General features: G+C 39.5%; 5 protein-coding genes and 3 long non-coding RNA genes across 13 annotated transcripts; 2 read left to right on the top strand and 6 right to left on the bottom strand.

Moving 5' to 3' along the window:
* Positions 1-2,399: 2,399 nt before the first annotated feature.
* On the bottom strand, positions 2,400-2,946 carry LOC133727876 (uncharacterized). The gene is made up of 2 exons (XM_062155287.1): positions 2,856-2,946; positions 2,400-2,756 (listed from the first exon to the last, which is right to left on the bottom strand). Exons 1-2 carry the CDS (start codon positions 2,940-2,942, stop codon positions 2,400-2,402), a joined length of 444 nt encoding a protein of 147 aa, XP_062011271.1. The 5' UTR covers positions 2,943-2,946.
* Positions 2,947-3,277: 331 nt separating this feature from the next.
* LOC133724890 (uncharacterized) lies at positions 3,278-8,535 on the top strand. Of its 3 annotated transcripts, none has more exons than XR_009854092.1 (6): positions 3,278-3,546; positions 3,658-4,527; positions 4,855-6,516; positions 7,479-7,831; positions 8,072-8,150; positions 8,235-8,535. It is a non-coding gene; the product is annotated as an uncharacterized LOC133724890 (long non-coding RNA). The 3 variants fall into 3 exon arrangements; XR_009854091.1 differs by having other exon boundaries at positions 3,287-4,527; positions 4,855-5,765; positions 6,438-6,516; XR_009854090.1 differs by having other exon boundaries at positions 3,280-4,527.
* Positions 8,536-17,192: 8,657 nt separating this feature from the next.
* On the bottom strand, positions 17,193-17,639 carry LOC133727865 (cold and drought-regulated protein CORA-like). Its single transcript, XM_062155277.1, has one exon. The coding sequence runs from the start codon at positions 17,637-17,639 to the stop codon at positions 17,193-17,195; it is 447 nt and encodes a 148-aa protein (XP_062011261.1).
* A 3,056-nt stretch (positions 17,640-20,695) lies between these two features.
* On the bottom strand, positions 20,696-21,639 carry LOC133737336 (2,3-bisphosphoglycerate-independent phosphoglycerate mutase-like). The gene is made up of 2 exons (XM_062164917.1): positions 21,414-21,639; positions 20,696-21,324 (listed from the first exon to the last, which is right to left on the bottom strand). Exons 1-2 carry the CDS (start codon positions 21,612-21,614, stop codon positions 21,223-21,225), a joined length of 303 nt encoding a protein of 100 aa, XP_062020901.1. The 5' UTR covers positions 21,615-21,639; the 3' UTR covers positions 20,696-21,222.
* Positions 21,640-33,636: 11,997 nt separating this feature from the next.
* On the bottom strand, positions 33,637-33,999 carry LOC133727858 (uncharacterized). The gene has a single exon (XM_062155265.1). It carries the CDS (start codon positions 33,997-33,999, stop codon positions 33,637-33,639), a length of 363 nt encoding a protein of 120 aa, XP_062011249.1.
* Positions 34,000-34,586: 587 nt separating this feature from the next.
* On the bottom strand, positions 34,587-38,947 carry LOC133724889 (uncharacterized). 4 transcript variants are annotated; one of them, XM_062151795.1, is made up of 5 exons: positions 38,672-38,947; positions 36,607-37,468; positions 36,411-36,505; positions 35,078-36,316; positions 34,587-34,926 (listed from the first exon to the last, which is right to left on the bottom strand). In XM_062151795.1, exons 2-5 carry the CDS (start codon positions 37,433-37,435, stop codon positions 34,897-34,899), a joined length of 2,193 nt encoding a protein of 730 aa, XP_062007779.1. In that variant the 5' UTR covers positions 37,436-37,468; positions 38,672-38,947; the 3' UTR covers positions 34,587-34,896. The 4 variants fall into 4 exon arrangements, with proteins under 4 accessions (XP_062007779.1, XP_062007782.1, XP_062007781.1 ...); XM_062151798.1 differs by lacking the exon at positions 38,672-38,947 and adding an exon at positions 38,115-38,139; XM_062151797.1 differs by lacking the exon at positions 38,672-38,947 and adding an exon at positions 37,830-38,052.
* Positions 38,948-48,561: 9,614 nt separating this feature from the next.
* On the bottom strand, positions 48,562-53,214 carry LOC133737325 (uncharacterized). Its single transcript, XR_009859827.1, has 3 exons — positions 52,711-53,214; positions 52,415-52,603; positions 48,562-48,597 (listed from the first exon to the last, which is right to left on the bottom strand). It is a non-coding gene; the product is annotated as an uncharacterized LOC133737325 (long non-coding RNA).
* On the top strand, positions 48,862-50,519 carry LOC133737319 (uncharacterized). The gene is made up of 3 exons (XR_009859826.1): positions 48,862-49,516; positions 49,598-49,887; positions 50,441-50,519. It is a non-coding gene; the product is annotated as an uncharacterized LOC133737319 (long non-coding RNA).
* Positions 53,215-54,596: the final 1,382 nt, after the last annotated feature.

The raw sequence follows: 54,596 nt of genomic DNA, 5'->3' as shown, positions 1-54,596 counted from the left end.
TCAAAAGCTTGCTAATTAAAAGTTGCAAATTTCATTTTGTTTTTAGCTGATCTATACAACGACAATGATAACTACATAGATCGAGAGATGTAACTTTATTAGTAGACATAAATGAGTAATAAACCACAACCATAATTTTCTAACAACCACCACCACCACCACAACCACCACCACCACCACCTCCACAACCACCACCACCGCCACCTCCACAACCGGCTCCTCCACCATGACCCCCACCACGACCGCCATTCTTGCTTGATCCACAAGCAAATATGACCATCGATATGAGTGAGAGAGACATAAGAACCATGCCAACCAAAAGCAGGCTGCCGGAGTTGTCTGCCAAGATATTGAGACCTACTCCCACTCCATGACCACCACCAACAACAACAAAATAATTTCTAGCCATATTTTGGGTCTCGATGCGTTACAATATTAACTACTTGAACAAATGCTGTGTTCAATTACAAGTGAAGAACAGCTATATATAGGACTTTCAAGCATATACATATCACATCATGTTAATATTGAAATTTCATACATGCACCTATGAGCAAATGCGGTGTTGAAGTTTCAAATTTCAAGTTATTTGAATTGATCGAGACTTCCGGCTGTGCAAAACTGACAAAGTCAGATCTTCCCGCAAGTTGCTTGGAAATTTCAATTATTCAGAACTGCGTCTCCGCAGTTGCAGATACATTTTCCCACAGAAAAGTCTATTACGAGGGTCTGATTCAGCGCTATAAGATTCGTATGATTAATGCAAAATGTCAATATCACATATGCTCACATAAAGTCAATATGTCTAACGCCAATAAATTCCATCCAAGCAAAAATTATGGATTTCTTAAGTTTGAACTCCCAAGTATATATATCAATAAAAGAATAAATAAGATCCACATATAAGAAGATATAAGAAAAGAATTCTCTGCTTCATATGCATGACAGATAATCCACATGGCTCACTCACTGTAGCATCAAATCCCTTTTATTAATTTCTCTTTTTATAAACAAAATACAGCTATTGCTTCCCTTTATACAAGAATCCCAGTAGAGTAGCAAACTTTTAAGTTAAAAAAAAAAACAAAAACTATGATGAGATTTACACGAAAATTACAGCATCAGAGATGGGCTTGTCATGTACAGTTTTCTAAGTTCAGAGTATAGTAACCTTTAAATCTTTTAAGACGTGAAAAAGAAAACTTTAGCACCTTTAAGCTCATCAAGAGAGACATTCAACCAAGGCAAATGAATAAGCTGGTAAGCTTCAGATAAGTGTTCCTCAATCTAAGCTGGTATAGGCGTAAGAAGTTCTTGGTAAAAAAAAATAAAAGTAAAAAAAAAAAAAATGAGTATCGTAAACAAAAGCTTGTCACCACATGTAAGAGTAAATAGGACAGCTTTTTTTTTTTTTTTTTTCAGTAATAGGAGAGCTACAGTAAAGAACTACCTCAGAAAACCGCGAACGCCCGTGATGCACATTAGAAGTTTTGACAATTGTCTCCCACTTGGGATCGAGAGAGGATATTTTAGAAACCGGACTGCTGGTATAAATGCGTGAACCAAGAGACGACTGTGAAGATGAATTCCTGGAGGAAATGGTAGGCAAGGTACGTACGCTTTAGCCAAGACTCTGACGGTGATTTTGGTAAAGGAGGTCCAAGAGGTAGTCGTGCATTGTTGCCCTGGGAACTACTTTGATTACCAAGTTTCACAAGACGTTGGCTTTCTAAATCAATCTTCCCCTTCCTGGCCACTTTCGAGCTGATCAAGGTAATATAATTTTTAACTAGGCCATGAGAAATGTCATCAGTACCTGAAGTCTTAGGTTGTTGGGTTTCTAAATCAGTGCTCTCACATCTCAGCAGCCAGCTTCATGAAAGCTGAGCTATTGAACCAGAGACGAAGGAAAAAGAAGATGAGAAAAGGGAGAGAAAGCGTATAAAACTGAACGGGCTACATTGTATACATTCTTGAGTAAGGCCGTGGCAATTTTCTTGATCATCTTAATTCTCCAACTGTTGGCTACTTGGCTTTCTAAATTAAACTCCTCTTGGTTGGGTACTTTTGAGATTGCCAGTTTGTTAGAATCCTTTGGATCCTGTAGAGAACCATTTCTTGTGATTGTTTGCACATCACCGGTTGATTTGCCAGAAGAAGACAGAAAACTGGAGTTAGAAAAGTCCAAACATTTAAACGGAACTACTGCTTCTCATTGACATCCCCCAAGTGTTCAATATCTTGACATGAAGACACAGCCGATGGAGTTTCTTCCATTTCACCACTTCTTTCAGGAATGTCCAAATCATTCCGGTCTGTAATCAATAAGTCCTTTTATCACGCCCTTTATATCTGAGGAAAATGAATTTGAACTTGAAGATTTTACTGTCTGTACAGAATCAACATAACAGTGTCTTCTCAACCACAGGACATCCTAAGCCCGCTTCCCATTCCAGAAAGCTGCGGCCTTTTCTATATTTATCCGAGCTACTAGTCTCCTTGGAACTCTTAGCTTTCTCAGGAATACCAAGAGAACATTTTCCATCATGAAGGATAGACTCAGAACATTCCCTACGGTAGGGTGATATGCCACTACCCTGCAGACGCCTGTTTACTGATGACCCATCTAATGTCAGACCATCACTTCTGTTACTGATCTGGTTGGATTCACGTTTCAAATCAATGTTATCTTCATGCAGCCCAGCTTCTTGATCACCACTAATTAATCTTTGTTTATATACACCACTCCCGGCATGCTAGAGAAATAAACAGGTAATGTTCAAAAAATCTTCTTGACCTTATAATAATAAAAGGAAAACCTTAAGGAAAAAAAAATAGGGAAGCAGGAAGAATACCTTTTCTTTAGATTCAGTGTGAGAACCAGCATAAGAAGAGTTACCGTGCACTCTACGAACAGAAGAAATGGGTACTTGCACCGGCATTCTAATCCCTGGAACAGGATTAAAAAGTGGAATTTTTTAGGCAAAATCCTAGCTAGAGGAATTATAGATCCTAGCCAGAGGAATTTATTTTTCATGGTCCGGCCGTCTCATGCTTTTTCTATGAAAAACATTGCACCTACCTACTTCGAGTGATTGATCATTCTATTCTCATTTGCAATATCTACACTACTAGAAAATCACCCATAGAACACCGATTTTGGCCACTATTTGGAAAGAGTGGGTTTTGAGAATAATTTGTCACCATTAATCGGATCAGTGAGTTGTTATGAGGCTTGGCACCGAATGTGGGTGGCCCAATTCTGAAGTTGTGGGTTTAGTTTCCAATATTTACAATTTTTGCCCCTCTAGGACATCTCTTGTCAGCAATACCATCCCTCTCACATGGCTATAGTAGGTATGGCAGCAAGCTTCCAATATAAGACTGGACCCAGATCAACCTCACTTCATCAAAATATGACTCTTGCAAAGCATCAGATCTGAGAAGAACCTATCTTTGGCGTCTGCCAATCTCCTTCATCCCATGCGAGCTTGTGCGAAAGATTTATCTTACTCTCAACAGCCGTCCTTCTGATCTAATGCTACTGTAAGTTCCTTTTTTCAATTTATTGAACTTAATATATCAATTACTTCTACAATTTTCAAGGAATCGAATTTAATTCATAGTATATACATAAACCCTAAATTTCTCTTCTAGTGGATTGAAGAATCGGTTCCCTTGGCTGCGTTTGAGTGTTCGCAAGCAAGAGTTTTGTTCTTCATTTTTCTGATTTTGTTTATGTTTATTTTTGATTTTGATATAGAACCCAGAAAAGTAGCAGAGAGACTATGTATATAGGCCTATAGCAAGCTTAGGGAACGATTTTAATTACAAAAATTTATATAAAACTTGGAGTTTTACTTGTTGGCGAATCCATAGTTGAATTTTTTTCAGGTGGATATGTCTTTTTTTTTGGCTCAATAATTCAGCAAATTCTTTTTTTTTTTCTTTGCACCTTAGAACGGGAGTTCAATTATATCAAAATACTAGTTTTTTTTTTTTTTTTTGTGTTTTGGGGGTGGGGGGGATGTTGATTATTTAAAACTAAAGATTAACAATTTAGTTCTTTCTTATTTCTTAATGTTTGGAAATTGTAAGTATGAATTCTAAAAATAGCTTATTCGGTTAAGATTCTTGTCTGATTTTAAAATTTCAAGCTGTGATAGAGCAGTTTGGTGGAACTGGTTATGAAAGCTCAGATGTAATGGTGATAGATGAGGTTGAGAGACAGAGACATCAACAGCTAGAGAAACTGTATAGGTCTACTTGTGCAGGAAAGGCATACATGAACTTTGTTTACATTGTAGAATTTTGACTTCAAACTATGGCTGAAAAATTTGTACTACTCAATGTGATGATAGTTAGTGTATTGATCTCACATTTTGGGAAAGAACAAAGTTTGATTTTATAGGTGACATGACAATGAAACCTGCTAGGCATATATAGGTGGCTATTTGTTTTGCTATCTTGGATCACAAGTCTGGGAACATCTTGTCCTGCTAATCTAAAATGTCAGATTTTTTTGAGGTATTATTATTTCTTTTTGGTGCCAAACTTGTTCCATCTGTCAAACTCATTTTTCATAATTCTTATGCTCAGGATTTTCAAAAAGAAATTGTAAATGCAGCTGAAGCATTGACAGCGATAGGATATAAGCATATTGAAGCAGATACAATGGGAAGTGTGTGATATAATGGGAAGTGTGTGAAGTTATGTGATATAAATGGAAGTGTGTGAAGTTAATACTTAGTACTCTATGAAATTGGCTTATCTTACTAAAGTCTGCAAATAGAAAATATGTCAAGCCTTTGCGGTTGCGCTTATTACTATCTGTAATCCTTTCGTGGTAGTCAGGTACCTAGTTGTCTGAGGATTGTAAAAGGTATGGAGCTGAAAATGTCCCTGACAAAATTTTAACTAAAGGTGCGTCTATATATGTAATAACCTCATTTTCCATTACCTTAATTATTGAATTTTCTGGTTTTGGCACTAGAGTAGTGATGATTTCTTTTTTTAAAAAAAAGAAAAGAAATCTGTGAGGCGTGTTGAGCAACAGTGAAGCAGTGCTTCTGCTTTACTTCTTTTGTATATTGAATGAGAATTGGTGGAAGGCGGTAGGCAGCACAGTGCTTCTGCTTTAGTTCTTTTGTAGTATTGTATGCGATTGTTGGAAGGTGGTAAGCAAGCACAGAAGAGAAAAAAAAAAAGAGGAAAAGAAATTCCACTCTCTCCCGTTCTCACGTCCGAAAACAACCCAAAGAACAGAGCAAATTTCTCCAAGATTTTTCTCGCTCCACAGGCCATCGATCGACCCCAGACCACGTCCCACGCCTTCGCCTCCTCCTTTCGCAGTTGCCGGTAACAGCCTTTCGCCGTCTCGTGGGCCGTACACGGCGGTGGAGCACAAGGCCGGTTTACCCCCGTTTTGATTTCAAGCTTGATATCTCAAGCTACCAGTCACCACTCCTCACCAAACTCCATCCACAAGCTCGCCTCAACGTCCTGAAGCTCCCAGAAGTGGCCTTGCACGGCGGCGCTACTCGTGGTGGCGGCTGGAAGCCAGACCCGATCAAATCGAAAACCGAAGCTTCGAGCAATATATCTCGCGCTACAGGACGTTGTTTTGAGTGTTTCTTGAACTGGTGAACTCAGAGTGAGGATCTGAACAACTTTCCAGAAGGTATCGAGGTCTGAAGTTGCAGTTTTTACGTCGAACTAGGAGCTCGCCGGTTTCTGGGTTTTTCCGGCCAACCGACTGGTTTGAGGTAATTTCTATTCCTTCCGGTCATTTTCAGACTTCGTGCTAGTTATGAAAGTTGTCAAGCATGATGAGAGGAAGAAGAGCAGCCCGGCCCCGACACCATTGGTGGTGGTCGGCGGCGGCTCTGCCACTAACTCCGGCGGCCCTTTCCGGCCACCTCCGGGGATCAAAAATATGGTTTCTGTACATTTTCAGATTCTATATTTCAATACGATCATTTTGATATATTATACACAATTTTTGGATATCATATGATTAAGTTATGAATTTTACGATTTCGATCGATTTCGATCGTTCGATTTGTGATATGTGAAGATCGGACCGTCCGATGGACTTGTAGTTTTGATATGTTGATCTTATGACTGTCCCAGTGGCTTTGTGTGGTCATGGGCGAAGATCCGACCGTTGGATCTTCGTATAATTGCTAAACAGTGACTAGGAGGCGATTCGTGAGAATCCGTCCGTTGAATTTTCGTATAAATTAGCGGAGATGTTAGTAAGGACGATTCAGGAAGATCTGACCGTTGGATCTTCGTGATGATTTTTGGAGGATGATCCTAAAGGCGATCTGTGAGGATCCGACCGTTGGATCATCATTTAATTTCGATCCGACCGTTGGATTGTCGTTTGATTATGTTTTTGAGTTATTGGCTAAGTTAAGGTCATGTCTGATTAGGTGATCGACGGTTTGATTTGGCGGACGATTCGTGAAAGTGTATTTTGAGCTGTTAAGAAGACGCAGCGGGAATTTAGAGGTGAGTAAACCTCACGTGGTTCATATTACGAACCGAATAAATTTAATTACCTTATTTTGTCGTAATTGCGTGAAAATATTTATGAAATAAATATTTGTTTTAAAATCATATGGACTTGATCAACTACGGTCCATGGGTAAGTAAAATGATTTTTACTATACAAATGAATTTCTCGGTTTTATTGCATGTGAACTATAGTTGGTATTAGTGATTATCCCTGAGCGGATAATTACGTATATATATATTTACGTGATTATATGTGAATGGTGTGACATTGAAGAGTGTGGAATTGGGATGATTAAATTATTATGAATTGACATGTGACTTACCATATTTATATGTGATGAACATGATTGATGAGTTCTTGTTAATATTCATGATTTACATTGGAGGATGTATAGAGTTAGAGAATGTAGGGTTCTGAGGATGAGGTGTCCGAAGTTCGACGGTTAAGGATAACCGGAGTGTTTGTGTACTGAGGACGGGGATGTCCAAGGTGCGACGGTTTATTATTAACCGAAGTTGTGTGCTGAGGACGGGGATGTCCAAAGCGCGACGGTTTATTATTAACCGAAGTATATGGTGCTGAGGACGGGGATGTCCAAAGCGCGACGGTTATAGTGTTAACCGAAGTATTTTTGCCGTTGCTTGACCCTAGGCCAAGGTGTCAGAGGTAACGAGGCAGTTAGAGCTCTAACGTGTTATGGGATGGGACCAAAGTGGTGATAGTGTTGTGAGATAGGACCAAAAATGGTGATAGTGTTGTGTGATAAGACCAAAGTGGTGATATTGAATGGGTTTGACGTTTGCGTCGTGGATGTTGAGATTGTTGGTTGTATTGTTGAGTTATAAGAATTGTAATTTAAAATCAACAGTTCTTTCTTGTTTACTCATACTGGCTGTAAAAAGCTTACCGGGTTTTGTGTTGTTGCAACTCCCGGTACACTATTCAAATTGTGTAGCGGGAAATCCTACAGGTCAGGAGAACCAGGACGGTGATCGGGCTGCTTAGAGTAGTGTTATGTGAATTACAGCATTATATTGTGAGGTTTGTTATGCTCATTTAGAGCTTTGCAATTTTACTTTGTAAGAGTGAATTGTAATAATTAACTCGAGGGTTTCGAGTTTTTGTGTTGAGTGGCGAGTGGTGTGTTTGTTTGTGAGAAAAAAATTCAGAACGTTATTTGTATTAATTGTTTATTCATGTTTCGGATTTGAATTGGTTATTCAAAATTCGGGGCGTGACAATATACTTTGATGCTCGTAAGCATGTGGAAAGGAACAAGAAGACTTGAATAAGTTGTTATCTTCACAGGTATGTTTTGAGTAGCATAAAGTTTCTACTCTCTCCTGATTTGAAATCTTGACTAGTGAGCAACTGCAAATTATGGTCATTATGTCTTGTCACAAACCTAAAGGCAAGAAATATTTCATTTAAATAAGTCTCTACATTAAATATGTGGTTTCTATGACAATTGAACTGAGTACAGAATATTTTGCTTGAAGAAAATGTTGTGGGAATGCCATAACACGTTTTGTGGTTTGTTCATTTCAGGATTCTATTTTGAAACAGACTTTGAACCGGGAATGGTCATTCACCCAAACAAATGGAATGAACAATCTCACATTAATCGGTAGGAATGAATGTCCATTTTTTTTATAACTTTGGTTGTTGCAAGTTATGATTTTTGTTCATTGATATGTTTTTGAGTATGAAGTTGATGAAGTGGCATGGGACAAACCGAAGCTTAATGACTTTCTGATGAAACTGTGATGTATGAATCAACCTGCTCAAGACCTTGAGACAACAATATCATGCAGTTTTTCCTTATTGAGCTTTACTAGTGAAAGAAACATCGACTTATTGACCATGAATGTATACTTGTGCGCATAGGCTTGTAAGTTGTAATAGGTTTCTTTATTAGGTAGTGCAATAAGCTGTAGTTACATTTGTAACAAACGGTAGATTTTGATTGAATGATGATGTATATCAATAAATTGGTAGACATCATTCATGTATTCAACTATTTACTGTTTTTTGTTTTATTATTAATATTTTTTTTTTAAATATGTGGCATTTGAAGACACCATTCTAATAGTTGTAGTAATTGGTGTATAACTAGAGTTGGCAGCTGATATGACAGCTGACATGACAGCAATGTGTATATGTTGAAAACCTAGGCACCGTTTCAATTTTGGTGCACTATGCTGCAAAGGAAACCCCAGCAATCACCACTGTCATGCATTGGGTGGCTGCATAGTGGCTAATGAAGAGTTTGGTGGCCCTTGTAAACAATGAGCACCTTTATTGGAGGGTGTCCTATAAGCATAATTCTAGTAGTGCTATCTGGAATGTAAAAAGCACTCTGAACTGAATAGGCCAAACAAAAATATCACCATGCAATATCTACCTGCTCAGTTAATACATGTGACTGAAAACAAAAATCGATCCAAGATCGACAAAAGCAATTCGATCCTAAGCCATTTCGTACTCTAACTCATGGTACGTAGAATTTTGCTCTATTTCTTGAATCTAACTATCTAACTAAACTATGGGTGAAATTTTTCTGAATCTCACAAATCACATTATTACAAGCTAGTAATAGATTAGAATTGCCAATTTATAATTATTAGTGACTTGCATTGAGAATGAATACAGTATGTAGCTAATTAACTTTAGGTCATAGGTGAATAACTAATTAACCTATTAGTGCTTTTACCATTGCTTTAATCTATTTCTTAAAGAGTAGGCGATAACATAACCACTTAGGAACGCATTACAAAACAACTAATTAACTCATTTATAGCATAATTGGTTGTTTGGAATGTTATTCCTACACAGCACTTTTGGGATCGTTTGTCATCTCAAAGTTTTCGATCAATATGTTATTAGTTCCAATACTACTATTATCCATTATTCATGGTGCAAATTTTCTTTAAAAAAGAAAAACAAATAACAAAAGATGATATCAGTGGTAGATCTAGGATCTGAAAATGGGGTGGGCTTTATATTTGGGTATCCTATTTTTTTGGGGGAAGCCCAAAAATTTTTTTTAGTACAACTATGCACAAGTGTAGGATTGGAAGAGCGGAACAAGTGTCATTAAAATTGTCATAGCAATCACAAATTCACTGTAAGACCTCGGAAATTTGTTATTAATTCCTAAATATTTCCTGGGATTAATAAAGTGTTCATTTGTACGATTTCGTAGTTCGAGGGTGGAGTGGAATTATTTTCGGACAATAATTATTCGAAGTGCACGTTTTAGGGGGTTCACAAAGTTGACTTTTTATACGTTTAGATTCTGTGAGAACTTCCTTCACGAAAGTCGTAGAGCGCGTCGATACGAGTTCGTGGACATGTGGAACGCGAGAATCGGAGTTCGTATGAGAAAGTTGTGAGCGATTGAAATTTGGGGAAATTTCTATAAATATAAGAAAATTCCGGATTTTTTCATAAATCCCAAAAGTTCCGAAAATCCCATTTTCCTCCCCAAATTCGCTCCGTTCTCTCTCCTCCCTACCCGCGCGACCCGACCCGAACCCGATTCGATCTCTTCCGTCCAACGTCCGCCGACGACGAGACCACTGCAGACGGCTTCGTCTCCTCCTCGTCGTCGTCCCCTTGGTGCTCGATCACGGCAGCAGCCACCGGAACTTGGAGATCGGAGCAGCCACAGACCCTAAAACGGATCCGGCCGAATTTCACCGATTCCGGTATCCCCTTGGCCGATCCATTCCATTTTTGGGATCGTCTCTTCCCCCTGATCATCCTCATACCTACCTTGTAGGACGATTTTGCATGAGGAGTGATTGATCAAGGTTTGAAGCTTTTAACGGTTCTGGTTGGATCTGGGATCTGATCAGACGCACGAGATTGATCCAACTTCCAAGCTTGATCTAGGACGATCTAGACCGAATCTCACTTTGCTCCAGGTATGAAAGTGGCTCATCTCTTCATTTTGATCATGTTTTTAGTTGGTGACTTTGGCATCGGAGGTGGTTGATCCGGCGTTGACCGCCGTGGTTGACCACAATCTGAACCACCGCTTGTGGCGGCGCGTGGTGGCGCGTCAGACCATATTTTTGTGTTCTGTTTTCAGTTTATGCATCTACGCATCGATACGGTCGTTTTGATATATTAAAAGGTTATTTTGGAGAAGGTTGATGCATGCTAGGGTTTCGGTTTTACGCATTATCTTCGGTTTACAATCCGCGAAGATCCGACCGTTGGATCTTCGTATAATTTTGATAGGATGATCCCAAGGGCGATCCGTGAGAATCTGACCGTTGGATCGTTGTTTAAGTGTGTTATGAATCAATTGCTAAGTTAGGATCGTATTTTGATTAGGTAATTGATGGTTTTGGTTGGGCGAACGGTTGTGATTGTGATTTTGGGCTGTATTGAAGACGCAGCAGGATTTGGAGGTGAGTAAATCTCACGGTGTTTCGGTTGATAATTAGTTATGTTTTATTTTAGTAGATTTAATTGTTAGCATGAGAAATCGTATCTATCAAATGAAATTATTTGTTTTAAAATATATGAACTTGATCGACAACGGTTCATGGGTAAGTTAAAACAATGTTTTGATATAAAATGATTTTCGAGAGGAATAATTTATAAAACTATAGTTGGTATTAGTGGTCATTCCTGCGTAAATGACTACGTATATATATATTTACGTGGTATATATATGTTGGATGGTGTGACATTGGTGAAGTTGTGTTTGAGAGTGTGATTAAATATATATTGTAGTACCAAAGTGGTGACCAAAGTGGCGATAATTGATGTGTTGATTGTTATGAAGAGGATAGGAATTAATGTTGAGTGATTGAGGTTTGAGATTGTTGATGGGTGATCATCTACTTTAGTCAAAGTCGATGGGTGAACATCGACTATCGACTTTAGTTTGGTGTTGATGGGTGATCATCGACTCTAGTGTGAGTTGTTGACCTGTGTGGTGTTCTGTGTGATGACCTGTGTGGTGGTTGGCGTTATTAATGGATGTTTTTAGTAAATGTGTCTATTTATTTCTATTATTGTATTGTTTGTTTTCTTTGTAATCTCCTGAACTAAATTCTATGCAGGGATTACCGTTCTGAATTGATTGTTTTAATGTAATTCCCTGAACTAAATTCTATGCAGGGATTACTATGAATTCTTTTATTTGTTTTAACGTAATCTCCTGAACTAAGTTATATGCAGGGATTACTATTTTCTGAATTAATTGGTTTTATCGTAATCTCCTGAACTAAACTATATGCAGGGATTACTATGATTTTGAAATGTGTGTTTTTAGTGATCTCCTGAACTAAGTTTCTATGCAGGGATTACTGATTTTACTTAATTCAATTATAAGTGCAGTTGTGGTTGAGATTTGTAGTGAGTTGTGAAATGAGTCGTGATGTCATCGTTTTGAGAAATGTTTTATGTTGAGGGGAAGTGAGTGGGATTTTCGTAGATTTGTCGTTGAGATGGAAAATGATTTGAAACGTCACTAGGGTGACAACTACTTTTGTTGAGACAAATGAATGTTGATTTTGTAGTTCGTTGTGTTTTTAAATGTTTAAAACATAATTGAGTTTAATTGTTTAGTTGAAGTATTGTGAAATTGGATGCATGAGTCGAGAGTCAGTGCATGTTGATTTTGATATGAGTTAACTTACGTGAGCATGATATGATATGTTATGAACTTGATGTTTGGTTGCGTTTTGTGGAATTAAATATTATTGCTGTAATTATCTCACGAGCTGAGAAATTATAAGCATGAGTGACGTGAGTCACTTTATTTGAGTTTACTCATACGGGCTGAAAAGCTTACCGGGTTTGTTGTTTACATTCCCGGTGCACTATTCTATGGTGTAGGGGTTATTGTGCAGGTTAAAATATCGGGTGATCGTTATCGAAGCTGAGATGGACTTTCCGTCACGTGGGTGTAGAAGGGCGCTTATACTTGTAGTCTTCCGCTGTGTAGTGAGTTGGTGAGAGTCGTTACACGTTGAATTGATATTCAGTTTAATTTGTAAACTATTGTAATGTAATATGTGACTCTAAAGAACGAGTCGGTATTGACATTGTGAGTTTAGTTTGTTTGTTGCTTAGTTTAAATGAAAAATTTTCTATGTGTGTTTTCTTGTGTTTGTTCTCGCGTTTCGGATTTGAATTCCTTTATTCAAAATTCGGGGCGTGACATTCACAACCACCACCAACTAGTGTAGCAAGTGTTGTATTCTTTGTTGAGTCGCTGTTGTAGCTTCCGGTCTAAGTCTGCGTCACCATCAAGCTTCTGCAAAGAAATGGTTCTGCACAGATTCGAAGAGCAAGAAAATACAAGTAATTTGAGTGAAAATTCACAAAAAAGTTTTAATCTTTCAGCATATTCTCAAATACCTAAACATTGTTTTCAAAAGTTAAATGAACTACAGTTGAATTCTAAACCAGGGAGAAAAATCGGAAATTCCTCTGTAGGAAACTCTCTATCATAGTGAAAGGACAGTAATCAAGAGTCATATGCTCTTTGTCGGTCTCTATCTGTCCCTATGTATGCAAAGCAAAGAGTGCAACTGAAGCTTTTCTTTTTCTCTCAACAACCAATGAAATCAACTTAATCAAGCATTCAAGCTTCCAAAGACCAAATAAAGGTCAGACGCCTCATTCAAATTAACCCTATTGAATTCGAAATCAAATTAGCCATATTGAATTCGAAATCAATCCTTAACCCTAAAATTTGCCCCAAATTGAATTTATTGAATCGAACAATAATTGAAATACATACTTACAATTTCATGAGTTTAAGTGTTCACTAATTGTATTTGAGTCTGGAATTGAGGCCTTTTTGGAAGAAGAAGACGAAGACTGAGAGTTTGAGATGGACGAACTCAGAGAATGGGAGAGCCAGAGACTTAGATACTTCAGTCTCTAAAAGTTCGGGTGGGCTTGAGGAAGCCAACATTCACTTACACACACAAAAAAAGAAGCATATATGTAGATTTTTTTTTTTTTTTTTTTGCCCAAATCTCATACACTTGGATCCGCCCCTGAATGCATGACCTTATAATCTTAGATTTCTGCGAAAGTCGATCTACACCTCCCAAACCATGCCTACCAACAATTGGTGCCATATATATAATTAAGAAGCTAGCGAACTACGACAGTACGTAAAGTTTCAAACAAGTGCATGATCGAAGAAAGGCACCTTGTGGCTCATATTTACATGTATCAAACCCCAACAATTAATGACATGGTAGATCAATCGAGAAAACTCTTGTATCTAACCATATATGCACAGCTGGTTTTAAGCTAATAAAACTACCACGGCGCCAGTAAAAGCGCCGCCACGATCCTTGTCTGAATTACGATGATCACCAGATCCACCAGAAGCAAATATTATTAATGGACTGGTATTTACATAAAAATTCTGGCTGTGGAAATTGGCATGGACGCTTCTTAGAAATTTTTACTCATGTAAAATTGAATTTTAGTAATTGACATGCATGTCGCAATTTGTTTTCTTGTTTTTCTGTTATTTTCCCTGGGCTTGATGACTTATGCAAAATACCTTACCTAAGCTTGGAAAAGTCCTCTTAACTAATGAAGTACGTACTATAAGTCTATAACCTAATATCGTGTACATACATGATTCAACTAATGTGATGCAATCAATGCAGTTGACATACTTAAGTTGGTCCAGTTATTTGCCATAGTTTAACTTGAATCATATAGCTTTTAACTTGTGAAGCTGTCTTTTATCAACTTTTATAAGTAGTAGTTTAATGGTATATCTATTGAAATAAACTGTTTTATTAAATTTTACCAAATACTTTTGCTATTTAACTTAAAATTAAATAGCTTTTTACAAGATATAAGATAAGTCATGCTTACAGAGCAAATTTGCTAATGTTCTGTACTTGGAAATATTACTGTATCTTTCGATTCGGTTAAAGATTTTTTGCATGAGTTCCAAAACGGATTTCCATTTTGTGTCATATCAGTGGCGTAACTGTGTAGTAGACTGTATGGGCTATCGCCCAACCCAAATTTGGGCCAAAAAACCCTTAAGTATAGATATATCTTACAACTAAGCCCAAGTAGCCAGCAAAAAAGAAAATAAAAAATGCCCTCATCTGAAACCATAGAGTCTCATACTCTCATCTGAAATTTCCTCAAGGCATGAACCATAACTATGAAAGTAATGATACCTGATCCTCACCTAGTTTTCAACTGAATATGAGTATCAGATCCTGACTCCAACTGATGTAGAACGGTTGGCGAGAGGAATCGAAGAACAGTTAGATCGCGCAAAAGGAGGAAAACCAAAACCCAAGTTACTATTGCAACTTTCGCATTTGGTGTCCGATTAGAGGGTGCCATAGCTTTCCGGAAAGGGAATCGCGCCAGGAACAAAACCCGTCGCTATACCATGACGTGTGGGCTTTCGGGGTCGTTTAGGGCCTCAAAACTGCAATTTACTGTTTTTCAAAATTTTCGGTTTCCTAGTTTGTTTTGGGTTATGTTTTATTTTTACTCGTGGGCTTTAGGGTTTCATTGTTAGTCGCCCTAGGGTTTCTTTTCTCATATATAAGCAGCCTTAAGCGGTTGCAGAACCTATCTTTTCATCTTTTATCAATCAAATAGAGAATTTTCTCTTTTATCTCTGGTGGACTCTAGAACTCTTTGTTTAGATTTATTGCTTGTAAACCTAGGTTACTGTTCCGACTGCGTCACCAACTCTCCAATTCTCCAAGTCGTAGTGCACGGATAAACTCTTCGAACAGGTACTTTGAATTTCTTCTTGAAATTGATGGGTTTTGCGTGAAATTGACTGTGGGTTTTCGATTAAACAGCCTTAAATCTTACTCTTCAGGACAGCGGAAGCCGGAACTCCGCAAGACGAGCGGTCTGTATCGGTCTTTGTTTGAAATTGACTGAGTTTTCTTCGTCTGTATCGGTGTATGGTGTATCGGTCTTTGTTTGCTTGTTGCTTCATTGCTTGTATTGCTCGTCTATATCGGTGTTGATATTGGTCTTTGTTTGAGAGTTAGGCTAGTGCAGCGCTACTCTTTATATGAAAGACAAATTAAGTTTGAAAGAGCGTGATCTGTGTAATTACCATGTAATTGATAATCATCTGAGGATGAGCTTTGACTTATTGACTAGGTAGCAGTCAAAGACGTTGTGCTTGGTTAGTTGGATTAAATTCAGTTTACCCCCCTGAGGTTTGGGGGTAATTTCATGTTAGTCCCTGTCCTCTCAATTTAATCAGTTTACCCCTCGAGCTTTTCAATTTTCCTCAACTGTGTCCATTCCGTCCAATTTGGACGTTAAGTCTGAAAAAAAAAAGCCACTTTAAGGGCTAAAATTGTCATTTCAAGGAAAAAAACACCATGACAAAAAAAAATTCTTCTTTTTTTTATTTCTCTCTCATTGAAGAAGAAGAAGAAGAAGATTTTTTTTTTTAAATTGTCATTTCAAGGAAAAAAGACACCATGACAAAAAAAAATTCTTCTTTTTTTTTTTTTTTAATTCTCTCTCATTGAAGATTTTTTTTTTTGTCATGGTTTTTTTATTTCTCTCTCGTTGAAGAAGAAGAATTTTTTTAAAAAAAATTGTCATTTCAAGGAAAAAAGACACCATGACAAAGAAAAAATTCTTCTTTTTTTTTTTTTTTAATTCTCTCTCATTGAAGAAGAAGAAGAAGAGAATTAAAAAAAAAATTCTTCTTCTTCAATGAGAGAGAATTTAAAAAAAAAAAAACATGACAAAAAAAAAAGAAGAAGAATTTTTTTTTTGTCATGGTGTTTTTTTTCCTTGAAATGACAATTAAAAAAAAAATTCTTCTTCTTCTTCTTCAATGAGAGAGGATTAAAAAAAAAAAGAATTTTTTTTTATCATGGTTTTTTTTTTGTCATGGTGTTTTTTTTCCTTGAAATGACAATTTTAGCCCTTAAAGTGGGTTTTTTTGTCAAACTTAACGTCCAAATTGGACGGAATAGACACGGTTGAGGAAAATTGAAAAGCTCGAGGGGTAAACTGATTAAATTGAGAGGACATGGACTAACATGAAATTACCCCCAAACCTCAGGGGGGTAAACTGAATTTAATCCTAAGTTTTAATATCAAATTGGATAACTATTAATTCCTTATTTTTGGCTATAATCTGGTGACAAGTTTGCAAAAAAAATTTGTACTTAAAATTAGTCCACCCTATTTTCATATCCTGGATCCGCCACTGTGTCATATGCATTTAGATTGTCATATTTATTTCTAGGGAAAACGACTGTGTATTGATGAATTAATTATAGGAACTTGTTACTAACATAGCACATGCATTTCCCACCATAATAATGACCACCACCTCTTTTGTTCTTGCTAGACGAATCACAAGCAAATAACATTTGAATTGGCACGACTGAGACGGATATTAGGATCACCGTGCGGATAAAGAGAACACACACACTTGCAATACATTTGGAAGGATTGTAACACAATTCAAACTGAGCAGTAGTAATTAAGTATGCATTAACAACTAAGATGACAAGGTCAACTATCAAAAAAAATAAAAATGATGTCCACCACCGAAATGATATCAGCCACTGTGTCCACCACCGCCATGATGTCTACCACCGATGTGATGTGCACTACCTACATCGTGATCATATATGGTGATATCCACCGCTTACATGTGGTGATGTCCACCGCCCCCGTGATGTCCACCGCCTACATGATGATGTACACCGCCCCCGTGATGTCCACCGCCTACATGGTGATGTCCGCCGCCGCCATGATGTGCGCCGACATGGTGATGCCCGCCGCCGCCATGATGTGCACCACCTACATCATGTCCACCACCTATGTGATGGTCGCCGCCTCCATCTTGACCATCTCCACAGCCACCATCCCCACCGTCACCATCTGGACCATCCCCGCCGCCTCCATCTGCTTCATGTCTTTTCTTGTTGCGAGATGAAGTACCATAAGCAAATATTGCAAATGGTATGACCGAGAGGGTTATCAGAATCATCATACAGAAGAAGAACAAACCTCCAGAGTGCAGGCCCTCCGAGTATTCTTGCACTATACCCTCTGCATGTCCACCACCAAAAATAACATACTTTCTGGACATTATTGCTTCTTCTTCTTCTTCTTCTTCTTCTTCTTCAAGGTATGGGTTACAGATTTAGTAGCTACAGGATAACATCCGAACATATACATAAACTGGGTTCGGGATCAGCTTCAAATTTATGGTTGACTGTGTCTTAGCTATGCACGCAAGACTGATACTTCCTAGAAATTGCTCTTGAGTATATGCGCTTACACAGATGAACTGAATGCCCTTAGCATCATATTTTAAGCAAAAGATGAGGAAGGTGCATTAGCTATCAACATAATTTCACTTCCTTCATTCACCTCTTCCATAGCTTTGGCAAAAGCCTCTTCATTCTCACCCACAGCCTTAGACCATGTTGCATGCTCGTTGGTATCCACCAGAACCAACGCTTAAGCTTCTCCCTCCTAGTCGCCTTGGGAAACCTTGTCTTGCAAGGTTTAGGACCCTTTGTATTGTATTTGTTTTTGCTACCTTTTGGGCGTCCTCTCTTTTTTGTTGTTGAGATGTAGATCACACCATTTTCATTAGGCAGATCAAAACCATCATCCATATCCAGAGGCTTGTCTACCTGCATAGTTTCCACCCTAGCCTTTTTTCCGGCCTAAAATAGCTCAGAGGGTAGAGTGTAACATACTCCCAGAATGCTTGGGCTCTCCATGCACTGAACCCCTGTTCTAGATCCCTCAACCGTATGTTCCCAACTGGGAATAGCCTATAAACCAGATAGCGAGAATCTAACCATCTTAACAAGAGAAGTAAGAGCAGGAGAAGCTTCAGGAGCCTTACCAGGAGGCATACCAGTCTTCAGGGTATGAACCAGATTGGCCTTGATATCATAAGAGCAGTCAGGTTCAGTCTGGATCGAAGGCGTACCACGCTACTGCAATTGCTTCGCCTGCTTGTGCACCACAGGCACCAGTGCGCCCTTGCCTTTGTTACCATTCAGTTCCAAATTAGCAGCCACTCCTTGTCCCTTTCCCATATGCTGTAAATTAGGGTTTCTCACATGAAGGACTATAGCAACTTTCTTGGAGATGACTGGTCTTGGAACAATAGGCACCGAAACCCTAGTCGCCTCTAAGCTCTTGGCTTTATCTGCCTGTGCCATCAGAAATATTTCACAACCTTCAACGTCGTGGAAAAGCCATCGACAACCCTTGCAGTGGCCCTTGATCCGCTCATAGCCCAAGTCAATATCAGCAGCGATACCAGTAGTGAAGCGGAATGTCCTCGATGTCCACAATCAAGGAGAACACGGACTCATTGTTCCAGCGAGGACCGATGCAGAGCAGTCAGATCAACACAAAGAAAACGGCCCATGGAGAAGCCAATTAGAATGAGGGACTCCTCTGTGCGCAATGCGGAGGCAAGCGGCGCACCGTCACCCATGTCTCCAACCCGTGCAGCGGCACTCCATCGATCTCCGACAATCTGCCATACTCGCCAAGAATCAACATATGGCCATTGAAGAACCAAGGGCCACCATGCAAAATTTTACTACACTTTTCCTATACGACGAAAACGAAAGGAAATATGGCCAACCTATCCCCTAGTCCCCATATGGCCGAGAAAGTTCCAGGAAGGCCCTTCTTATCTCCCTCCTTACGCTGAATCAGGCAGCCTTCCAAATAATGGTAGTTGTCCGCCACCGTCGCTGAATCTACTGCCTCAAAATCCACCACCACGACCTTCATTAGAGCCAGAGCGATCGCCAAACGAGAAGCCATGTCTTTCGCCATCACAGAGTATAGATGAAGTTGCACAAAACTCTAGAAGAAATACTATGTTTCTCAACCCTAGCAAAGACGGCTAGGTTTTTGTCTTCCTTCCACGATAGAAAGATTTTCATAATTTGCTAGAACCCAACAAACTTCAAATTCATATATGTGTGTGTGTGTGTGTGTATCCATATTCAAATATATTTTTCACATTATATTTTCATAATATGCAAGAACCCAACAAACTTCGAATTCATGTACATGTGTTATTCAATCTGTTGATCGAATGTATGTGTAAGTCTACTGATCAAATTACATGAGATTTTTTCTCTTCTTGATTGAAGAAAACAATTTTTGTTTAAATCTAAGCATGAATATATTGAAAATAAAAAAAAAGAGGAAAAAAAGAATTTTTTTTTTTTAGAAGAATAATCTAGAACCATTAGATTTTTTTTTCCTTAAGAATTACATGGCATGATTTGTCAAATAGGTGATGTGTGTAGGTAACATGACATGACATCTAGAGTTAAGGTCACAAATCTTAGGCCTCATTTGAGACCAACAATCATTTTCCTAAGACAATTACACAACAACGCGGTTACTAACGCTAACAAGCTATGTGATTGAGTTCAAATCTTTCTACGGGGTTGGCAGCGGAGGTTTGGTCTTTGGCTAAGGTGTATGGTTATTAGAGTCGAGCTTACTGGAGCTGTGCACCCTGACTCTATTGCGGCTGAATCCGAGTTGCTGGAGCTTGCATAGGCTATGTTTGGTATGGCTGGGCTTTTCAAAAAAGCTGGCTTTTGCTTATTTCTGAGAATAAGTGGCTGAAAAGCAAAGTAGCTGAGTGTTTGGTAAACTGGCTTTTTATAAGAGCTGTCAGTGGCAAAAGCAGTGGCAAAGTGTTTGGTAAACTCAAACTGGCTTGTGCTTTTTGTTTGTGGAATGACCAAATTGGACATAAGAGATTATTTTGCCTTGATTGTTTGATAATACAACGTTATTATTTTTAATCTTTATTATGTCCTTATTAATTTTTGTTAACTTTCAATTTTTATAAATCATGGTGACCATATGATTAATATTAGACAATTTTAAGAATAAGAAATTTTTTAATTTCAGTGAAAAATGATTTCAAATTCAAGGGAATTTTGAAATTTTTTTGGTGTTGTTTTGTATCATGGATAAATAAGAAATAGACCATCAAATTCAAGGGAAAGATGATGTCTCAAGAAAAGAAAAAACTAAAAAGCAAAGCAATATTTACACAGCTTCAATCTAAAAAGACATTAGTTTGTAACAAACTTGGATATTCATGTTTAGGGCAAGAAATGCTATTTGGAAAGCAGAAAATAGCAAAAATCCATTTTCATCTCAACTGTTGTGTCATCTCCAAATCCCAGTACTCTCACAGCAGCTGTGAGCAAACATAGTTTTTCAAACTTATTTAACAAAAATAAGGGAAGTCAATGCCTCTTTGAATGGGCATCTGTAACCTAACATCAAAATTTAGGAAATAATAGAGTGAGAATTCTTTTCCCTATGTTCTCTTGGGAAGGGGCCTCAAATCCATGCAGATTGATCATAGTTGCAGCAACATTGGCAAGACCACCACTCGGAAGATCCTTGCGGAACCGAAAACCAGGTGCCAGTCCGTGGCCTCCAATAGCAATGGGAACCTTAACAAAGAAAAACAAAACCATAAATTAAAACCTGCGAAAGTGGACAGTAATTTTGATGACTGAATACAATAATCAGTAGGTTTCTTTTCATTTTTCAACTTGATTAAATACAAAACCATCAGATATATATCCATATCAAAAATTTGTCACCATTTCTTCAAAACTAACTTTAAAGACAATTACAGAAAACTATAGCAATCATACCTTGACAGCTTGATCAACAGCCTTGCAGGCAACAATTGTGGCCTCAATGTCACTAGTATGCCGCACCATGTCCCCATTGGGTAGGTTAACACGTACCTAAATATAAAAGAATGTAATTATATAGCACTCTGGATAAATAAAATCTGCCAAAAATACTTGCATATCAGATGGCTATTTTTTATTACCTGTTCAAACTTCTTGCTCAGAATAGCATCCCTTGCCTTTTCAGCAATCTCCAATGCCTTCATCTTTGGCTGGACGTTGAATGAGATTCCACTATCACTTGGAATTTCCACATATTCCTCCATTTCAGGGTTAAAGCATCCAGAGCGATTCCCATTCCAGAAGAAAGTAACGTGGCCAAATTTTACAGTCTCACTGTGCATACAAAAAACAAGAGAAAGTAAAGAAAAGGGTCAAATGAGTAGGAAGCCTAAAATTCAAAAAGGAAGGAAGAGTTCAAATAAGAGAAAATTTGTTAAATTTTATTTTACCGAAACCAAATTTTGTTTGAGTAAAAACAAGCTTCAAGAAAAATAAACTAAATTTGCACATTAACACGCAAACCATGATTTATATCAGCATGCAAACTAATTAGGAAAAAACTCCAAACCATCGGGCACATGCTTTTGAGAAAAACAAGTCAGTCCAACACATAACCAACAAGTCAGAGAGAGAAAAACAAGAACTGTTATTAACCCCTGATAGCTACAGCCTATTTTGTCTTTTTGTTAGGTTTCTTTTGATTTTTGGTTAGGTCTAATAAGTCCTTCCCCAGTTGAGCAAGGGTTTGGTTGTCTTGGTTTCATGGTTGTGCCATTTTTATGGTGTCATTTCCAGGGACTAAGTGATTTAATTTCGATGGTTTCTTGTTGTCAATGTAATGGGGAGACGCCCCTACACGTATATTGGTGGTTTTTGTATATGGTGTCGGAAGGGGATAGTTCCTTCTTGAGGTTGGCGATAAAGATGTATCAAGACTCCTGTAAAAGGTTGATTGTCTGTAGCCCGGAAGAGAGGGTAATTCATGTGGTTAGAGTTGAGCCCCTATCGGTTCATTGTATCTGTAACTACTGGTTCTACATTTGGGGTATGAGTAGGTCCTCTTCTCTAAACAGAGTAGTTGGAATTTTACAGAGTCATCCATGTCGTTGTAATTTCTTAGATTAATGAATTTCTTCTATTCTTTAAAAAATAAAAAAATAAAAAAAATAACAAGCATAACTAAGTACATGTTGTAGAGAAACTAAAATTGAGAGGAAATCGCTGTGTGTTCTCATTGATAATAGGGGCCTCTTTATATAGAGGATTACAATGCATAGAATCTCAATCATACAAGGAAATTAATCTTACATTGAATAGGAATCTAGATCCTTCTAATGTAACCCTATTACCACTAGGTTAAGTAACCTAAAGTTTGGGCCAGACACAAAATAGGGTTTTCCTTGAACACTCCCCCTTGTGTCGCCCAAACGCGGTGCTTCTCTAGTTGCCTCGCTAAAAACCTTGCCGAGTAACAAAAACCCAGTGGGACAAAAATAACCTCGGTCGAAGGGGAAAAAGAGCACAACACACCCTTCACGTTTCGAGAACATACATGTAGACATCTCCCCCTGATGTCTGCATCTCCCCCTGATGACTACGGTCATGGGAGTTCGGATAACTTCCGCAAACGATGCTACCAACATGTTTCTCGAAAGTGGAATTTAGGCAATGACTTAGTGAGCAAGTCTGCCACACTGTCCTCATATCAAACCTAATTCACTTTGATCTTGAGGAGAGTCTCTTGTTGCTGATTATCCTTGGTGTTGTCGCTTTTGATGTAGCCTTGCTTCATTTGTTCAAAACAAGCAGCATTATCCTAAATGCTCGTAGGCTCATCTGTGGTAGACTTCAAACCACAATTGTTCGAACATGCGTAGTTATGGATCCAATCCATAAACATTCACGAACCACTTCGTGAAGATATAGCGACTAGGGTCTATTCTGTAGACCTCCAAGATATCACGGTCTTTACCCATGGTGAACACTTAACCATTTTGGGAATGACCTTTGTGTGGGTCAGAGAGATACCCAACATCAGCAAAACCTTCCAAAACACATGTCGTTTTGGGATGGGGATAGTGGACGCAAGCCAGTGTTGGCGGCGTTCTTGGTGTGTGATGGGTCCGAATCCATCGTCTCTCTGTAGGGATAAAACAAGCCCATATCAATCATACATCTCAAGTATCGAAAGATATCTATTACACCAATCCAATGGCATCGCGTTGGCGCAAAGCTATACCTTAGCTAACAAGTTCACTGCAAATGAGATGTCCGGTGTTGTGCATTGAGCTAACGCGCCTATTGTACTTATGTAGGGAATTTCCGCCTCTAGCACATTTTCGCCATCATTCTTCGGACGAAGAGGATCCTTTTCAGGATCAAGACTACGGACGATCATGGGGGTGCTTGAAGGTTTGACCTTGTCAAAACGCCTAAGCATCTCTCAACACGATGCTCAAGTTCCAAACCGAGACATAATCGTGTTCTCCCAAAAATCCTTCATCTCAAACTCGAATTTCAAGTGTTCAGCGGTTTCCCTTAACTCTTTAAGGGCTTCCAATGAAGATCATGTCCAACATGAACCGCAATAGAATCCGAAACTTGTTGTAGAAACGCGTGGGCATATCCCTTCCCAATCAAGTAGTCACTTTAGTGAGCGTTTCAATCTTATTGTAAACGCGCTCCGTGGTCTAGAGCCACTTGACTTGGGTAAATGAAGTTCACAATGAACCTTCATGTATTTCGTATCTAGATCCCCATAGAGATACGTAGTGACCACATTTGTAAGCTACATGTTCAGTTATTTGGAAACTACCAAACTGACAAGGTAGTGGAGTGCAATGACATCCATTACGAGAGAATATGTCTCATCGCAGTCGATTCCAGGGCGTTTTGTGAGAAGCCTTGCGCCATAAGGCGAGATTACCATCTCTTTTTCTCATCACGCATTCTAACGAAGACACATTAGTCAATAGGTTTTATGTTAGGAGGTGTTGGCATCACTGGCTCAAAAACCTTCCTCTTCGTTAGAGAATCCAACTTAACCTGGGTCGCATCTTTCCATTTAGGCCAAATCTCTCTACGTTGGCATTCATTCATCAACGAAGCGTGGTTCGATATCATCTGACTCAACAAACTCATGCACAACGAAATGCGCAACTACATCATCAATTATGATGGAGTTTCTATCCCAAGTCTCATGTACACTTGTGTAAGTTTCATAGAGCTCTATATTCTCAGGAATAGGTTCTAACGTTGAGGCGTCCCCCAACGATAACTATAACCCGGAAGATACTCATGAGACGGATTTTAAGTGTCGATGATCAAAGGATTGGAGTGTGCCAAAGTATCCTTCGAACCCACGGGCCTCCCATGCATCCTAGTTGGGGCCATGGCCTGTAACGCCAGAGTGCCACTCTCTTTGGCGTTGGCGCCATGCCTACCTCCGTATAGGGTGGCGCTACGTCCTCTCGTTGGGACGTACATCATTGCAGGCATATTTGCAGCAGATGTGTGATCTCGTCACTTTAGTAGGGATCGAGGTGAGACATAGTGGGGACAGACCACGACAATTCCTGTCGTTCCTGCTGAACATCTATGTTCTTAGCTCCCCCTAACGACGGGAAGACTGTCTCATCAAAATGACAACCCGCAAATCTAATGGTATGGAGATCGCCTTGCAAGGGCATTAAGTGGCGGACAATTGTTGGAGTCTCAAATCCAACGTAGTTGCCCATTCGTCTATACGGACCCATCATAGAGAGTTGTGGCGGCGCAATTGGCACATAAATGCCACACTCAAATATGCGTAAGTACGATTCTTGTACCCAGTCACTAACTGTAACGCAGAGGTAGATTGAGTGGCAGTGGGTCGTAGATGAATTAGCATAGCTGCATGCGATATTGCATCACCCCAAGCGGATATAAGGAGATTGGTGCGCATTACCAATGTCCGGACTACAATCGTAGTCGTTTCCGCCAGACCATTTGGATGTGTGCATGGGAATATGATGTCAAACATCAGTCCCAATGCAATAACCATCGAGAGTCTTCGATGTAAACTCACTAGCATAGTTAAACCCAATTGACTGAATAGGATGATTCGGGGAGTCATGAGCCCGTTGTCATACGATATGTGCTAGGAGTGTAGCATAAGCAGCATTACAAGTGGACAATAGCACAACACGTGACCAGCGTGTTTGCGTGTCAACCAACATCATGAGATATTTAAACGTCTGCAAGTTGGTTGAATCAGTCCATAGAATCCCCATGGATTCTATGTAAGGACAAAATGAGTATTTTCATATCCTTTGCATAGGACGGTCTCAGTCCTAACTTCCCTAAGGAACAGGCTTTGTAAAACGAGCGAGAGGCCTTAGAATCAACCAATGAGGTTTTTGGTTGGGGCTAAGCGTCTGTAGCGCTATTAGAAGCAAAATGTGTGACTACATCTCCCAACATGGCGTTGGAGCCATGGGAATTAGCATGTATGGCGTCATGGCCATTGGGAGGAACAACCATGGCGTCATGCTCATGGTTGGCGCCATAAATGGCGTCATCACGAGGGACTTGGGCGGCCCTATGGCGTCCCAAGACAGCTGCAGCGCCAAATGCTGCGGTGACTGCTGTCTTACTTAGTCCTGGAATCAATTTTCGATTCTTGCTTTTTTTCACTCTGAAGAATGGATGTCCGTGTGAAGTCTTTAGTATACGGAGCATCATATCATGACTAGGATGATCTATCCTGTCGTGACAAAGCCAATATGTGTCTAAATCCAAGAGATCTTCTCTCATAACTTTTATTGGATTAATAGCTCGAATAGTGACATAGAGTCCACTAGAGAGACACATAAACTTCTCTAAGATGCGCATTTGTTCGCAATCATTAGAGGTATTGGAAAGAAACTCATTTCCGTTCTCTACATGCGTTTTGGGATGAAATTCATTGGCTACTCATAGGTGCGATTTGCCCTAGGAGCGTAGAGAGTTTTTGCGACAGTAATCAAGGTGCCTTTTGGCAAGGGGAACTTGGGCTATTCCATGTCCTTGAATTAATACTGATGGCCCAGCCATCGTAGTCACAAAGTAATATGCTCAGAATCAAAATTGAGTCATAATGAAAAGAACTCGAAATTTTATTCATAAGTCAACGGAGTACATCATTGTCTCTTAACCATTAGGAGAATCTAACCCAAATACTAGCGAATGCAAAACAAAGGTAGTCGTTTGACTTCTTTCGGTAACTCCAAAATAAATATGACCAGGTGAGTAGAGAGATGTCGGTGGAGAAAAGCTCGCTTAAGTACCACTTATCTCAAAACCTTTCTAGACATCACACTCATTCTGGATGAGCCTATGTGAAGAAAAACTAAACCAATGGCATTTACTACAAAGTATATGGCAATTGCCTATTACATCTCTTGGAAAATAAAGACTTAAACAGAATTGGCTATCTATTGATCCCAGCCAGATTTGTAGTCTTCAACCCTTCACGCTAGATCATCTTCTTGATCTTCTTGTTCCACATAGTGAGCTTCTCTTGCCTCACAATATGCTTTGTAGGCGGTGGCAAGTTCTTCACGAGCTCTACAAATGTGTGCCCAATGATCAGACACTCCACATCAAGAACATACATCTTTTTGCTCAAACTCCATTGATTGAGGCGTTTTGAAAGCGTCATTTAGATGACTCTTAGTGTTGGTGGCGCCACCAACATATGGCCAGAGGCGTTGCCTCCCTCTCTCTTTCCACGTTGACCTCTTCGGTTCCGTGTTCGCCTATTTTGGCGATTACCTTCCCAAGTAGAGCGATTATATGGACCAGAAAGTCCAGAAGTATCCCTAATGTTAGGGTTTTGCTCTTGGCGCCTTCTCTTAGGGGCGCGACTATAATTAGATTCCGGAATATGCTCTATTTCCACGGATCTCGAATTATAGTTCTTCATAAGGATGTTGTCACGCTTTTCAGCGACATTCATAGCTCCAATGAGCTCATGAAACCTTGTGATCCGTCCTGTAGTAACATCAATTCGATAGTTCTTAGCAACCATCAATGCAGAGACGGGGAAGGTAGAGAGAGTCTTCTCAATCAACATCGCATTTGTGATCTCTTTACCACAGAATTCCATTAAGGATTTAATGCGAAGTGCTTCCGAGTTGTAGTCAAGAACTGACTTGAAATCACAGAAGCGGAGGCTATGCCATCTCACTTCTAGGTCAGGAAGCAGGGAGTCATGGACGTTGCCAAATCTTTCTTCGAGTGAGACCCACAGCCTTCTGGGGTCTTCTTCATTCATACACTCTTACCGGAGCGAATCATCCATATGACGAGTCATTAGGATGATGGCTTTCGCCTTATTTGCCTCTAAGGCTGCTCTATTTGCTTCCAAAGCTTGAGCTTGCTCAACAGTTAACACGTCCTGGCTAGGCTCGAGAATCATATCCAGGATTCCATCAGCCTTGAGATGCTGGCGGACATCACGAACCCACCTGTCATATCCAGAGCCAGTTGTTCCCAATGGAGCAAAGTCCAATTTGTTTAGGTTACTCATCCTGAAAGAGAACAAGAAAAAAGGGTTAGTTTCGGAGCATAAAAGGCTACCACGAAAACATATAAAATTTCTGAGCGTAGTCGCTTCCAAGAAATTAGGAATTTCAGAGCTTAGTCGCTTCCAAGAAATTCGATTCCAAGAGGGGTTGGATTAGATCGAAACAATGATGTGTTTGTGGTCGATCATAACTTCTCAACAAACTCTAAGTTTGGAGGACTCTACAAGCTCTAAGCTTGGAGTGAGCACGAACCCCCACAGTTTGGCTTAATTAAGTCTCCCCTATGATGAAGAAACGGAGGTAGAAGAAGGGAGGTTGCAAGTCCCCGAGAAAAACGATAAAAACTTCAAAAACGGGAACTTTTAGAAAAGTTCACCTTGAAAAATTGCCGGAAATCTTGACCGGAAAAATTGGCCGGAAAAAGTCACCGGGAAACTGCCGGAAAGTCGCCGGAAAAGTGGTCGGAAAAGTAGCCAGAAAGGTCGCCGGCGGCGGCCAGAATAGTGGCCGGAAAGTTGACTGAAAAAGGTCAACCGGCGTTGACCAGAGTTGACCGGTGCTGACGTGGCGCTGTCCGCTGCTGACGTGGCTGCTGACTGGTGCTGACGTGGCTGCTGACCGCTTGCTGACTGTGCTGCTGACGTGGCTTGCGTCAGTGGGCCGTGGCTTGGGCTGCCTCTTCCTTTTTTTTTTTTCTTTTCTTCTGCTGGTTTTTCTGCCGAACTTTCAGTCGGCCGGTTCAGCAAGTTTCAGGCCGGTTTTCAGGGAATTTCTTCCGGTTCTGGATTTCTGGGTTTGAGGTGCTACTGCTGGAAAAATTTGGTAGTAATCGGAAGTCCGGAAGGTGGTGAACCGGTGAAATATTTGCTGCGGGTTGTTTGGAGCTTCCGATGGCCGGTTCGGTAAGTTTCCGGCCGGTTCTTGGGGTGGCGCAGCCGGTTCTGGAGTCCTGGGAAGGAGGGCTTCAAGATGTGTGGCGGGGGCCGAAAGGGTTTCAAGGTTTTGTATTCGGATTTAGGGTTTGGCTATTTGTTTCAGGGTTAGGACGTCGTGCTGATAACGTGTTGTAGAGAAACTGAAATTGAGAGGAAATCGCTGTGTGTTCTCATTGATAATAGGGGCCTCTTTATATAGAGGATTACAATGCATAGAATCTCAATCATACAAGGAAAGTAATCTTACATTGAATAGGAATCTAGATCCTTCTAATGTAACCCTATTACCACTAGGTTAAGTAACCTAGAGTTTAGGCCAGACACAAAATAGGGTTTTCCTTGAACAGTACCTCATTTTTTATTTTTCAGACTCAATTTTTTATTTTCTAATTAGAAATATTTATGTGCTACAGTTACGGTCTTAATGATCAATAAGTTAATCATCTGATCGAGTACATCAAATTCTGTTGAAGTTGGAAGTCAATCATAGACTTTTTGCATTTTTCTTGTGAGCAGGAAAAGTTATAAGAATTAAAAAATAAGTGATGATATATGTACATGTAGAAGCCCGATTAAGTGAGCATGCTACACATAAACATAATTTTGAAGCAAATAAAGATAAATCTTATTTTCTTTCTAGTTAAATCTCCGCTTCCTAGCAATTAACTTTCATCAACCACCACCACAACCGCTACCACTCCCACCACCTGCATCATCACTACCACAATCGCCACCCCCGTCAGCATAACCACTGCTACACCTCTTTTTCTTATGTGATCCTCAAACGAATATCACCGTTGATATGAGTGACAGTGACAGACCAAAAGCAGCCCCCTGAGTTTTTTTTGGAAAATCCCCACTACATGCTTGATAGGCCCCGTGTCTGATTCACCCCTTTTATTGTATATAAGTTAATTAGTTTGAGTTTTACTTTCCTCGATTTCATTTTACCGATTAAGGGTTCCAAAGAGTTGAATTTTTATAGAATGACAATTTGAGGAAATTTTCTTCGGGAAGTTGTAGATCACGTTAAACCGAGTCTGTGGACACGTGACACGCTTAAATCAGAGTTCGTATGGAAAAATTATGATCTAAAATGTAAAAGTTACCGTTTTGGTAAATTGCTTATAAATAAATTTTTCCACCTTGGTAACTTGCCATTTCCGGAAAAATCACCTTTTTATCCTGTTCATTTTCTCTCGGCCGGCCCTGAAGACCTAACCAGACCCATTTAAGGAAACCGACGATAACTTCATTGTTCGACGACCAATCCAAACGCCACCGTTACCATTGGAACGCTCTCTCATTCCTCAAGTCTTTGGTGGTTTGGTGGCTCGATTTGAGTCGTAGAAGGTGCATCAAGGTGGAAAAGGCAGTGGCGGCGCAGTTTCAGGTATCCGATCGGAACTCTTGATTCCGGCCACCTCTAGCAGTGATTCTTGTCAATTTTGAAGCCCTTGAGACGTACACCAATCCCTTCAAGTCTCTTGATTCGATTTGAAGTGTGGAGGCTGAACCAAGGATTTAAATTTCTAGGGTTTTGCGAGGTAATTTTCGGCCGATTTATGCATTTCTAAACTTTGTTGTAGTTGTGAAAGTTGTTGGGTTGGATGAGAGGAAGATTTTGGCATAGGTGGTTTCACCCAATTTAAGGGGTCAGAGAAGGCGGCGCGTGGGGGCACGTGGGGTTGATTCTGACCTCCTAATTTGGCTGGTTGTGTTAGGTTTAACATTTAGAACTTGTAGATGGTGACACGCCTAATTCGGGAAGTTGTAGATCACGTTAAACCGAGTCTGTGGACACGTGACACACCTAATTCGGTGAAAATCGGAGAAAGTTTAATATTGATGGTGAATTTCCGGAAAGTTTCGGTTGTCGATTTACGGGAATCCGATCGTTGGAATTTCCCTCGTTTTATTATAGAATACCTAAATCGACGAAACGATGTTGATGGTGAAGTTTAGGTTGAATCCGAGAAAGTTGGAAGCTTTTAGATTTTCAGGGGTGACATTGGGTTCGATTTTGTTCTTCATAATTTAATTTCCGAACCATGAGTTTTTGTTCAAGAATACCGTTTTGTACAGGACGAGAGGAGCCACTTGAGTAGAGTCCCGATCGACGTCAGGCTTAGCCGTTTACTATGAGTGGACATTCTCTTTTTAAATAATATGCATGCAATAATGTTTCATAATTAATCGTTTTATTTATATCTTGGTTTCGGAATATGAAATTTGGCTTGGTTTATTGATTTGGTTTTCGGTGATTATTTTCAGAATATGAATTGAATTTGGTTATTGATTTCATCATCAGTTATAAATTTTGGAAATGGTTGAGAATTTCTTACTTGATTTGGATTCGTCATGACATCGGATTTAAGTATTGTTTATTGTGAGATTTTGGGGAAGCTTCACTGATTCTCAATTTTCATATGATTTTTCCTATGCCATACTTGTTGTGAAATTACCATGCTAGCATGTCGTTCCACCTTTCGAGGCGATATGACTACTACACTCACGGTGGAGTCACGAAAGCCCTTTCTGCCTTTGTGGTCATGTCGTGCTGCCTTAGTGGCGGTATCACAAAAGCCCAGTACTCTATCCGCCTCTGGCGTAAGGTACGGGAGTATGAGAGTACTTTCAGCCTGGGAGGCCCTTACATGAGCGTACGATGCTCACTTGTATGGCTACTATCTTTACCTATTTTAATTTTGCCACTTGGACAAGCGACGCCAGTCGGTTTTTATTCTTTCAAATATTTTCATAAGCCCTTGCATGCATCGTGGATTTTCTTTACATATGCACAAGCGGGAAAGTAATAACTTCTTGTTTTCATTTTAAATCCGATTATTTATTTTTGTCCACTTAAGCTAACCTTTTTCAATTACTTTCCCCTGGGCTCTTTGGTTTTAAATGCCCAATTCGCAGTGTTGTTGTTCGGCACTATAGTAGGAGTTGAGGCATAGTATCCACATCCGCTGCTGCCATCTCATCTGTAGGTCACTTGTTTAACCTACTAGTTGTTATTTCAATTTCTTGTCTTAGTTGCTCTGATCACCTTAGGATGTTATTTTAAAATTCGAAGTATTTTTATTCAGGTTCTATGACCTGACTATGAGAGATTCTAAACAATTGTGTAAAATAAATTGTGGTTTTTGCATGTTGGATTTCTTCTGTTTTTGGTTTAGCTTGAGATGTTTTTACTCGATTATGGAGTTGGTGTTGTTTGGGAAGCAGGGTGGCTCGAGAAGTGGAAGGGTGGATCTTGTTTTGTTATTGAAAGTATTTATAGTGTTTTCTACAGGTTTGGGTTGTCTACTTTTATGGGAAATTCAGCCTAATCTTTGGTAGAATTTTCTCAAAAATTGGGCCACATAGGCCACCTCAAAACTTGTCTTAGTTGCTTTGATCACCTTGGGATGTCGTTTTAAATTCGAAGTATTTTTATTCAGGGTCTATGAACTGACTATGGGAGATTCTAGACAATTGTGTAAAATAAATTGTGGTTCTTGCATGTTGGATTTCTTCTGTTTTTGATTTAGCTTAAGATGTTTTTACTTGATTATGGAGTTGGTGTTGTTTGGGGAGTAGCGTGGCTCGAGAAGTGTAAGGGTGGATCTTGTTTTGTTATTGGAAGTGTTTATAGTGTTTTCTACAGGTTTGGGTTGTCTACTTTTAGGGGAATTTCTGCCTAATTTTTTGTAGAATTTTCTCGAAAATTAGGCCCCATAGGCCATCTCGGATTTCAGGGTGAAATTCGCGGCGAGTCCTGTCAGTTCTCAACACCAAGAACAAAATATTTTCTAGCCATTTCCTTTTTGAATATTTGAGTTACTGATTTAGTAGATATAGGATAACATCCAAGCACATGTATAGATATGAACTGGGTTTTGGGATATCAACTTCAAACTTTCCAAGCCGTTGCCGGCTACATATGGTTGACAATGTCTTAGCTACACAAAACTGAATATTTCTTATAAATTTCTAGCGAGTACGACACACACATATATGGTTAGGATAAATTGCAAATATCAGTTTAGGACTTTCCTGGAACCGATCATGTAGCTACAAGTTCAAAAGTTTGCTAATTAGAAGTTGCATATATTTGTTTAATTAATACAAAATCCAGTATCACACGTGCTAGCTAATTTTATATTTTTAATTTTGTTCAACCTAACTTGGACATGTATATGACAGATTGGGCTTGGCCGGCGTCATTATTGGTCCGATCGGCGAACAGTGATAGATTGTTAAGTAAAGAAAGCAGAAGAAACGGAATTTTAATCCAGATGGGTCATCTAAAAAAGATCAGGTGCAGAGGAAGATAAAGTTTCAAGCCAAGAAGAAACTAAATTTCAGCTATTTATCTTTTTTTTTTTAAAAAATTACTCGTCTATAAATATGTCTAAGAGACTAAGATCATCTATAAACATAAGTTTTCTTTCATCTAACCTTACTCATCTATAAATATGCAACAGCTAGAATGAATTTTTTTTTTTTTTTTTTTTTTTTTTAAAAAAAAAAAAACCCCACTCCATTTCCACCATTGATAGGGCTCGAACTCCTGACCTCTTATATATGAGACCAAAGTCTTACCACCCCACCAAACACACACCCTTGAATAGACAACCATTTTTTTTTTAAAAGAAAACAATAAGAATAAAAATGAAACATTTATTGCATTTTTTGTCCAAATGTAGAATACGGATTGAAGATGAGGAAAAAAAAAACACATCATATCAATCTACATGCTATAAAAACAATCTCTTCGGATTTCATTTATTTCCTGAGCTGATCTGTACAACATCAATGATAACAACATAGACCGAGAGATGTACCTTTATTAGTAGACATAAATGAATAATAAACTACAACCATATTTTCTAACAACCACCACCTCCACCTCCACAACCACCACCTCCACCACCACCGCCTCCACCACCTCCACAACCACCACCTCCACCTCCACCACCAGCTCCACAACCACCGCCTCCACCACCTCCACAACCACCACCTCCACCTCCACCACCAGCTCCACAACCACCACCTCCACAACCACCCCCTCCACCACCGCCACCCCTCCCTCTCTTGCTTGATCCACAAGCAAATATGACCATAGATATGAGTGAGAGAGACATAAGAACCATGCAAACCAAAAGCAGGCCGCCCAAGTTGTCTGCCAAGATATTGAGACCTACTCCCACTCCATGACCACCACCACCAACAACAAAATCATTTCTAGCCATATTTTGGGTCTCGATGCCTTACAATAATTTACTATATGAACAAATGCTGTGTTCGATTACAACAGCTATATATAGGAATTTCAAGCATATATGTATACATCCACCTATGAGTAAATGCGGTGTTGAAGTTTCGAAGCCGTACGTCGCAAGTTATTTGAATTGATCGAAACTTCGAGGCTTCTAGCTGTGCAAAACTGACTAGTTGCTTAGAAATTTCAATTATTCAGAACTGGGTCTCTGCAGTTGCTTCCCAGAAATTTTACTTACCGGTCGTGATGTTGAAGGGTTGAACCTCAGAAAAGTCTATTACAAGGGTCTGATTCAGTGCTGTAAGATACGTATGATTAATGCAAAATGTCAATATCACATTTGCTGATATTTTTTTAAGGGTGAATCTAACAACAATGCAAAAGTCAGTATGTTTAACACCAATAAATTCCATCCAGGCAAATATTATGGATTTATTAAGTTTGAACTCCCAAGTATAACAATAAAAAAGAATAAATAAGATCCACATATAAGAAGATATAAGAAAAGAATTCTCTGCTTCATATGCATGACAGATAATCCACATGGCTCACTCACTGTAGAATCAAATCCCCTTTATTAATTTTTCTTTTTATAAACAAAATACAGCTATTGCTTTCCTTTATACAAGAATCCCAGTAGAGTAACAAACTTTAAGTTCAAAAAAACAAAAACTATGATGAGATTTACAAGAAAATTACAGCATCAGAGATGGGCTTGTCATGTACAGTTTTCTAAGTTCAGAATATAGTAACCTTTAAATCTTTTAAGAAGTGAAAAAGAAAATTTTAGACCTTTAAGCCCATCAAGAGAGACATCCAACCAAGGCAAATGAATAAGCTGGTGAGCTTCACATAAGAGTTCCTCAATCTAAGCTTCTGGTATAGGTGTAAGAAGTTCCTGGTAAAAATAAATAAAAAGTAACAAAAAAAATGAGTAACCTAAACAAAAGCATGTCACCAAAAATGTAAGTGAAGAAGTAAATAGGAGAGCTTTTTTTTTTTTTTTTGTTCGTCAGTAATAGGAAAGCTACTGTAAAAAGAAGAACTACCTCAGAGAACCGCGAACGCCCGTGATGCACATTAGAAGTTTTGACAATCGTCTCCCACTTGGGATCGAGAGAGGATATCTTAGAAACCGGACTGCTGGTATAAATGCGTGAACCAAGAGATGACTGTGAAGATGAATTCCTGGAGGAAATGGTAGGCAAGGTACGCTTTAGCCAAGACTCTGACGGTGATTTTGGTAAAGGAGGTCCAAGAGGTAGTCGTGCATTGTTGCCCTGGGAACTACCTTGATTACCAAGTTTCACAAGTCGTTGGCTTTCTAAATCAATCTTCCCCTTCCTGGCCACTTTCGAGCTGATCAAGGTAATAGAATTTTGAACTAGGCCATGAGAAATGTCATCAGTATCTGAAGTCTTAGGCTGTTGGGTTTCTAAGTCAGTGTTCTCCTCATCAGCCAGCTTCACGCTTGTCAACCTAATACATTCCTCAGTAAGGCCATGGCAATTTTCTTGATCATCTGAATTCTCCAACTGTTGGCTTTCTAAATTAAACGCCTCTTGGTTGGGCACTTTTGAGATTGCCAGTTTGTTACAATCCTTTTGATCCTGTAGAGAACCATTTCTTGTGATTGTTTGCACATCACCGGTTGATTTGCCAGAAGAAGACAGGAAACTGGAGTTTTCTAAGTCCAAACATTTAAACTGAACTACTGCCTTCTCATTCACATACCGCAAGTGTTCAATATCTTGACATGAAGACTCTGCCAATGGAGTTTCTTCCATTTCACCACTTCTTTCAGGAATGTCCAAATCATTCTGTCTGTAATCAATAAGTCCCTTTACCTCGCCCTTTATATCTGAGGAAAATGAATTTGAACTTGAAGATTTTACTGTCTGTACAGAATCAACATACAGTGTCTTCTCAACCACAGGACTTCCTAAACCCGCTTCCCATTCAGCATTCTCACTAGCCAATATTTCCAGAAACCTGTGGCCTTTTCTATATTTATCCGAGCTACTAGTCTCCTTGGAACTCTTAGCTTTCTCAGGAATACCAAGAAAACATTTTCCATCATGAAGGATAGACTGAGAACATTCCCTACGGTAGGGTGATATGCCACTACCCTGCAGACGCCTGTTTACTGATGACCCATCTAATGTCAGACCATTACTTCTGTTACTGGTCTGGTTGGATTCATGTTTCAAATCAATGTTATCTTCATGCAGCCCAGCTTCTTGATCACCACTAATTAATCTTTGTTTATATACACCACTCCCGGCATGCTAGAGAAATAAACAGCTAACGTTCAAAAAATCTTCTTGACCTTATAATAATAAAAGGAAAACATTAAGGAGAAAAATAGAGAAGGAAGAATACCTTTTCTTTAGCTTCAGTGTGAGAACCAGCATAAGAAGAGTTACCGTGCACTCTACAAACAGAAGAAATGGGTACTTGCACAGGCATTCTCATCCCTGGAACAGGATTAAACAGTAAAAGAAACTTTTTAGGCAAAATCCAGGAAATAACCCACAAACTTTAGATAAAAAAATTTCAGATCCTTAGTAATCATCACCTTCATCCTTACTTGTGTCCCCAGCTATATCTCGAACATAAAGTGGCCTATATTGATTAAGTTGATGCCGCTTATCCCCAGTCACTACCTTTCTCACCCTTCTTGGTTCCTCTCTGGAAATAGGTTGCTCTCTAGCCACTGGTTGCTTCCTAGGAGCATTATGAGGTGTTTCTGAAGCCATTGCTTTTGCTGCAGGCAAGAACCGACCCATCATGAAATCCCATGTCTGTGGATCTGTTGAGAAAGTTCCCGAGGGTATGATATCTGGACCATCCAGTCCACTTAAACCACTTACACTACAGTTCATATAGGCTGATGCGGTTCTAGAAAGTGCATCAAGTGCATCTAAATAGGTCTCATCACCATCCTCTGAACTAGTCCTCCCCTCCTTCCCCTCTTTAGACCTTTCATCTTTAGTAGCTACTTTTCTCTCCAAGGCTGAAATATTTTGAGAACTGGAAAGCACATTCCCAGTTTGGGATTGAGCAGCTGTTGTACCTTTAGAACCTTTATCCAACCCTTGCTTCTTAACCTTTGAGACTCTTCCAGGTGGAAGCTTTGGTGCAACCAGAGGCCCTTCAAGATCCTGATTTTTGGGTATACTTTCGTCCTTGGGTCTTCCTGGAATTTGCTCCCATATAAAAGGCACAGTTCCCGGATTCCTCACTGGACCTGATTTCAGTTCTGACTTGTAAGCAGGAAGAGGAGGTAGTTTTGGTTGTGATTTAGCTGTCTTCCTTTTGTCATCAGCTTCTGAGGAGACAGTTGTCGCTGAGAAACGCCTCACAGATAGAAGTGGCCGGTTAAAATTCAACTGCTTCTCTTCCATGAGAGTTAGTATCTTGTATTTTGTTTTCCTTCCCTGCAAATTAAAGCACCATGATCTAATCAGATTGCAGCCCAAAGGAAAAAGATGAAGGAAGTAGAAACACAACAGAGGAGAGAATAAACAAAGTAGTCCGCAAAGTATACTGTATAAGTTGTCGATATATCACTCAAGCAAGTCTATATTAGAAAAGAAAGTTGATTCAAGTAAAAAAAAAAGAAAACCTTGAGACCCTCTTAGAGCATCCAAGCAATTTCAGCTTTCAGAAGAATTCCTCAATTTTTTAGGTTTAATATCACACATTCAACAACTGCTAAACATTTTGATCTTTCCATTAAAACAGAGTTATCACTTCTTCAATTTTTATAAAATGCACTTGATTCTTTTGTCTACGTACACACAATAACAGTATCTATTTCATGACATATGAACTTGTTCTATGATTTTGGCCCCCCGTGCTTAAGAACGATAACCCCTGTACTCATGAAGTAGTGCCATCCTGATGTTTTTCCTATGAACCCAATACCAAAAATAAAGTTAGTATCAAATAGTGTTTGAGACCCACTATTCACCCAAAGCTCAATAATTGTGACCAATGTGCCAGTTAACACTTCCACTAATCTGAAACCCCAGGAAAGCAAAAAGCCATAAAGCAATGGAACTAAAAGGTTTCACTATTTACCCAAGAACTGGAAAGTTGAATGCAACAGATTTGGTTTAATAAAGGTGAGAATTATAATGAAAAAATAAATTGGAATTTCATTTTGCTTCCTCTTGGATTTCTCAGAAACCCAAATGAAAGGTTTTGGTTTTGAATAGTAAACTCTGTGAAAGTGACTGGTCCTTGTTCTTTTGGTCAAATACCCAGAAATAAATACAGCTCAAAATGGATAGAATTTCTAATATTCTGATAAATCAGCTGCAATCATATCAGCCCCCATGAAATTCTTGGTTCTTAGCTACACAAAATCCTCGACAGAATCCCACCCTTTTTTTATTTTCACCCACATTACTATGTAATCAAAATTCAAGCTAATCAACAATTATACTAAATTTGCACCATTATTGAAGCGAAATCCATCAAGGAATCTAAAAGAACTTCTTAGATTTCGCAAGAACAAGTCAACCAGAACATCACTGCTCAATGCACAGATTGTTTTCCATAAATAAAAAAAATAAAAAAAATCAAGAAGACTAACAAGAAAAGAGAGCAGTAAGTAGAAAGAGAGAGAGAAGAACCTGAGATATGAGGCGTTCCGAGAAGAGAAGAAGAAGCAATTGGGATTATGGAAAGACTAGCAAATGCGAGGTGTGGAAGTCATGCAAACAAAGACGGAGAGGAGAGGAGAGGAGAGGTGGTGTGAGAATCAATAGGCTTGAAATTTGACGGACAAAGAATAGAATAAAGGGGGTTACACAGAGAGAGAGAGAGAGAGAGAGATAAACTGGTGTGTACGCTTGTGTTAAATTCCTTGGCCGAGTGCAGAGCAGAGCTTACCCGCCGATAATGAAAAGCCAAATTTAAAAATTACATCATCTTTATAAATAATTTTCATTTCTTTTTTTTCCTTTTTTTTTTAGTAATTCGATTCTTTTTTATTATATACAGAACAGAATAATAAAACACGAATACGATATACGTCTTTAATTTGTAAGTGAGATGCTTTTGAATTCACTCATAGACAACATTTAATTATAGATTCAAATTGTGGAATAATAGATCAGTAATTCATAATGCAAAGCTATAAACAGTGATTCTTCAATTCTTCTTAAAGCCCACTTATCTACAACTTTTATGCCGTATTCTTCAACATGAGTACGGGACTTATTGCTTGTCATTTTCATTTGATATTATAGAAGATATTTAGGTTGTCAATCAATCTAAACTTTAAGAGTTGGTCAGCACTTGAGTTAATGATTTATTTGATAATCTTAATAGTGAAAAATATTCTAAATTAAAAAAAAAAAAAAAAAAAGAATAATTGCAGAACCGGTGTTCTGTTAATTCAAATGGTCCCCCAAGATCATGACAAAATTAGTGAAGGAATCCTATACCTAAAATATTAATATCCAAACTCATTTTTTTTTTAGAAATTTAATGCAAAGTAACACAATCACAACCATATCACTTAAATGCAATTTCATGTCAGCCTATTAAAAAACTGCATGTCATGTCATTGGGTATCTAAAATTTTTATTTTTTATGATAGGTTTGATGACTTTGTGATTAGTTGATTAGTGTTCCTGTTAATGAGAGAAACAAAATAATAATAGGTGTGTGTGTAAGTGAGTACGTATCTGTTGTTATTGGTTAGATTGGAGTTGTTTATAGGTCACTTGGGCTTAGGATCATGTGACGACAATGAATAATTGAATAAAAGAAGAGTTGTGACTTGTGAAGGCCATATGTTCTGTACGACTGGACCGACGCATCATTGGAATGTGAAATTCTGTGTGCAAAGTTGAAAGGGAGGGTTTTGGTCCCTTCTTTTTCTTCTATTTTTTTTGTTTTAATTTTGTTCTGCTTTCTTTCTTTGCTGGCAGTTCCATTTCATTTGCCCTTTTATCAATTATTGGTGATGTGATTTTCATGAAAATATATATTTCAGACTTTGCATGTATTCCAAATACATAGTGATTATGTGTTGTGGTTATCATAGGCTGCAATTTGTTCTTTAGGAAAAATACATGTAGGAAAACATAGCTGTGATTCACTTATTGTAACAGAACTGTGTGATTCTTTTCTATTTAAATAGAATTCCAAAACTTATAAAGACAAATTCAAAGAGGAAAAATTATTATCCTATAAAAAATAAAAATGAAAACTAAAATATTTAACGGGACAAAGTTTTCCTCGTCAATTGTTTGAGCTCAAGTCTCGCCCGTCTATATAGTGTCTTTTTTCTCAAAAGAGTTTGGTGTCTGCGCCCTTAATAAGGCGATCATTTATACGCACATTGAAGTCTTTAACGGTGAAACTGATTTAGCAAAGATATGGTGATTTTGATCTCAATAAGAGGAGAGGTGGACCAAAGGCATGTTTCTGGTGGTGAGGGCAAATTTTTGGTGTGCGATGACGAGGGTCATGCAGTCATGCTTGGTGTTAGGGGCCGCACTTGTAATGCCGCAAGCAACCTTGTCCAGGGTCATTAGTTAAGCCTTTGGTTGGTTTGCTTGCGTGCTAGGGATGTTTGGTAATTTACAAATTATGTAATTTATTTTATTTAGCAATTAGTCTCCTCGGCCTTTTTCATGTTTCCTCCTGCCAGGTTCATGTAAGGCCGATATGCTCTATAGGGAGGGGTTCCTAGTCGGCATAGTTTGGACTACGGAACTAGTATAGGTAAGCACATGTACTTTTGCCTCCCTTACCGTCTTACCATCAATAAAAGAGGAATTATTCAATCATCTGTGCCCCGTGAGATTGCTCTCTGATCTTTCCTTTCGATTATTCATTGTTCTTCGTGGTTGCCCCAACATTCATATAATTGTGTTCTTGCTTGTCACTAGCACTATTTTAATATCGTGTGGCTTTCATTGTTCCTTGCAAGGTACTCACTTGGCTGACTTGCTTGCTAGCAAGTGCCGCACGGTCCGCTTTGCGCATTGCAAAGTTCGACCCGTGACACTTGGGCACTTTGGTGTGGGTTGATAATACCGGTGCCAGAGACATGACATGGGCCCCATTCAACCAATTGATCTAGAGGAGGAGCTTGCGCTCTTGGGCTCTGAGGCTAGCCTATTTGAGGTTTAGTTCTAAGTTCTTGTGCTATGGGAATAATTGAACATTCTTTGTCAAGGTTTCGTTGGCGTTGTTTGCTAGGCTTGTTGTACTAGTGAGAGAGCTAAATGCCAACTTAGATGTACTTACTGTTCTCTTACAACAACTGTTTGCACACATGCTATTAAGTAGTTGATTTTTCCATTGAAGAAGATATTTTTCTCTAGTAGCTTACCAAGTGATTGTTTTAGGTTTACTTGGTAAGGGGGACAGGCTTGATTGTTGTAATGACTAATCTATGTACTATTGTGATCATCGGTTGTATTATTACAACAACGAATGGGTCACCCGTAAAAAGAATGAAGACAAATTCAAAAAAGTTTCATATGTTAATAGGAAAGAAAATAAAAACAAAAAATAAATTCAAATAAGTAGTTGACTAAATATCAGTTTTTTTTTTTGAATCCAAGGAGGTCAGATATATTAATGTTCAGCAAGCAGTACCAGAAACGACACACCCATAAGGGCCGACAGAAAGAGCCGTCCTGTAGGACATACAAAGGACCTATACTAACATAGAACCTACGCACTCCCGGGTACACCCACCTTTTAAGGACGAATAAGCACCTTTATTCTTACAAAATCTAGTAGCGCAGAAGCAAAGAAATATAAAAGTAACAACCGAGCTAACTAGATTCTGCGACCTATGAAAATTTAAACATTGCTAGTAGATGAGGGTGCAAATTCCTCATCTACCAGAATAAAATTAAAAACAAAAAAGACAAAAGCAACCCAAACCCTAGCAGAGATGGAAGCCAAAGCCCATGAAAGGGCCCAGGCCCAACCACAGTTGCTAAGGACACCCCAAGCAGATACTTTTTCCATCACCACACCGCCGCCGCCGCCACCTGCAGCGCCGCCGTCCTCTTTGAATCCCTTCTTGCAACCAGACCAAAACATAGCCGCATCCAAATCCCAAACCCGGAAACCACCGCCTAGAATCGGAGGTTTCAGGCCCAAGGAGAACAAAACAAATCTTGTCTCTAGCCGATCAGTCGCAATTCCTGCATAGCACCTGACAATAGTATCGCCACCACAACACTCGATCTGAGATTGGTCGTCTTGCCCCGCAGGACCACCACCACCATCACTCGGCTCTATCAGCACCAAATCGAGATCCACCCTCGATTCGATTGACATCGACAGAAAAAGGAGACAGCAAGAGGCCCCGCTATCCACCCTCCTCCCACCATCATCGATCTGCCCAGCCAAACCCACATCGTTAATATACTCAAAACCATGACACACCGCTTTCGCAACCGTTATCAGAGGACCACCGCCAATAGAACCCGCCGGCCATAGAGCAAAAGTGCCTCTGGTCAATACAAGACGGCCAGATGAAGCAAGATCGGGGACATGATGAAACAGAAATCCATCACCGTCACCAGAAGAGCGAACAGAGAAGAGGGGATAACCCACCTTCTCGATTGTAGGTTTACCGCCGCCACTAGGGTTAGATAGCCGCGAGCGGACATACTCTCGTGAGAGAGTCAGAGAGAAAGCCATAACTAAATATTAGTTTAGTCGTAGGATAAAGGCCTGCTCACCTAAAGTAAGTTTTTTTTTTTTTTGAATAACACCTAAGGTAAGTTTAAGTAACTATAAAATAGTGATTTATTTATTTATTTTTAAAGTAAGAACATATGCGAGCATGCGATTCGATCTTCTCAAATCTCTATTCTTTTTCTATTTTCTTTTATGGAAAAACCAACAATAACTATTGATACCACATAAGAATGATTACAATTACTAACAACTCCATCCAACAGCCAAGGATTAATTAAATATTAGCTACCAAAAGCTTACGTATAAGGTGATTAGTCATTGTGAGTCTAGTATTAGTTAGAGAAAATCACTCTATAGAATCTCTCAATACACTCGACAACCCAAATATTGCATTTGAAAAAGCCATTACATATCATGTTCCACTACATAAACCCGATTATAATGCATAATCAGTCCCTAAAACATCAATTTAATTCATAGTTAAAGCTTAAACCAAATGCGTAAGATAATGTAGTAGATGAGGACTCAATATCACAAAACTACCAATCTAAACAAGTAGACAACAAAGGCGGAAGGCAAAGTACTAGCTAATGGCCATGCATGCATGTTTATAAGTGAGATGCTGGATATGGATATCACAAATTCTCTCTTTGGGGAAAAGAAAACTAATACATAATCGATTCTGTGCTTGGGAAAAAATGCAGAATTCTCTGCCAAGAGAAGCTCCAATAAAATTAGGAAGGTATGCAAAGAAAGGAGTGAAATAGAATAATTAGTGATACTTTGCTTTCAGCCAAAAATAAAAGGGATATAAATAGGTGTAGTTCTAGGTACAAACAAGTTTACAAATTAAACTTTTCAATTAATTTGATAGCTAGAGTGATAGTGACACAGACAAGATCACAAGATCCTGCAGTTGGCGGGTTGGATCTAGGACTTTCTGCAGTTGGTGGGTGGTGGATCGAGTTCGTTGGCTCGCTGGTTTGCTGGGTGTCTGTGTTTTGGTTCTTGCTTTGGTGGCCGCTGCCGATCCAAGGCGGATTGGTTCTTGGCTAGATCCTAGTTCGACGGAGTGGGAGAGGGATGATGGTTGGGATGGCGTTGGTTCTAGATCTGGACTATGGCGGGATGATGGTTGGGATGACGTTGGTTCTAGATCTGGACTATGGCGGGATGATGGTTGGGATGACGTTGGTTCTAGATCTGGACTATGTTGGGAGAAGGCGGAAGATGGGTGTTGCCTGTCACTGGCCTGACGGCGGTGGTGGCACGATTGTGGTTGATGTCCAACACTGGTGGTGGCGCGGTGGGTGTGAGGGCAGAGCGGTGGTGCAGCTGCTGACTTGGGCCGAGATGGATGGACCGTTCAGTTCCTTCGCTGATTTGGGCCTCTGGGCCTCGCCTTTGCCTGTGGGCCTGGTTTCGGTTTTTGTTGGCATTAGTCTTAAGTTGTTTTGTTTTATTGCATGTTAAATTAGGGTTTAGTTTCTTTTGGTTTGTTTTTCAGCAATAAGTTACTTTCTAGGTTTTGTTTTAAGTTTTAGCTGTTGGGTCGGGTGCACTGCAATATTGGCATAGACAATCTTCTATTTAGTGGTCTAGAGGTCGTTCCTGTTCTGGAGTTAGGTCAGCAGCGGTGGCGAAAATGTCTGGCGGTGGCATACTGGCATAGACAATCATCCTTGGCCTTCTAGTAGGATTGTTCCTGTCTGATCTCGAGTCGGAGGTGATGGCGATTTGGAGCTTTCGTGGATTGATGGTGTTGACATTAAGGTGGCAATGGTCTTAGGTTTAATTTAGTCTCAGGTTTGACGGTCCAGCATTTCTGTTTGGTCGGGTTCGAAGTCACAACTAGTGTAGACTTGGTCGATCAAAGGCAGGTCAGGAGGACTCTGGGTGGCGAGTCAGTGTTGACAAAGTTGTGTGCCTGCGCCTATTGTCTTTGCCTTTTAATTGTAGTGCAAGTTAAGTCTGTAGTTAAGTTGGGGCTTGTTTGGCTCCGTTAGTCAGTCATGTGGAGTTCCAGTGTGAAGTCCAGTGGCCATTTCTGTGTATGAGATGATGTCAAAACTCATTGTATCCAGTTCATTATTAATGAAGTTTCTTCTTGATCAAAAAAAAAAAAGATCACAAGATCCTGCATTTTCTGCATTGAAATCTTTTACGTTGGTTGTCATGTGGATTCTAGAATGCACCTAGTGAGAAATACGCAACCAATTTTTAGCGTATGTTTAATATATATATATATATATATATATATATATATATATATATATATATATATATATATATATATATATTATTTTATTTATTTATTTATTTATTTATTTTCACCTAAGATACGTCAGATACATCTTAATCTTAAAAAATATATAAATATATAGCCTCCTCCTAATTTCTCAGGAGGAGGCTAAATATTTTTTAAGATTAAGATATGTTTAATGTATCTTAGGTGAAAATTGTGCTTCAACGCATGAAGATAGCTAGTGTTCCTTTTTCTTGATAAATAATGAACAAATTTCTCTAAAGAGGGTCGAGATAAGGAGATCTCATTACTACAATTGCTATCCATATCTAAATTACGTTGGCGCGAGCGATCCTAGGGTTTGAGCACAGAGAATGGCAGCGACGGAGTCAAATATAACAAGATTGAGAGAATAAATTTTCTGATATTTGATTCATCTCACAGTGGAGGTATATAAAGAGGATTACAGAAATACAATTGACTTACGTCTCTATTCTCTACCACACATAGAAAATGTAAGTACTAACTACAATATATTATATTCCTAATGTTAAGCTATGACTCACGCTAACAGACGGATCTGATTCTCTTTGTCATTTCTAGCAAAGGCACGATCTCTCGGCGTCGAGCATGGTCCTAGGGTGAATCAAGGGAAGCAGACTTGAGGCTTGGAACAGGTGTTTTCGAGGTTGTCGTTTGCATGGCAGAGGAGGACGGCGTGATCTTTTGCGGTGACGTTTGGAATAGGTGTGACTTTTGTTAGTGGCGGCGGTTGAAAATGAGGTTTCTGCTGTGCGGCGGCAGGTTGGAGTCGAGATCGAGGAATCGAGGCTTCGGATCAGTCATTGTTTTGGCTAACTATGGTTTCGATTTCCTTTTTTTTCTTCACTCAGTTCCTACACTTATTGGTTTTCGGGTTCTGCGTTTGGGAGATGGCGCTGATGCCACACTGGAGGGGTCGTCAGCCGGAAACCGTGGTGGCAGCGGTGATGATTGGCAAAGGTAGAATAGCTTCTGCTATTGCTTTCTTTGGTTATCGTGGGCCTGGGCCTGGGCCTGAGACAGGCTCTTGGGCTTGGTTATAGTTATCTAGTTCTGTTACTATTTGTTAGAATAAATGTCTATGTTAGTGAGAGCATCTCTATGTGCCCATGTGGAAGTACATAGTGTCACCGTACCACAATTGCATGCTCGACGTGTGAGATTAGTAAAATAGATTGCCTGCAGGGCGAGATTCTTTTGTTAACATAGACTACTCTGAGCTACGATTGTTGAAACAGAGTAGTTGATTTTGTACTATTCTTATCTATGAAACAGGGGCATACAACTGATATGTACTCTTTAATTAAAAAAACAAAAATTGCTATCCATATCTCGGTTGCCTTAAACCAATACCTATTACATGGGGTCCAAATATATGTTTTGGGGTTCCGAGTATTAGCTAGCCAACCTTTTCTTCACTGATGATTAATTTTTCTTTTCTAGCAAATATGGAGGATTGTGAGGTTTGAAAAGAATTGCTTGGTGTTTATGACGAATCTTCGAGAGAGCAAATTAAGTTTCAAAATAGTTGTATTTATTTGGTCATCGACTAGCTAGCATCTTTACACACGCTTACGCGTTTCTAAGTTTCCTCTTTTTTCATGTATATATCACGGTGATACAAGTAAATATCACGGTGATACAAAGGTTAAATCATTCATTCGACATGTCATGCTCACTTATTCAAGCAAGCCTATTCAACTATGAAAGCAAGCGTAGTAATAGGCAAAATAAAGTAAAAAACTAAATCTTTTACTTGCCCTTCAAGCTAGGGCTAGCAGGCTTCCCCGAGTGCAGATAGGAGAGCACATCTTTAGCAAAGACTTGATTTTTTGACTTAGAAAGTTCGTGTTTTTGGACCCTAATGGCCTTCCTCTTTTATTCTTTATACTGGAGTCATTTTGAGCAACTCCTCTAGGCAGCATCACTTCTGCAAGAACAAGAAGTCCCCCCCGGTGTCTCAACTAGGCCCAACGATTTGGCTGAAAGCTTGACTGGAGCTGCAGGCATTTTCACTTTCTTTGGTGGTGCCAATGAGCTATTAATGCCCACTGCAAGATCCCCAAGCATGAGTTTTAGCTTCTTGGGAGAGGCAAAAGGAGAACCAGGTCGTCCTCGCTTCAAAGCCGATTGTTTTGCATTTTGCAAGCTATTTGTCAGCTTCCTCCGGTACCGGCAGGTTTGCACTACGAATAACCATTGGCTTGCGTAGCTTGGAGGAGGGGTTAGGGCCAAATAAATTTCTTGCAATGTGGGGAAGAATGGGCGTCTGAATGCCCTGTAATCGAAATGCACCGCCAATAAAATTTTATTGCACAAAACCTGTAAAAGAACTAGGCAGCTCTACACAGTTTTCCACTGATTTTTTATTAGGGTTTGGTTCAGATTTTCTACCTGCATAGGGGCAAACACATTTCTCATGAAAAATAAGGCTGCATTCCCGGCAGCGACTCAATAGATTCTCAAAGAAAAAAGAGATTTCTTCAATAACCCCCGGAGCTAGTTTTAGGGTTTTTGTCAGGAAGAAGGGTTTGGCAATATCATGCGCCACATGAACCCTAATGTCGCCTGTGGCCTTGAACAGTTTGTCATCCATCTCCAAAAACCTCCCAGCAATTGAAGCAACATTGACAATCGTATTCTTTACCTCTAAGATCAGTGGTATGTTATGCAGCTTCACCCAAAAGAAAAGTTCATCCATCTGAAATGCAGTAGGGGATTTCAAGCCATCATACTCCTGAATGATGACCGGTGCACGTTGAAAATACCATGGTCCGCCTCAAAGTACCTTGTGTTTCTAGTGGATTTCTCTGGGTACGTCACACAGAATGCTATACCGTCAATGGGTATCAAGGTAACTCCAAAGCCCTGTATCAAAACACACAGCGTTAGAGGTATAAACCGTACTGGACGGTTTATGCCTCTCTGTTGCTTGAATAAGGCTCTACGTATATTTTGACAGTAATAGTAAGGGAAAGCAGTTATTACCCCCCTGACGGTGGTTGTGTTAATCTCTTATACTTGTGCATGGGAAAGGAGTTTCACATTTCTTCGATGTGGGACACAGCTTATCCCTTCATAGTTACATCAGTTTCTGGTATGTATTGTAGTACCCCAGAAATTCGTTATTATTTTCTGAGGATTTTTCAGAATTTAATTGAGTGGTTGTTGGTACGAGTATGTGGTTCGTGATGGAGCGGAAGTGTTTCGGACAAATTTTTATTCGAAATAATATGGTCTTAGGGGGAGTGCAAAGGTTGACTTTTTATACGTTGGATTTATCCGAAAACTTCCTTCACGAAAATCGTAGAGCGCGTCGATGCGAGTTCGTGAACATGTGAAACGCTAAAATCAGAGTTCGTGTGAGAAAGTTATGGTCTACGGAAGTTTCGAAAATTTTTGGAAACCACTATTGTAGATACCTACTAGCATGACTAATTTGCTATCTCACCAAGCATAAGTAACACCCTCTTTGGGACACCCACAAGCCATGGTGAGGCCCAACCGCTACTTGCATCTTGTAGCCCTATGTTCAAGCTACGCTACGGTATCCGGCGAAGGCCCTAGTAGTGTCGAAGACCACGGTGATTCCTGCACAAACAGAAAATAGCATCAGTCATGATATTCATAGAAACTCACCATGTAGATACCACAAAATAAAGTAAAACATGATGAGAAACCAGCAAGACTTGACTCAAACATTCAATGTTCAAAGCATGTAGCATGTAGTCATAGAATCTGCGTTCGCAGTAGCATGTAAAAACTTTATGTAATACCCCGAAAAATCTAAATTATTTTTCCGAGGACATTTTAGAAATGATTTCGTGGTCATGGGAGAAAGTATGAAGCTTGGAGGAGTGGTGAAATTGGTTCGAACAATTTTTATTCGAAAACTGAACGTTTTAGGGGAGGTCAAAGGAGTTGACTTTTTATACGTTCATAATTGGGGAAAACTTCCTTCATGAAAGTTGTAGAGCTCGTCGATACGATCTCGTGCATATGTGGTATGCAAAAATCAGAGTTCGTATGAATTAGTTATGATTTTTTTGAAAAAGTTTCCAGTTTAGTATAAAGCTGCCATTTTTGGAAATTACCAAAAATAATTTCAGTTCCATTTCTGGAAACCGAACTCTCTCTCTCTTGCGCGCGTCCGAGCCCAGAAAAAACAGAGCAAAGCTCTCCGGCCGAGTTCTCCCTCCTCCGGCCACCAATCGACACCAGACCACCTCCCTTGCCTTCGCCTCGACGCCGCCTACCTGCTAGACGTGATCACTTCCACCGGAACGGCCTCAAATCCGGCAGTCGGAGCCGCAAACTTTGAAACAAAAATCGGTCAACGCCGGTTTTCTCCTAGCTCCGGCCACCAAAACTCACGATCCTTAGCTCCCTGAACTCGCCTCAACCTTCTGATCATCATTCTAGAAGGATCGCACCTGGAGTGATCGGATTCACGTTCGTCGGAGCTCGCCGGATTCTGGAAATTTTCCACCACCACCGAAGCTTTTGATAGGTATATCTCGAGTTGTAGTGCATCGTTTTGAGTGATTCTTGAACTGGTAAACTCACCTTGAGTTTCTTAACAACTCTCTAGAAGGAATCGAAGCCTGAAATTGAAGTTTTGACGTCGAAATCAAGCCTTGCCGGATTCTGCAAAATTCTGGAATTTTTCCGACCACCGAAGCTTTCGATCGGTATATCTCGAGCTACAGACCATATTTTTCTGTGATTCTTGAACCAGTGAGTTCTTCTTGAGTTTCTTAACAACTCTTCAGAAGGAATCGAAGCCTTAAATTGACGTTTTTACGTCGAATTGGAGCTCGCCGTTTTCTGCAGTTTCTCGCCGGTTTCTGGAAAATTCCGGCCACCTTCATACTGTTCAAGGTAATTTTCGACCCCTTCCGGTCATTTTCAGACTTCGTGCTAGTTATGAAAGTTGTCAAGCATGATGAGAGGAAGAAGAGCAGCCCGGCCCCGACACCATTGGTGGTGGTCGGCGGCGGCTCTGCCACTAACTCCGGCGGCCCTTTCCGGCCACCTCCGGGGATCAAAAATATGGTTTCTGTACATTTTCAGATTTTATATTTCAATACGATCATTTCGATATATTATACGCAATTTTTGGATATCGTATGATTAAGTTATGAATTTTTAAGTTTAGATCGATTTCGATCGTTAGATTTGTGATCTGTGAAGTTAGTACCGTTAGATGGACTTGTAGTTTTGATATGATGATCTTATGACAGTCCCAGTGGCTTTGTGTAGTCATGGGCGAAGATCCGACCGTTGGATCTTCGTATAAATGCAAAACAGTGATTAGGAAGGCGATCCGTGAGGATCCGACCGTTGGATCATCATTTAATTTCAATCCGACCGTTGGATTGTCGTTTGATTATGTTTTTGAGTTATTTGCTAAGTTAAGGTCATGTTTGATTAGGTGATCGACGGTTTGATTTGGCGGACGATTCGTGAAATTGTATTTTGAGCTGTTAAGAAGACGCAGCGGGAATTTAGAGGTGAGTAAACCTCACGTGGTTCATATTACGAACCCAATAAATTTAATTACCTTATTTTGTCGTAATTGCGTGAAAATATTTATGGAATAAATATTTGTTTTAAAATCATATGGACTTGATCAACTACGGTCCATGGGTAAGTAAAATGATTTTTACTATACAAATGAATTTCTCGGTTTTATTGCATGTGAACTATAGTTGGTATTAGTGATTATCCCTGAGCGGATAATTACGTATATATATATTTACGTGATTATATATGAATGGTGTGACATTGAAGAGTGTGGAATTGGGATGATTAAATTATTATGAATTGACATGTGACTTACCATATTTATATGTGATGAACATGATTGATGAGTTCTTGTTAATATTCATGATTTACATTGGAGGATGTATAGAGTTAGAGAATGTAGGGTTCTGAGGATGAGGTGTCCGAAGTTCGACGGTTAAGGATAACCGGAGTGTTTGTGTGCTGAGGACGGGGATGTCCAAGGTGCGACGGTTTATTATTAACCGAAGTTGTGTGCTGAGGACGGGGATGTCCAAAGCGCGACGGTTTATTATTAACCGAAGTATATGGTGCTGAGGACGGGGATGTCCAAAGCGCGACGGTTATAGTGTTAACCGAAGTATTTTTGCCGTTGCTTGACCCTAGGCCAAGGTGTCAGAGGTAACGAGGCAGTTAGAGCTCTAACGTGTTATGGGATGGGACCAAAGTGGTGATAGTGTTGTGTGATAGGACCAAAGTGGTGATATTGAATTGGTTGACGTTTGCGTCGTGGATGTTGAGATTGTTGGTTGTGTTGTTGAGTTATAAGAATTGTAATTTAAAATCAACAGTTCTTTCTTGTTTACTCATACTGGCTGTAAAAAGCTTACCGGGTTTTGTGTTGTTGCAACTCCCGGTACACTATTCAAATTGTGTAGCGGGTAATCCTACAGGTCAGGAGAACCAGGACGGTGATCGGGCTGCTTAGAGAAGTGTTATGTGAATTACAGCATTATATTGTGAGGTTTGTTATGCTCATTTAGAGCTTTACGATTTTACTTTGTAAGAGTGAATTGTAATAATTAACTCGAGGTTTTCGAGTTTTGTGTTGAGTGGCGAGTGGTGTGTTTGTTTCTGAGAAAAAAAAATTCAGAACGTTATTTGTATTAATTGTTTATTCATGTTTCGGATTTGAATTTATTATTCAAAATTCGGAGCGTGACACTTTAAATCAACATAAACAACTGACGATTTATAACAATAAAATGATAAAACCCACATATTCTTCTTATTAGGTAAAGAGCTTTGAACGAGTTTAGAAAAAAAAAAAAAAGGGTCTCTACATATCTAAGAAGGGTAACAAGCCAAAATATATGACTAGCATAACAAACTATAATAGGCAGCTAAATTTCTTCAAGTCAAAAGCTGTTTGAGACTTTTAGAACAGCCAAGACATACAATTGAATAGTAACCCTTACATCTCTCTCTCTCTGTGAAGTTGTAACACTCAGGTCAATGCACCTACATGGTTCCCAAATACTAAACAAAGGATAATAGACAAAAGCCTTTGTATAATCTAGGGCAGCCTTTCTAAAGCCATTATTTCACATCTTACAATATTGTAAACCAATTACAGAATACACTAAACTCTAAGCTTTTAAAACAAAGCCCAAATCAACACTGACACAATGTTCAGAACATAGATGACCAACATGATAAGAGAAAAGAAAGCAGGAGGTCAATTTTTAAAAAATTTGTTTAAAGACCAAACACTTGCCAGAATCATTCAGCAAAACAATTAATAATACCAACAACAATATCAAACTCATAGCAATAAGTGAAGCAGCATCAATATACAAGAAGCGAAAAACAATCAACTTATGACTTCAAAATAAATTCAGACCTGATCTTCTTGAGCCTCTTGAGATCATCCCTGAGCTTCATACGCAAGCCATTGGCAACCACCTAAGAATATTTACCATCCTTGTAATCCTTCTTTGTGTTGAGAAACCAGTCAGGGATCTTGAACTGGCGGGGATTTCCCACAATGAACATCAGGTTATTAATTTTGGCAGCAGTTAGCTCACCAGCCCTGCAGGCCCAATCAAAGCCACAATTTCAACAATCAATTAGCTCATAATTTCAACTGTGAAATCCCTAACTCAACCGAAAACGAAAGGAAAGAATCGAGAAGAGTACCTTCCTGAACTTCCTCGTAGGCGGTCTGTTCTCCAAAAACCTGAGAAAACTTCCAGTCGAGCAGCGCCATCGCCTCTCTAGACGTCGCCGGAGCCACGAGCCCATCTCCGCCGCCGTTCATTTCTCTCACCACTACTTATAATCGCGAAAAAGTTTGCCGAATCGTGAATAGCATGAATCGGAAATCATGCATCGATCTGAACACCAAAGCGTGAATCTCACGACGAGATTAGGGAACAATCAAGCGGACAAGCACGACGATGAGGTCGTAAATCTCGACCAGAAAGAGAAGGAACTTGAAGCCGGATACGTCGCCAGAGCCGAGCCTCGGCGCCATTGTCACCGATTTCGAGCAGATAGCTCCCGAAAACTCAAACCCTAACCTAGCCTCCTCCTCCTTCGCCACCGCGATGTCATAAACTCCTAGTCCGATCAAACCCCAACGAATTCAGAAACGGTGACTTAGATCGCGGCGATTGCAATCGATTTATCAAATTGGGAGCGAAATTTCGAGAGAGAGAGAGAGAGAGAGAGAGAGAGAGAGAGAGAGAGATTGGCAAGGGTCTAGAAGAGTTCAGACGGGATTGGATAACGGGAGAGAGGGAGAGGTGCCAGTGGCAGTTTTTGTAATTATTGTTACTTTTAGTGGCAGGTTGTAAAAATATGACCTTAATTATCATGGAGACATTTGTGTGTTCTGGATTATAATAAGGCACTTCAAAATGACCTCTTTTATCATTAGCCCAAATAAATATCATTGTAATTACATCATTATTTATCAACTAATTATTTTAATTATAACGAAAAACAATTATTACAATTAAAACGATATTATAATTACTACATTATTTATCATGTAATATTTTACTATAATGTATCAACAAATTAAATGATTTATCAATAAATACATACCTCATCAACTGCATTCGAACCGCTCTTGTACCAATTTTTCGCTTGCCTTAATGCACAATGCCACTCAAAGAGTTCAACCTTCAAAATTTTCCACCTTCCCTGCAAAGATTGGGATGATCGGCTCTGCGGCCAATTTGCGTCAAAATGTCGCTTCACGCGCATCCATAAGTCGTTTTTTTTTTCTGATTTGTACCCACAGCTGGACATTGGCTTACAACTTTCCAAGACTTGCACAATTGAACATCTTCCTCATTCATCCATCTCCTTTTATCTTGAGTATCTTCACTTTGATCTCCCTCTTGTCCGGCCACTGGACGTGTGTTTCCCCTTTGTTCGGCCATAGTGGATAATGAAAAATATGGATGATGAAAGCTATAGGAAGAGGAGGAAGGTGTAACTATGAACTGTAGTATTTTGGGTGTGAGATGTTAGAAAAAATTGTAAGTATTTATAGAGAAATTTTTTGTATGATTTTTAGCATTTTTTACATATTTTTTTCTGCCCGTTTCTTACCGTTAGCTATATTACATTCATATTAATTCCTAGCCGTCAGATCTGATTTTACTGTTCCTTTGTACGGTCCAGATTTGTTGACCGTTGGGTTCAAACTCTTTGACCATCCAATGGCTCTCAGCCACGTGGGCCCACAATGGGCTATTAATTGTCGCTACGCGACAAAAAGCCGAAACAGACGCGTTGCCGGACGTGGCGCTCCTCCATTCGTCCGTGCTCTTCACGCCCTCTCTCTTTCGCGTCCCTCTCTGCGCGGCCCCCTGTGACGTCAGCCACGTTCTACTGCGGGCCGAGCTGGCAGCTCCATGACTTTGGGCAAGAAATTAGTCACGGGCTTGCCCGTTTTTTTGGCTTTGGTCATGCAAAGGCAATACTTGCCTGATCAAAGATGGGCCGGTGGAAGCAAAAAAAAGAGCTAGCCCGGTCAACACATCATCATTCCCTCATTTTGCCCGGGCAAA

The sequence above is a fragment of the Rosa rugosa genome, chromosome 1, assembly GCF_958449725.1.
Source record: "Rosa rugosa chromosome 1, drRosRugo1.1, whole genome shotgun sequence".
NCBI classification, from domain to species: Eukaryota; Viridiplantae; Streptophyta; class Magnoliopsida; order Rosales; family Rosaceae; genus Rosa; species Rosa rugosa.
This window is presented reverse-complemented; position numbering and strand designations above follow the sequence as displayed.

Excerpts from the sequence above, each read along its gene's own strand:
- LOC133727876 (XM_062155287.1), bottom strand. The coding sequence starts at position 2,942 with ATGCCGGTGCAAGTACCCATTTCTTCTGTTCGTAGAGTGCACGGTAAC. Across the intron at positions 2,757-2,855 it reads ACACTGAATCTAAAGAAAAG|CATGCCGGGAGTGGTGTATA; the intron begins GTATTCTTCCTG and ends TTATTTCTCTAG.
- LOC133727858 (XM_062155265.1), bottom strand. The coding sequence starts at position 33,999 with ATGGCTAGAAATGATTTTGTTGTTGGTGGTGGTGGTCATGGAGTGGGA.
- LOC133727865 (XM_062155277.1), bottom strand. The coding sequence starts at position 17,639 with ATGTCCAGAAAGTATGTTATTTTTGGTGGTGGACATGCAGAGGGTATA.
- LOC133737336 (XM_062164917.1), bottom strand. The coding sequence starts at position 21,614 with ATGCACAGTGAGACTGTAAAATTTGGCCACGTTACTTTCTTCTGGAAT. Across the intron at positions 21,325-21,413 it reads TGAGCAAGAAGTTTGAACAG|GTACGTGTTAACCTACCCAA; the intron begins GTAATAAAAAAT and ends TTTTATATTTAG.
- LOC133724889 (XM_062151795.1), bottom strand. The coding sequence starts at position 37,435 with ATGGAAGAGAAGCAGTTGAATTTTAACCGGCCACTTCTATCTGTGAGG. Across the intron at positions 36,317-36,410 it reads ACACTGAAGCTAAAGAAAAG|CATGCCGGGAGTGGTGTATA; the intron begins GTATTCTTCCTT and ends TTATTTCTCTAG. Across the intron at positions 34,927-35,077 it reads GGCGTTCGCGGTTCTCTGAG|GAACTTCTTACACCTATACC; the intron begins GTAGTTCTTCTT and ends TATTTTTACCAG.